Raw genomic sequence first — 72,089 nt, forward strand, 5'->3', positions numbered from 1 at the left:
ACACCCTGGAGAAGTACTCCTGGGAGGCTTTCGACAGCCACGGGCAGGAGAGCAGTGCCCAGCTTCCCGAGGATCTCTTCCTGCTGCTCCAGTCCCTGGTCATGGCCACCCACGAGAAGGACACGGAAGCCGTCAAGTCGCTGCAGGTGGAGATGTGGCCACTGCTGAGTGCCGAGCAGAACCACCTCCTCCACCTCGTTCTGCAGGAGACCATCTCCCCCTCGGGAGAGGGGATCTGACGAATCACATCGACCCAGTGACTTTTTGCCTGTTACCAGACCTCGACGCATCGCCTTTGCTTTTGGAAGGACGTAAAAGACGTCTATCGATCTCGGCGCTTCTACCCTTGTTTGCTTCTTTGTCTTGCCACCTCTGGAATTTAGTTGACTGACAGTTACTCGTATCCCAAAGACTTATCTCCAAAATAGTAGGGGAAAACAACAACGCGGGACAGTGACTCTTCCCCAAACTGCAGCATAAGAATGAGAATCGTTTTATCCCTTTCCTTCCACCCAACACACCCCCTGCCATGCCCCCCCCCATCTTTGTTTCATAGTCAGGGTTTTATTTTGCACAGCTCTGTCTAAATACTTAAGCTATGTTTGTTTGTTTGTTTGTTTGTTTAAATCGTGGCTAATTTCGTGGCATCACCCAGTTTCTCCTTTGTGAGATTCCGGTGGGAATCATTTGATTCCATCATTGCTGTCAGAGCCCCCAGTTCTTGATAAAGCCCTCACCATCCTAACTTGTGTTTTAGATTTACTTCATCTGTAAAATGGGAATAACTCATCTACTTTTCAGGAGGCAGAAAGCAGAAACAGATTGTTCTCTTTCAGTTCCAAGCTGTGTTCATTCCTTTGAAATTGACAGTGTGCGTAGTTTGCGACCCACCAGACAGTGGTCATCTGGGATGTGTTCCTTATTCAAATAGCAGCATTGCAAACGTGTCTGGTGCAAGGTCGGGTCACGGGGAGGGCAACGGGGTGACCGACGCAAGTGAGTCGGGCGGGCGTGCATTGGAATTCACATTTCCCATTCTATCCTGAGAGGCACTCATAATCCACATGGCCACTTTTATTTGTAGTAGGGATCTTTCTGCAACTCTTACTTAAATATGTAAAATCAGCATTTTTTTTGTGGCGTGTGATCATGTATATGCAAGACAGCGTCGCTCCCCAAAAGCAGGGTGGCGTTCCATTTTAAAACAGTAAATTTCCAGTGTTTTTGGGTCCAAGAGTTACATGCAAACCGACTTAGCTGTTCTTAAAATTCATTTTTTTTTTACAGTGTAGAATCTCATTCTCAATCATTCAGCTTTGGAAAAATGCATCCTTTAGGCTGAAGTTGTATACTGTCGTAATATTTGGGAGTGAGATTTCTGTTTTGCCCTTTTTGGGGGTATGTGGATGGTTTTCACTGTGAGTTTAGTGCCTCAAAATGGGTGGGACTTTTAAAGTATTCTTTTCTACTTCTATTTCAACAGTGTGGAAGCCATAGGTAAGGAACTACAGGATACGCCCATCTGAGACAGATTGAGCCACTGTTTCTGTGCTCTCACTTGGCTGCTAGGAAGGGTCCTAAAAGCTAGTTCAATTTATTGCATAAGTGGTAAGTGCGCATGCTCCGTTGTGCCTTTGCTTTTTCTGATACGCTACTTTCAAACTGAGCTGCAGCCTGGCTGGCTGCGTAATTGTGTCATGACACGAATGCTTAGGAGTTATGTGACTGGTGATAGTATTTAGATTTGGGCTTTAAAAAGTCCTCCTTAGGCCTCTGGTCTAAACTCATTGCATCGATGAGGTGGGGGCAGGGATTACCAGAGAGCCTGATATTGTGTATAAAAGCAGTATTAATCAGAGTTCTCCAGAGAAACAAAACAATCATAATATCTCTCTGTCTCCCTCTCTCTCTATAGATAGATATGTAGTTAGATAGATGATAGAGAGATAGATAGAGATAGACATATACATAGATATAGAGATATACAGAGATAGAGATGTAGATAGATATGTAGACATACGCATATCTATAAATATATACAGTAGAGAAAAGAGAGAGAGAGAGAATTTTAAGGAAATGGCTCATGTGATTGGAAGCTTTGAAATTCCAGCATCTGCAGGGTAGGCCAGCAGGTTAGAGACCCAGAAAAGAGGTGCAGTTGGAATCTAGAGGCATCTTCAGGCCACATTCCCTCTTCTTCTAAGGTGGTCAGTTTTTTTCTATTAAGGCTTTTAATTGTTTTGATGAGGCCCACCAACATTTGGAGGGTAATCTGCTTTATTCAAAGTCCACTGATTTAAATGTTAATCTCAACTAAAAAGTACCCTCACAGAAACATCTAGAATAATGTTTGACCAAATATCTGGGTACTGTGGCCTAGCCAAGGTGACACATAAAAGTAACCATCAGAAGTACACCCTTTATCAACTTGGGACCCAGACACATCTCCTTAAAACATACTTAAACTCCTGAAAAAGAAAATAACAAGGTCATATGTCTGTCTAACATGATACAACTATCCTGTGTACAACCAAAAACGCAATAACCCTTTCCCCAGTAGAGGATACGAAATCTTTGAGTAATGTTTACTGTTATTTTTGATATCTGGAAACTTAAATACCATGATGTAAAGTTAACAATACTTAAATACTATGATATAAAGTCAATTTATTTTATGTTATGTGATAGGAGGATAAGAGAGGGGAGAAAACATATTTTATACATACAAACACACAAACAGTGATAACAAAATAAAGAAGAAATATTCATGAAAATTACATTCTTTATTTCTGTAACTGGTCACATGGTAATAACTGGTATTCATAATTACCTTCTTTTACTATCTGTTCTGTATTTCATTTGACCTAAGCAAGTACCTCAACTGGTTGTAGATCTTTAGCTTGTGAGTGACCCAAACTTCATTCCTTAAGGGTACAGGACATTCATAGTCCTACCTAAATTGAGTTATTGTAGTTTTCCATTGGCTTTAACCACAGAACATAGTAAGTAATAATAACCCTAAGGGAACTTCTATACTCCAGACATAGTAGTCCTTGCCTCCATTACCTACTATGGAGTAACAGTCCAACTTCCCCTTTGTAGTTAAGATCAATCACCCCAGCCAGCACAGTAACTCCCTTTACCTATTGATTCACAGGCATGGGGAGCCCAAAGTGTCCAAGTGGCAGTCTTAAATTCCAGTTTAATGGAATCATAGTTGTGTCTCCTGGTAGAAGCATTCCTCCCTATGAGACTAAGATTTTTAGGCCAGCAGAGCATAAGGTTGCAGAGACAGGAAGCAAAACTTTGCTAGAGGGTCACTAAAGGTAATAGTGAGTGGTGCTACTCCCATTTCCACCCTGCAATTCCTGGACTCATAAACCCTGGCTATTGGAGAAACACCCTTCTGGAGAACCTTGCCCCAGCCTTAGAATGTATTGCCACCTAGCTAGCACTATAACTGAATCTTCAGAAAGCCATTCCAGTGTTCTAACAAGCCAGCTGTTTCAGGATGATGGGAAACATGGTAAGACCAGTGAATTCCATGAGCATGGACCGATTGCTGCACTTCATTTGCTGTGATGTGAGTTCCTTCATCAGAAGCAGTGTTGTGTGGAACACCATGATGATGGATAAGGCATTCTGTAAGTCCATGGATGGTAAGTTGGGCAGAAGCATTGTGTGCAGAGAAGGAAAATTCATATCCTGAATAAGTGTCTATTCCAGTCATGATAAAACACTGCCCCTTCCCTGATAGAAGTGTCGCAATGTAATCAACTTGTCACCAGGTAGCTGGCTATTCTAGTAATGCCAGAGAATCTGGCACAAGGGAGAGGATAAAGCAGCCACATCAGTACTATAGAGTACTATTAAGTGAAAACACCTAGAATTCTATTTAAGGTAAAATATTATTGTAAATATCAAAGGGAGAGTACAGTAAAACACAAGTAGATATAGACATAGAACTAAAGGTAATTAACTCACTGTAACTAAAGACAATCTGGAGAAATCTCAATATTCTAAAAAAGCAAAGAGATAAAAAAAAAAAGAATGTGAAGCTTAAGTAAAAAAAAATAACAAAAACAAGTAAATGGAAGAATGGTGAGTTAACTCAAAAAGTGAGTTAGAGAATATCTTTAAAATAATCTACAAAATGCAGAATAAATTTCTGAGGTTGTTTTGTAAAAGAGACCTGTTTGGAACAGTACTAGGACATCATAAGGAGAGAACAAAGTTAGGTGAAAAGGAGATGCATGAGTAAGTTTGGTATAATTACTTTAGGGATGAAAAAAAATTGGATATTAAATAATTTAACAATAATGTACTTGTGTATAAAATCAAATTGTTAATGAGATGAACTAGAAAATATTTGACAGACAATGGAAAGCTGTTTATATTTGACATTGATCAAAACATGTTGATACTTGACGTTCCTCAGGAATAGCCTACCATTAAACAAGCAGAAAGAATAATCAAATTTAAAGTTGGAAATAAAAGGTTACTGAGCTGATGAAAGACATGTGCATAAAAATGCACAAATTAAAAATGACCAAATTAGTAGTTAAGAAACTAAGAAGTAAATGGATTAGATAGAGAGGGAAAAAAATAAGACTATTATAGATTAAACCATCATAAACAAAAAAAATAAGTCATCATTACAGAAAATTATAAATTATGAAGAGGGCTAGCATAACAAATGCTTCTAGAGTACAGAGAATCAACCAAAGGGTGAAAGTGATCAGAGAAAAATAAATGTTATGCAGCCAGGTCTGAAATCTAGGCATATTTGACTTGAAAGTCTACACTGACCTACTGCTCTTGGATTCACGCATGACTACTCATCTTCAACTTTTATTGGTACATTTAACTTATTTTAATTCCATGTTACACTCTACAGCAGTGTATTCAAATGAGCAGAACATATATACCCTGATAAGGATCAAAGTATATAACGTAGGGATCCTAGAAATCCCTTGCTGTTAAAGCCAATTTTTTAAAAAATTATTTTTCAATTAGAGTTAACATTCAATATTATTTTATATCAGTTTCAGGTGATGTATGATCTAGTAGGAAAGATTTTAGCCTATGACCTAACAAAATCTGCTCCAGATTATAATGTAGCCTTTCACTGAGAAAATCTGGGACAGAGTTCATCAATGACCTGCCCAGTAGATAAAGCCTGGATGGAGAAGGTGGAGTCCAGTGCAGCCATGGAAGCTAGCAATCTTGCACTTGTAAAATGTAAACATCTCCCTAGTCAGAAGAGACAACAGGCCTCAGGTCCTCATATCTTCTGTCCCGAACTGGTAAACTCCATCCTTTGTGCTTTCCACCTCCTGAACTATTTCTTTCTAAACTTCTTAGGTGAAGACCCCTCGACTCATCTGTTATTTGCTACACCCTGATTTCCTTTCCTCATATATGCTACTTGGTACTAGACCTCAAGCATTGACCTCCACCTTACTTCCTCCCTCAACTACTTAACCTCTCTGTGTCTGAAGTCCTTTTTCTATAAAAAGGGAATAATAATGGTGTGTGTTTGGTTGCGGACCCTAGTGGCTTTAGGTATTATCATATTTTCTAGAGTCGAAACAAGAACTTTGTGAAACCTTCAATAACAAAAATGTCATACTTAAAAATGAAACAAAACAGAAAGGGTAATAGTATTAATTTTGGCATTTAAACTATTGACTCAATTAACAGGAACTATAAGTTTCCAACATTAATTCTTGCTTCAGAATGAACTGAAAAACAGTTAACAGTTCAATGGTCTCATAATCTCTAGTGATGCTGTGGATAATCCAAATCATTTTATTGTTCAAAAGAGTGAATTTGGCTTTTCCACTTACTTGTTCCCACAGTCAAGTATCTGCCTTTCATTCAACCATAATTTTCCTATCTATACAATAAAGAAAGAATACATTTTCCTGACACCCAGGCCGGGGATGTTCACCAGTGTCACTTTATGTAATGTCCCCAAGAGTCCTCTGGAGGGAAGCAGAGGGAAGGACTTTTAAGAGCTGTGGCTATATAAACCACCAACTGAAAAGAGATTTGTAGTAGATTTTGTTAATATAGGCATACAATCCTCTACATCAGATAAAGTCTGCCAATTTGTCTTCCACCGACAAGACATTTGGACTAAATCATTAAGGTAATTGTGTTGAAGATCTACTTGGCTCTGCTGGTGAAGACTCCATCTTTCTGTTCTCTAGGAAAGTATTTGGTCATGAATCCATTAATTTCTCTGAAATATTTTTCTGTGTCCTGGGCTCTGGGGATGTTTTCAGTATCAATAGGAAGAGACCTGCCTCCAAACATTTATAAAAACCAAACAATACTTTAACCACAGGGGAAAAAGATTATTTGATATCTCTCTCAGAAGACCTCATAGGCTGTTTATTCTTGACTTCTTTTTCTTGCTTTACCAGTTCTCGAATACCATACACCTTCCTCTTACAAATGAACGTAAGACTCTCGTGTCCCCAGAATAACAAGAAATGCTTGGGAAAAATGAGGTTTTTTTTTTTCAAGTGAATCTCTTGGGTTTATAATAAAAAGATATTATATCTCCTCTCCTATCCTCTTCTCATATGAATTTTCTTATTCTCCCTTACCTTTCACTCCAAATTTAGCTCCATTGTCTGTGCTCTAAGAATACTTTGGCTCAGTGCAGCCTCCTTCCTCTTCAGTAGTGCTGATCAGATGATGTTAGTATATATCAACTCACAGATGTTTTCTATGATAGTTCCACAATATTAATAAATAACTCCTAAATAACTAAATATAATAACTAATAATAGTAATAACTAAGTGAACTAAATGTGAGATGGGTAGGGATGGAGCCTGTCCTAGTGTCAAAAGAAAAGAGAGCATCGTAAATTATCAACTCACCTGAAAATTCTAAGGCTGCTTCCAGCACAACTGCCAGACACAAGCGAATCAGCACTAATAGAAAATGCAAGCCTGCGCAGCTCAGAAATTGTCCCAGAATTGATTTGGTGCTGTGCTTCCTCACTTGCCTGCATCCAGCTCACAATGGCACTGGATTTCAGAATTACTAGCCTCAAACTCACTAAAGACTTTCATTTTCCATAAAGGAATAGGAGATGGGGAGGGACCGAGAGAGAGACAGAGAGACAGAGAGACAGACAGACAGACAGAGACAGAGAGAGACAGAGAGAGATCCATACCCAGAGGAAAAGAACAAAGATAAGACTTTTCTCTAGTCACGGGGATGTAAAGTACAGCATAGGAAATATAGTCAACAATATTGTAATAACTATGTATGATGCCAGATGTGTAGTATCAAGATGATCACTTCGTAAGTTATATAAATGTTTAATCACTATATTGTATACCTGAAACTAATATAATATTGTATGTCAACTGAAACTGAAAACTTTTTTAAAAAGTTTAAATACTATTTCTCAGTTATTCAAAATGAATCATTTCAACTGATCATCTGAAGGATTAACAAAGCCTAAGTAGGTGTTATTCACTGAACTAATTTGTGGTATTGGCTTTTACTAGAGAAATGAGGTCAATTAGGAATTAACATTGTAGTGAAAAAAAATAGGAATAGTATGCTTCTCTGCTTGCTCTAATCTCATCTACATAATATACCGTGAGATAGTCTTAAAGTACAATCCAAAATTCTTGTCTATAGCCTAATTTTGTAGCATTTCAGCTAATGAAGGCAAACCAGTATCTGTAGAAGGAACATATATGCAGAGAATATCCAAGAACTCACCTCCAGTTCAAGGGATCCATACAATTATTACTTGAGTTTAAATTGTTGTGTGTGAAAATCTTTTTTATAAAATAAAAACTAATAAATTGTTTGTATATGTATAGATTATTAGTTCCTCATTATAATATGACTAAGATTATGACAGAGACGAGTGTTAACTAAAAATGTTAAGTATAAGCTAGGGACTAAGGAAAAACCCCAAGTAAAAATAGCCTGTAACATTAAATTAAGTATGATCTGTGAAGGTTGGGGGCAAAGTCAGAGAAGAGAGAGAGACTTTGGTTGTATTATGTAATTATATAATTATATAATTGTACACGTGAAACTTAAATAATTTTATTAATGAACGTCACCCCAATACATTCAATAAAAAAAAAGAAAAAATACATATTAGATAAAAGATCTATTTAATTTTCTGGTTACTTATATGGCTGTTAAAATGCAACATGCAAACCAAAAAAAAAAAAAAAACAAAGAAAAGAAAAAGATAGGAAAATCTAAGATGTGCACATATACCGTACTCAGTGAATATTCAGCAGAGAAATTGATAGTCTAAGCCTCCATTTATAACTATATCAATCTGATGGTCTGAAAACCTTGAGAAAGTTGCTATAAGAGGAAGCAAATTCTTGGACTTCTTAAAGAACTCTCACCTTTACCTTTGGATCTTGAATCCTAGGTAGGCCTGGAAAAATACTGTTAATTTTTAAAAAATCTCAGGATCTTAATTAGGATTTTTAAGTTCCATAAATTATTATATAAGTGTATATATATTATATGTATGTGTATGTGTGTGTGTGTGTGTGTGTGTGTGTGTAACTAGATGTCGAGCTCCCAACTCCTAGAACATGAGCTTGTGGAAACCTTGCATATGCCACGACTGTTGGGGAAAAGGAGGCAAAAAGTATTTTGAGCTTGATTTCCAACTAAAACTTGATTCCAACATCTTTAAAATATTGGCAACAGAGCAGACTAATCTGATAATCACACTGTATACAAAAGCGAGACTCTAAAAAATTTATTAAGAGGATAGATGTCATTTTAAGTGTTATCGCAATAAAATACAATTTACAATATAGATGATCTTAAAATATAAAGACACAGTAAGCTTGAAAGTAAGAGGACGTATAAAATATAGACACACAAAAAGAAAGCATAAGAAAGCTGAAATGGTTATTTACATATCATAAAAATTACAATCATGGTAGAGATTTTAATCACTTTACTTGTAAATCAAAAATGTGCTCAACATCTTTAGTCATTAAGTAATTGCAAATTAAAGCCACAATAAGATATCACTAATTAGGAGTTGCTAGATAGTCATGGGGATGGGGAGCACGGCATAGGGAATGCAGTCAGCAGTAATGTAATGGCTAGGTGGAGAGCCAGAGAAGAGAAAGAGCAATCAGGGGGATCGTTTCATAAACTATATAAATGTCTAACCAATGTACTGCATACCTAAAACTAATACTAAAATAAAATTTTAAAAATCACAACTCAAAAGGGACACCAGTACCAGAACAGGGACTTTCCTGGGTTTCATGGAGCCGTTCCATGTCCCCAATGTGTTGGGGGATACTTACATCTATCCATGTCTTAAATTCATAGAGTGGGGTCCGAAAAGAAACCGTGGTCCCACGTGACCTTCATTCCGACTCTGCCTCTTTCTTGATTGTCCCTGCCCCCATCGCTCCTCGACCTTCCGGCCAAAGCTGCGGCCCCCCATTTTAGTCCATGCCAGCCGCTCTGTCCACCCCTCCACCACGCGGGGCCCCGGTTGCCATTGCACGTTCACCCGATCTCGACGCCGCGGTCACGGACTTGCACTCCACACCAATGAGCGCCATCCTTCTGGGGACTTTGCCGGGCTCTGAGCTGCTCAGAGGCAATGGCGGCGTTGTCCGTCACGCCGCCTCACCGCCACCGCAGCCCGCCTCTCCCACCCAGGGCCACCCCCTGCACTGTCACCATGAGAGACCGTTCCTCTCTGTCATCCCCGACTCCAACTCCCCTGTCTCCGGCACGCAGCCCCGCCACCCCCATCCCTCCGGCGAGTTACGTCCCACAACCACCTCCCTCCCACGCAAAGTCACCGAAGCACACGCATGGCTGGCTTTAAACATTTGATCGAATTTTAATGACTCTGTCAAAGGCATCAGACAGGTCTAGGCTGCCCGGGCTGTGAGCGGGCTTGGTGCCCTAGGGCCGAGGCCCAGGGGCGCAGGGCGTATTGGACAGCTAATCCCAGGGGGGGGCCACCTGGGAAATGATGGTGGTGCGGAAGAAGTCGCAGAGCAGCGAGTTGTTGTGGACCGCCATGTCGAGGAACTCCGGGGTGATGCACCTGCGGCCGGTCTTCTGGGCCTCGTCGCCCGCCAGCTCCAGGACCTTGGCCGTCATGTACTGGATGACCGCTGCCAGGAAGATCGGTGTGGACCAATTCAGGCGCTGGGCGTAGCGGCCTTCGCGCAGGAGACGCTCCATGTGGCTCACGGAGAACGACAGCTCAGCTCTGGCGCTGCGGGAGCGGGCCCGGCTCCGTCTCCGTCTCCGGCGTCTGGACGACTCTCCCTGGCTCCTCCGTCCCGGCATTCTGGGCGCTGGGTGCGATTTCTCCGACCGGTCTAGCTCTGCGGTGCCGTGCGATGCGGCGCTGTCCCAAGCGGTGCTGTCCGATGCCGTCTGAGGCGATGCGATGCAGTGCGGTGCAGTGCGGTGCAGTGCGACGCGCCTGCTGCCTGCCAACGTCTGAAGTAGCTGGTGCTTGCGCCCCTGCTCTATATCCCGGCGACCACAGACCAGCCCCTCATTGGTCGAGGCACACGCTGCGTGACGCGTGGCCCGTGCTGTATGGTTGTCACCGCTTTCCCCCGCGGTGCCCCCCCGTCCCCTGCAGCGCCCCCTATCCCCCGCTCACCCCCCCTCTGCAGCCTGAGTGTGCAAAGAAATGGCTCCGCCAGCAGCCTGCTCACCCTGCTCACGGGCCCCTGTGTTTGAAGGCGAGCTCGCTGTCCACTAGATGGGCGCGTTCGGAAAAGGCAACGACCGTGTCTGATCCGGGGGCACCACTTGTACACTGCCGGTGTTGGAGGGCCGCCGCGGCTCTTTGGTTCCACAATGCCGGCACCACCACAGAAAAAGAAGTCCCGGTCCCGGCAGGCGGTCGCTGCCCCTCCTTTCCCGCCAAGGCTCCCTCCCCTCCCCCACCCGTAGACCCCAGGCAGCCGCTAACCTGCTCGCGGTCCACAGAGGTTTGCCTCTGTGGAGACTTCCTAGAGATAGAATCATGCAATAGGTAGGTGGCCGTCTGTGTCTGCGTGCTTTCACTTGGCATAATGTTCTCAGTGTGGTGCGTCTGCAGGTTGCCACGAATGGGCACTTCATTCCTTTTCCTGGCTAAATAATATTCTATGGTATGACCAGACGACATGCTGTGCTTCTTTTCCTCAGTTGATGGACGTTTGGGTAATTCTCGCCTTTTGGCGGTTGTGAATAACGCTGCAGTGAGCATTCCTGTGAAGCGCTCTGTTTCGAGGTCTGTTTTCAGTTTTCTTGGGTGCGTATCTAGGAGTGGCATTGCCAGGTCAACCGATTTCCACGGTGGCGGGTACCTTTCTGCATTCCCAACAACAGTGTACGGGAATCCCAATTTCTCCACCCCTCGCCAAAACTTGTTCTCCTTTCGTTTTGCATTGCTTTGCTTATAATAGCCACCCCACTGGGTGGGAAGTGGTACCTCAGGGTGATTTTGATTTCCATTTCCCTAATGGCTAATGACGTTCAGCATCTTTTCACACGCCTCTTGGCCGTTTGAACATCTGTTTGGGAGGCATGTCCATTCAAGTCCTTTGCCCTTCTTTTTGTTAAACTGGGTTGCTTGTCTTTCTGTCATTGAGTTGTAAGAGTTCTTTATGCATTCTGGAAAATACACCGTCATCAGATTTATGAACATGTGGTTTGCAAATGTTTCTCCATCCTGTGGGCCGTCCTTTCACTTTCTCGATAGAGGCCTTTGATGCACAAAAGTGTTTTATTTGGAGGGCATAGTTATTTTTCTCCTTCGCCTTTTGTGGCTGTGCTTTTGCTCTCGTGTTTTGTAACTGTCGCCTAGGCCAAGGTTGTGGGGATTTGCGCCTAAGTTGTATTCCAAGAGTTTTATAGCTTCAGCCCTTAATATTTTGGTCTGTGATCCGTGCCAGAGTCAGTATTTGTACATGGTGTGAGACTGGGGTCCATATTCATTTTTATGTCTGTGGATATCCAGTTGTCTCAGCACCATTTGTTGAAGAGATTGTTCATGCATCCCTGGAATGGTGTCGGCACCCTTCTTGAAAATCTGCTATTTATAGATATATGGGTTAATTTCTGACTCCAAATTCTAAAACAGTGGCCTATATGTGTATCATTCTACCAGTACCACACTTTTTAGGATTGCTGTAGCTTTGCGGTAAGTTCGGCAATTGGGAAGTGTGAGTCCTCCAACTTTGTTCTTCTTTTCAGTATCCTTTTGGCTTATCTGCGCCCCTTGCATTTCCATGTGAATTTTAGGATCGGCTTGTCGATTCTTACAAAGAAGCCAGGTTGGATTTTAACAGGCACGGCATTGAAGCTGTACGTTGCCTGGGTATTATGACCACCTTAAAAGTAGCAAATGTTCAATCCACTAACACGAGGTGGCTTTCTGTTGATTTATGTCCTCTTTAATCTCCTTCAGCAATGTTTTGCAGTATTTAGAGTCTTAGCAGGTCTTGCACATCTTTTGTTAAATTTATCCCTCAGTATTTCATTCTTTTCAATGATCCCGAAAAAGGAATTACTTTCTCCTCATCCTTGAACTGTTCGTCGGTAGTGTATAAAAATACAACCAATTGCTGCACTTTGATCTGGGATCTCACGACTTTGCTGAGCTCGTTTATTGCATGTTCAAGTCGGTTGTTGTGGGGTTTTTTTTGGGGGGGGTGCGTGTTCTTCAGTGATATAGATAGAGATAGATAGCTATAGGTATAGCTATATTTATAGATCTAGGTATAGATAGATGTAGATATATGGAGATCATCTATAAATAGAGATAGTTTGACTTGTTCCTTTTTAATCAGGATGCCTTTTATTTATTTGCCCTGACCAGAAGTTTGAGTATAGCGTTGCACAGGAGTGTCAAGGACAGATATCCTTGTGCTAGGGGGAGAGCACCCAGTGTTTCACCACTATGGATGATGTTATCTGTGGGTTTTTCATAGGTGCTCTTTACCTGGTTGAGGAAGACCCCTTCTATTCCTATTCTGTTGAATTTCTTTTCCTGAAAGGGTGTTGGCTTTTGTCAGATGCTTCCCTTCCCTCTCTACACCTATGAGATGATCATGAGGTTCCCCAGCCCCTGCATTCTGTTCATGTGTTGTATTACAGGAATTGATTTTCATATGTTAAACCAGCCTTACATTCATCGGGCTTTCTGCTTGAGGACAAGAGTGCGTGCATATGTGTGCGCGCGCGTGTGTGTGTGTGTGTGTGTGCGCGTGCGCATGTGCATGTTAAGGGATCTGTAGCATGATTAGAGGCTAAGGAATTTGGAGGAACCTGCAATTAGTTCATTATGGATGGCTGTAGAGTAGGGTGCCAATGTGGGAGTGATGGTTGATGTGGCTGGAGAAGAGGCAGGCAGCAGCCAGGACACAGAAGATCTGGTATGCTATGCTCAGGTTTTGGAATACCTTGTAGGCTGCTCTTTGATTTATTGATTATAAACAATCTGACAGGTGTGGGGTGATAACTCATTGTGGTTTTAATTTGCATTTCTCTGTTGATTAGCAAGCCCAATATGGTCATTAAGCTCATAAGGGTGAAATGACCTGATTGGTTTCCAGAAAGATCATTTGGCAGCTCTGTAGAGAACAGAATAGAGAGGGTTGAGAGTGGAGTTAGAAAGCTGCTGAAGTATTCCATTCAAGAAATTACTCTGTCGAACTTTGTGAGTAACTATCAAACTGTCAGCCTACTCTGAGGGTTTTGGCTTATTCCCCCAACTGTCCCTACATATTTTTTTAAATGTTATTATTAGTTTCAAGTATACAGTACATTGGTTAGACATTTATATAGTTTATAAAATGATCCTCCTAATTCCTCTTTCTCTCCTCTGGCTCTCCACCTAGCATTACCTTACTGGGCACTGCATTCCCTATGCTGTGCTCCCCATCCCCGTGATCATCTATCAACTACTAATTTGTACTTCTTTAACACTTCACCCCATCCTCTCAGCCCCCCAACACCTCCTCCCCTCTGTCTGTCAGCATATTGTCCTCTATATTTGTGAGTCCGTGTTTGATTGGTTTGTTCTTTTTGTTCTTTAGATTCCACATATAAGTGAAATCACAGGGTATTTATCTTTCTCTGACTTATTTCACTCAGCATTATAAACTGTAGATCCATACATGTTGTTGCAAATCATAGGATTTCATTTTTTTAATGGCTGAGTAATAGACCATTGTATATATGAACCATAACTTCTTTATCCAATCTTGTGTTGAAGGGTGTTTAGGCTGCTTCCATATCTTTGCTATTTAAATTGTGCTGCGATGAACATAGGGCTGCATAGATCTTTACAAATTATTGTTTTCATTTTCTTTGGATAAATATCCAGAAGCGCAATTTCTGGTCAAAATGTATATCCATTTTTAATTTTTTTAGAAATATCCAGACTGTTTTCCATAGCAGCTGTGCCAATTCGCAATCCTTCCAACAGTGTATGAGTTTCCTTTTCTCCACATCCTCGCCAACACTTGTTCTTTGATTTATTGATGGCCATTCTGACAGGTGTGAGGTGATATCTCATTGTGGTTTTAAGTTGCATTTCTCTGATGATTAGTGACCTTGAGTATTTTTTCATATGTCTATTGGCCATCTGTATTTCTTCTTTGGAAAAATTTCTGTTCATGTCTTCTGCCCATTTTTTAATTAGATTGTTTGTTTTTTTTTTGTTGTTGTTGAGTTGTATGAGTTCTTTATGTATTTTGGATATTAACTTCTTATCAGATGTATCATAAACGACATATACTTTTGATGGAACTGCCAATAAAGTAGTAAACATGGCCAGAAGACACCAGTTTCCTGGTATCTTCTGAGAACTCTTTCTTTTTGTCATTGGTTATTTTCACCTGTTTTCTTCGGTAAGTTCTTTTTTTTTTTGGTGGGAAGGAGATTCACTTTCCATTTTCTCTCTACCTAGACTTGTTGAAAATGTAGGAGCTAATGTTTTCCAACACTCTCAACTCCAGATATGTATGCAAGTGTGCATGCCACACGCACCCGCACGCCATGAGGGCACATGTGCATACACACATATACACTCCTGACATCTTGAAGAACTTTCAAAAGGAACTTAAAAGTTGAAGACTTTTACTGCTATTATTATTTTATATATGAAATATAACTTTTTGGACACATGGAGGCGCTCTAACCACAACATTTCCATCACTAGAAAGGAGTAGGCAGTCTAAGGTTGGCAGGGACCCATAAAATCACTTATCTTCTGCCATATGCATTAGGCCTAACATATTTACAAAATAAAAGAGGCAGCTTTGGTGAGGTAGAAAAAGTCCTGGACCCAGATTTAAAAGACCTGGATTATAGGACTGGCTCTGTCACTTGCTAAGTCTGTTTCCTCGTCTCAAAAATGAGGCAGTAATACTGCGTCATATTAATATGATCTCTGCTGCAAAAGGCTGGTTTAGGTACCCTAGTTCTGAGCTCCCACAGACTGCTTATACTCCCCTGGTATTACAATTGTCTGTTGAAGTCTGTCTCCCATGGTTGACGGCAGTAGCTTTGAGGGCAGAAATTGTAGTTGTCTCACCGTTACTGTGTACTGCAGAGTAGTCAATGAATGACGTACATAGGAGACTCGGTTTTGTCTGTCCTCTTAAGCAGTTACATTTCTAAAAGAATAATTCCTGTTTTACAATTATCAGTAGGCTGCCAAGACAGTACAAATCTATTTATATTGTATATAAATTTGATGTATAGAAGTTCCAAATTGATAGGAGCTTGTTCATTCATTCCCCATGTTACCTAACAACTAGTTTTGGAAACCTGTTAGATTCTCATAGCAGAATATTTCAGCAATTTTTCCCCCCTGCTTACTCAGTTCATGCTGTGTTCCTGGGACATGTATTTCCTCAATAACAAGCCTTTACCTGTGTGCACCACCACTTTAAAGACTTGCTAAAAGATGTCTTCATGTGCACAGACTCATGCTTCTCACAGCAACCCCATGAGATAAGCAGAGAAGGTATCATTGCTACCAGTCGACAGATGAAGAAACCAATGTTCAGAGACATTAACTGAGTCACCACATACCATACCAAAAGCAAGTTGGTGTCAGAGCTGGGCCTAGAATGAAACCAAGTTTTCATTTCCCAGTCTGGTGTTTTTTACACAGTCCATTAGTTTAGCACAGTTGCATTTTGTGATGGTGCCTCAATGACATTTTTGCATCTCATCCTATTCCTGTTTTCTAACTGCTCCTCCCACTACTGACCTTGGCATACTCTGTGTTTAACCAGGACCTCTCTCTCTCTCTTTTCCCTGAACATGTTGTCTTGCAATTTCCTGTCTCTGGATCTTTGCATTTGTTTCCACTTCTTGGTGGGCACGCACAACCCACCTCCAACACTGCACGTTGAAGCCATTGCAGATCAGCCCTGCTGGATGAGATCTCTCTGCCCTTGAACCCACAAAGCAGTCTATGCATTGTTCTATAGGCATTTTCATACCAGCTTAATTCCCTTTACTCTTAATTCCCTTGTTCTGTGCTCCCATAACCCCCTGTGCTCAGTTGTTTGTTTGTTTTACTGTAGAGAATTGTTGATTTATTTAATATGACTGCTACTCCTGGTTATGCCATTATATGCAAGAAATGGGGGCATTGGTATGTGATGGTAACCTATATTTTTGGCCTACAAAACTAATCTATGGATAAAACACTAACTCTAAGAAATATAGTCCAATTTTATAGATTTCTAGGCATCTTTAGACAAGTGTAGTGCAATGCAGAAATATGGGTATCACTACTACATTTTATATAAAAACGAAGTATTAATAAATTTTAGAAAGTAGTAAATTCACCTGTCCCTCAAAATATAAGTATTCAATTGTTATAAAGCCATAGTAAATGGCTTGTAAAATATAATCTTTACATTATTATGCTGTTATATAGCTTATAAAATTTTCACAAGGCTTTTTTGGGACTACAGTCAATGATAAACAATAAACAATAGTGGTCCTACGCTCTAAATAACAATCACTAGACAAAGTAGACACCCTCTCATGTGTGCACAAATGTACCTACTGACATTTTTGCTTTGCTAGTTCTTGTCTTAGATATTCATACACTTGTGAAAAGAGGCTTTCTTCAGATTTTACTCCATCTGGGTAAACAATTTCCCATATGATGTCCTCCATTTCTCCTCTGTGCTTTAGATACATGGGCCACATGTGGCCATCGAAGTAGTCTAGGATATCTGAGGGCTTGCAGACCCCTGTAATACTACTACTTCTCCTCTTAGGTTCCTCATATGGAATCGTCAGAAAGTAGCTTCTATTCCATATAGTATCAAGGGGCCTATAATTAAAGAAAAGGAAACCTTGGATGATTAATATGGGAATTTCCTCAGTGTTTCCCCAGTCTGTTGATATCAGAGAGCATTTGGGGCTTTCTATCCAGCAAGAAATGGTGGACATCATTATTTTTCATGGTAAGTGCTTCAAGCACCTCATACTGCATAAATCCATTTTTATCTGTATCTCAGACTCCAGTTTAAAGAAATCATCCTGAGGTATGACACTGCAGTTTGGGAGGTGTTTCTGCAAATTTTTAGTCAGTGTTGTCTTCCCACCATTTGTCACATCACTGATTCCAATGACAAACGTTTTCATAATTAGCTTTGAAAATCATGACTTCCTAAAATGTCCTGTGTCCAGGCTCCTCGTGGGGTATGTGTGTGTGTAGGGGAGGGTTCGGATGGAAGAGCCTAATAGAGAGAGGATTGTTTCTTGGCATCTTCTCAGTTTATCCAGAATATTCTAAATTCAGTGCAATTGATTAAGGCTCGGTTCCACTTTCACTAACAAACCAGGAGCCAGTTCAAGCACTCCCAAGCAAAGATGCTGATGCATAGCCAAGCACTCTCCTGTTATTAACCCACTGTAGCACTACAGCTCAGTACCGCTAACCTAACCAAGAGACCCACAGCCCCTTCCTCAGCACCCCTGCTGGGTCAGAGGCGGCCCTGGTAGAAGTCGCCAAATCGGTTCCGCCCAGGCCAGATGCTGTGCCCAGCTCAAAGTGCCCTTGGGAGGGACAGGGCTGGACTCTGGTAAGCAGGCCCCATGCTCTCCTGCAGGGTCTGGCCCTTTTTAGTGGAGGGGGAGGGGCACCCAGTCAGGCAGCCAGCATGGGAGCTGGAGGTGTCCTGGCTTACTTCTGGGTGGTTTTGCCTCCACTGCGCTCAGTTTTCTCAGCCCTTATTGTCCTGTTGTCATAGATCAGCTTTCACTCTATGATTGTGAGCTCCTGGGGGACTGGGATATTGTTTGATTCATCTTCTTGTGTTCAATGGCATGGAATACAGTCATTGCTCCAAAAAATGTTGGATGAATGAATAGATGGATGAGTGAATGCTAACTAACAGAATGCCTTGGATATACCAGTTGCCAAACAATAATGGATTGAATTGTCTTCACCCAAATCTCATCTCTTCTCATCCTATCCCAGTGGGGGCTAAAGGTATTCTTCATTCTGCCTCAAGCTATTATTTCCACTCATGCTCTAGATTCCATCCCATCCTGCCTCCCCAGGTGCCTCATTCTATCAATTACTTCCTCTCTCCAGAATCTCTAGCTGCCCCTCTTCTTTGACTGGCCCCTTTCCCTGCAGTAACAAACATGCTCAGTTCTCCCTTCCCATTCTAAAAATAAACATCTTCAACTGGATGCGTCTCCTCCTATTCCTTTTCCTCCATCTTATAGTATAAAGATGAGCTTCACCGTAGAGTTATCCAGCTGGACCATTTTGAGGGACTCTTCATTGTCAATATCCTTAGATATTTTTCTCTTGGGTTGGACAAATGGCTCACAAAAGACTCTTGCAGCAGCCAGAATTTTAGGGTCAGGTAGAGTCAGAGAAGCCTGGGAGTTTATAGCTTTCAAGATACATATCTCCACTTAACCCCTCTGTTTTCAATATGATGCTCCAGCCTTCCGTTGGGTTTGGGGACTCCCAGTCTAGAGACCCTCTGCTTTACCCTCTCCAGGGAACAATTCTCCAGATCTATCAGGTCAGGGAAAGGCCAGCCCCTCAGTACAGTCAGGCATCAGCTGCAGGAGGGGATTTGGAAATGAATCTACTTCAACAGTTTTTAAACAACCCTCATTATTTTGGCACCCATCCCCTTCACCTCCACTCCCAGAATTACTTTTTTCAGACTTTTAAGATCCTTCTGGGGGCGGGGGGCCGCAGGACAGTGGTAAATCAAGATGGTTTTTGGCTTTTCCTGCTTAGGGCTTAGGATTCCTAGTTTGTGGCCTTGGGTCTACTAAGTCAATTACTACTCATACATCTGCTTTTCGGTATTCAAAATTTACTTGTTGCCTCCTTTCCTGCTTTTCCAATCTTTCTAAATATCATTTTATAATAATTTCAGTAGGATTTGGGGAGGTAGTAAAATTAGATGTGGAAATATGTATTCCACCTTAACTAAACATCATGACGGGAATGGAGGTTTGCCTGCTTGCCTCATTCACCCTGTGCACCTTTGTTACCAAGACACTCTCCTTAAAATACTCCAGATACAACTAAAATACTCCAGACTGAGATTGTCTCATCATTCTCTGATCCATTCTGTGACCATTCTGCCTTTTCAACTCTCAGCCTCCCAACTGTAAACTCCAAACCAACTTCCCATTCATAAACCCTCAGGCCACGCTTGAAGTTCAGATGCCTTGCCAGCATGTCATTTGAAATTGACAGTGTGCGTAGTATGCGGCCCACCAGACAGTGAGTCTACAGGAATCATCTTGGATGCACTCTTTACTCAGATAGCAGCATTGCAAATGTGTTTAGTGCAAAGTCATGTTACAGGGAGGGGAATGGGGTGACCAACGCAAGTGTGTCAAGTGTGCATTGGAATTCACATTTCCTGTTCTATTCTGAGCTACCCATAACCCATGTGACCACTTTTATTTATAGTAGGTAGGGATCTTTCTGCAACTCTTATTTACCTCAAATATGTAAAATCATCATGGTTCTTTGGCGGTGTGTGATCATGTATATGCAAGACAGTGTCGTTCTCCAAAAGCAGGGTGGCATTCCATTTTAAAACACTAAATTTCCAAGGCTTTTTCATCCAAGTGTTATATGCAAACTGACTTAGCTCTTTTTTAAATTTAATTTTATTTATTTATTTTTACAATTCCAACAGTGATAACAAGAACCCTTCAGAGTAAAATCTCATTCTCAATCATTCAGCTTTGGGAAAATGCATCCTTTAGGCTGAAGTTGTATACTGTACTAATATTTGAGGATGAGATTTAAGGACATAGTCTGGGGGGAGATTTTTGTTTTGCATTTTTGGGGGGTATGTGGATAGTTATTACTATGACTTAAGTGCCTCAAAATGGGTGGAATTTGGGGGATATTCTTTTCTACTTCTATTTCAACAGTGTGGAAGCAATACGTAAGTAACTGCAGAATACGCCCACAGTTCCTGTGCTCTCACTTGGCTGCCGGGAAGGTCCTTTGGAGCCCTAAAAGCCTATTCCAATCTATTGAAAAAGTAGTAAGGGTGCATGCTCCTTTGTGATCTAAATGATAGAGAATTCAAAATAGCAGTCATGAGAAAATTCAATGAGATACAAGTAAACTCAGAAAGGCAGTTCAGTGAGCTCAAGAATAAAAATAATGAACAGAAGGAGTAAGTTACCAAAGAGATTGAAACTATAAAAAAGGTCTACAGCCATGCTACCCTGAACAAGCCCGATCTCGTCTGATCTTGGAAGCTAAGCTGGGTCGGGCCTGGTTAGTACTTGGATGGGAGACCGCCTAGGAAGACCAGGTGCTGTAGGCTTAAAAAAAAAAGTAAGGGATTGTAAGCTGACGAGGTCCTTGCAATCTGTGAAGTCAACCAAGGATTACCTCACCTTAAATAAATAAATAAATAAATAAATAAATAAATAAATAAAAGTAAGTAAATGTAAGTAAGTAAGTAAGTAAGTAAGTAAGTAAGTAAGGTAGTTTAAAAAAGAAAGAAAGAAACTATAAAAAAGATCCAAACAGAAATCTTGGAGCTGAAGAACTCAATAAATAAGAATGCATTCCAAAGAACTGGAAATAGAGCAGATCATATGAAAGAGAGAATAAACAAGCTCAAAGATAGACATCTAAAAATGATTCAGGTGCAAGAGGAAAGAAAACTAATTTTTTTTAAATTAAAGAATTCTATAACTACTGACTCCTCTAGAAAAGGCAACATAAGGACAATTGGTATCCCACAAGAAGAGAAGGAGAAGGGAACAGAGAGTTTATTCTAAGAAATAATTGATGAGAACTTCTTAAATCTAGGGAAGGAACTGGACATTCAAGTACAAGAAGCTAACAAAACACCTAATTATCTCAACACAGAAGACCTTCTCCCAGACACATTATATTAAAACAGTCACAATTTAATGATAAACAAAGAATTTTCAAGGCAACAAGGGAAAAAAGACAGTAACATACAAAAAAAATCAGATTGTCATCAGATTTCTCAGCAGAAACCTGATGGGCAAGAAGAGAGTGGAATGATATATTTAAAATATTAAAAGAAAGAAAACACTGACCAAGAATAATATGTACAGCAAAGTTATCCTTTGGATATGAAGTATAAAGACTTTTTCAGACAAATAAAAGCTGAGAGAATTTACTACCACAAGACCTGCATTAAAAGAAATGTTGAAAGGAGTTCTTCTACCAGAAACTAAAAGACAAAATATACAAAACTTTGAGTAAGGTGACAGACAGACAGAAGCAGAAAATCACAAATCTCTTTGAGAATAGCATGTGAAGCATTTAATTATAACATAATGAAATTTAAAGAACAATGAGTCAAGGAAAAAAATTAAATATTTTTAACTATGCAAAAATGAAAATAAAACATCAAAATTTGGAATTGCAGGTAGAACAATTTTAATTAGAGCAGAAATCAATAAAACTGAAAACAGGAAAGCAATAGAGAAAATCAATGAAACTAAAATCTGATTATTTGAATAGATCAATAAAATTGAAAAAAAAAAAAACCCTAGCCAGGCTAAGTAAGGAAATAAGACAAAAGAGAGGAGACACAAGATACCAATATGAGGACTAAAACAAGATATGTCATTACTGGCCCCACAGACATTAAAACAATAATATATGGAATGCTACAAACAGTCTATGTCCATACATTTGATAATTTAGATGACATGGACCAATTCCTTAAATGATAAAAAAAAAAAGAAAAAAGAAAAAAAAACACCTAAGTTAGGGAAAAGTAGATACCCTGAATAGTCCAACATCTACTGAAGAAGTTGAATTTGTAGTTAAAAACTTTTCAAAAAAGAAAACTCCAGGCCAGATGGTTTCACTCAGGAATTCTACCAAACATTTAAGTTAAACATAATACCAATTGAAAACAATCTCTTTCAGAAAATAGAAGACAGAATACTATCCTGCTCATTTTATGAAGCCAGCATTATCCTAATACAAAACCAGACAAAGATGTCCCCCATCCAAAAATAAAAACAAAAAACAAACAAAAACTACAGACCAGTCTCTCATGAACATAGATTCTCATGAACATAGATACAAACATTCTTAAAATTAAAAACGTCTGCTCTGCAAGAGATAAGCTAAATTCAGATAATGAAAAGACAAGCCACAGACTAGGAGAAAATATTTGTAAAAGACACATCTGCTAAAAGACTATTAAGCAAAATATACAAAGAACTGTTAAAACTTAACAATAAGAAAACAAACAACCTGACTAAAAGATGGACTGGACTTAGTGACTTGCTTACAAAGAATAGAATATATATAGGAGAGGCAACTTTACATAAACTGAGAAAACACTATCTTGGCCAGATGATGAAGGTTAACCTCACCACTAATAAGTTATGTTGATAGTATATAACACTGATGTGAAGTGATGAGAAGGGCACTTCACCTTTGCATTATTCTTCCCCATACCAATAACTCCAATCTAATGATAATAAAAATATCAGACAAACCCAAATAAAAGAGCATTCTACAAAATATCTGGCCTATACTTCAAAACTTCCAATGTCATGAGAAACAAGGAAAGAATGAGAACTGTCACAGATGAGAGGACACTACAGATAAATGGTGACTAAATGTGATGTCATTTTTTGGAAGGGATCCTGGAACAGAAAGAGGACACTAGTGAGGAAAACATGGTGACCTCCAAGTCTGGAATTTAGCTAATAGTAATGTAATAATGTGGATTTCTTATTTTTTCAAATGTACCATGGTAATGTAAGATGTTAATGGTAAGAAAAACTGGGTGAGGAGAATGTGAGAACTCTCTATACTATCTTTGCAACCTTTCCAAAAATCTGAAGTTATTCCAAAATAGAAATTTCTTTTAAAAAATCAATTGTATTTCTATATAACAGTATGACCATTTCAAAAATAAAATTAAAATTTTTTTATTCATAATAGCATTAAAAAAATAAAACACCTAGGAATAAATTTATCAAAAGGAATATAAGATGTGTGCTTTCCTCAATATTACTGAGGAAAGACAAAGAAGATCTAAATAAATAGATAGGCATTTCATGTTCATGGATTTTAAATGCATTCCTTATTATAATTCCAGCAGGGTTTTTTTGGCAGAAATTTACAAGTTGATCCTAAAATTTATCTGGAAATGCAAAGATCCAGAATAGCCAAAACAGTATTAAAAAATAAGAAGAAAGTGGAAGAACATTCACTTCCTAATTTCAAAACTTATTATAAAGCAATTATCAAGTATAGTATCAGCATCAGGATACACATATAGATCAATGAAACAGAATATAAAATCCAGAATTAAACCCTTATGTTGATGGTCAATTTAGACTTCATAAAAATTCAAAACCTTTGCCCTTCAAAAGATACTATTAAGAAAATTAAAAGACAAGCCATAGACCGGGAGAAAATGATTGTAAAGCATATACTGATAAGGGTCTAGTATGCAGAAGAACTCTTACAACTCAAAAACAAAAAGATAAACAACTCAATTTAAAATGAGCAAAGGACATGAGTAGATATTTCTCCAAATCAGATATACAAATGGCTAATAAGCACATAAAAATATATTCAACTTCATTAGTCATTAAAGAGAAGCAAATCAAAACCAGAATGAGATATCAGTTCAGACCCACTAGGATAGCTGTAATTTTTTTTTAAAGAAAACTAAAACAGAAAATAACAAGTATTGACAAGGATGTGGAGAATTTGGAACTCTCATATATTGCTAGTGGGAATGTAAAATGGTACAGCCACTGTATAAAACAGTTTAGCAGTTACTCAAAAAGTTCAACATAGAATTATTATATGACCCAGCAATTCAACACCTAGGTATATAATCAAACGAACTGAAAATAGGTATGCAAACAAAAACTTGCCTACCAGTGTTCATAGCACTACTATTCACAGTAGCCAAAAGATGGAAGAAAAAAAAACATAAATAACCATCAACTGGTGAATGAATAAACAAAGTGTGGTAGTATGTGCATACAGTGGAACATTGTTCACACATCAAAAATAAAGAGGTCCTGATACATACTACGGCATGGAGGAACCTTGAAAACATCATGATAAGTAAAAGAAGCAAGTCACAAAAGACCGCATAGTGTATGATTCCATTTTTAGGAAATGTCCAGAATGGGCAAATCCATAGGCACAGAAAGCAGATTAGTTGTTTCCAGGAGCCAGGGATGGTAACGGGGATTAACTGCAATTGGGTGAGAGAGAGATGTCATTGAGGTGATGGAAATGCCTAAAGTTGAATTATAGTGATGGTTACACCACTCAATAAATTTACTAAAAATCCTTGAAGTGTACACTTAAAACAAGTCAGTTTTATAGCATGTAAATTATATCTCAATACAAAATTTTAAAAACGCCCTGGAAAGCAGAGGGAAAAAAAACATCTGTGGACAGTTTATTAGGGATCCTACGGAGCTCGTTAGGCTGCTGTGTGTTGTTGCTACTGCCGCCATGGTGATGGTAGGAGTGGTGGTTTTCCCATGAGGGCTGAGGGTCAAGCAATGATTCCGGTCTTTTAAATAAAGACTTAAAGCTTCTATAAAAAGGAATGTTTCTGGCTTGAAATTTGGAGTAGCAGTGCCGGGGCACAAACAGAAGTGGGTGGGTTTGGAAAATATTCGGGATGCAAAAGTGATGAGATTTTGTACTGATTAGATACAGGGAACAGGGAAGAGGGAGGAGGCCTCAGACTTGGCATGCTTAAAGCTGATTTCCTGTTGTCCTCCCAAACTTACTGTCCCCTTGTGCTCTAATCTCAGTGAGGAGATCAGCATCCTGGCACGGAGTAAGCATTCATTGATTGTCTCTGGAGTGAAAGAATGAATGAACAGAGTGAAAACCTGACCAAAGCATTCACCAGGTCCTGCCAAACAGCCAGTCTAAACTCACCCTCAGGGCTGGCTCAGCAGATGTCTATTACAATGTCCCCCTCGCTTTATCGGCCCTTTGGGAAATCATCAGGTTCCACACCTTCATCTCAGCGGCGCCTTGCCTAGAACCTGCAGGTGTGGCACAGACGGGGTTTTGCCAAGAGCCTCTTACCGTGTCCATTCTTTACGTGAGGTCAATGGCAGGTGCGTGTACAGCCCATATGAGCATGGGGGGCATTTGGTGTTGTAGAAAGAGGGTCACAAAGGTGGCCAACTGGTGGATGTATGTTCACTTTGGCTCCAGTCAGAAGGAGAATCTTTTTTACTAAAGAGATTTATTAATCCAGGGCCCCCCTCTCTCTTCCTGCAGGCAGAAAACACAACTGCCAGAAACACTAAGTCACCGAGTGATCAGTTTGGATATATTACTGCTGTCCCCAGGGTTGACAAGCAGAGATACACAACTGCTTGTGGTTCCTAATACAGATGCCAAAACAAGGAAGTGATCCATTCCTGTCCACACTTCCCATAAATAAAGTATGAGGCGGGGCACCCAAGAGACATCCCCAGACTCAGCCAACCCAATGAACATTCCCTGGTTAGGAAGAGAAGTGAAATTTGCAACCCAGAAGGGAAATTTCACTATATAAGCAATAGAATTAGGGGTGGAGACATTTGATCAACTATACTTTTTTAAACCCCATTTTAGTCAGTATCATTAGGAAAACATCCTTTTCAATGATAAAACCCGTCATTTCTGGCCCTTTTCCTGGAAGAGCTTTTTGCTGCTGTCAGGTTACAGGAACAGCAATAAGAGGCCATATTCTGGGCACAGAGCCCAGGACTCAAAGGGAGGCTCTAGAGAACATCTGGTGTGCTTGATATATAGAAGCCAGCACTGCATGTGTGTGTTTGTGTGTGTGTTTCTCCTATGCTGACTCATGGTATTGAAACCTTTGTGGAAACACCCCCACCCTTCTAGCCAGCCAGTTTACACACACCCCTTTGGCTCCTCCTTGATTCAAATGATAGGTCAGGAGGAAGGAGGAAAACAAACTCAAGAGTTCTTCTCAAGCATCTAGAATTCTCTGCATCCCAGCTCTTGAGTAGAAAAATTGGCCCTAACTGTGACTCGGTCCTACAAACTGGACTGTCTTCTTAAAGCACCAACTTTATTTCAGTCTTTGGACAAAACTGGAAGAAAAGAGTCCACAAGGATTGTGGACTGTGCAGGAGGCAGGGAGCTGAAATCTGGCAGTGAAAACAGAAAGATGGCAGGCCCAAGGCCCAGCACTCAAGCAGACCCTGAAATTGAGCTTTTCGTGAAGGTAAGTTTTTTAGCTATAATAGGGGCCTCAGCCCATTGACACTGGGCCTCAGCTTCTGAAAAAAGTCAAACTTTGGGCTGGAGATAGGAAATAACTTCATAATTATATTCCTATTCTGAGTCCTAGAAAGATGCCTGGGTATTTGATTGCTCTTAGACATCTCATCTGGAAAAGGCAAGGACATATGGTGGAAGAACACTAGACTGGTTGGTAGTCAGAGCAACAAAATTGTGTTCTTAGTGGCTTCCTGTGTAACCTTAGGCAAATCCCTCCCTCCCTCTGGACCTTTGTTTCTCCATCTATACAGTGAAGGAGCCTGACAAAATGATCTTTAAGGGCTTTCCAGCTTTTGCAATCACTGTTTTATGAAATAGGTTTTGGAAGGCCTAAACTGTGGGAGGAGATGACCAAGATAGCCTTAGCACCCCATTCCCACACATAGCACAGATAAAGCTTTCTGAAATTCTCCCATAATGGACAAACATCACAGCAGAGTCACATGGACACTATGGGAGAAAAAAGCCAGAAGTCTGTGTGCTTGTTATGTGAGAAGCAGGCATTTTAGAATGCTGTGCTTCCTCTTTATGACCTGCCTTGGTGGTTTCTTTTTTCTGTTTTAACTTTTCAAAAAAGTCCTTTGGAAAACCCCTAAAGCAGGAGAAAGGAAGATGTGTTTCTAAATTAGCTCATCAAGAAAAATAAATAATTGTGCATGGGTTATTCTGAGTAGAAATTACATCGTTTCTTAAATCTTTGCTTATATTAACTATTTTTCTTTATAATTTCATTGACTATTAGAAGTATTGAGGATAATAATAGTAATACTAACAAAACTCTTATATCATGCCCCGTCTTTTTCTAAACAATTTACATATATTATCTCATTTGAACCTAACAACAACTTAGGAGATATGATGATATCAGTGGTGCTGGTAGTAGTAGTAGTGGTAGTGGTACTTATCATTGTAGCAATATTGTCCTGATCATTTCTAGATAGGTAAGCTAAGGCAATAAAGTTTAAGTAATTTGCCTCTAAAACTATATAGCCTCTTGGTGGCATACAAAGATGTTAAATAATGTATGCTTACCAAACGTTAGCTTAAACATTGATTAACCAAAGTATTATTTTTACAATCATTTTTAAACATCTAACAACTGGTCACATATATACACTAAGAACATAATCAACCTGCCTTTTCAAAATTATACAAGAGAGACCCTTGAATTCCTGCATAGCAAAGTAATCCAAGTGTTTGCTGGACTATGGGCATAAGAGCTACTTCTCCTATCTCTGGAATCTAGCAAAACATGTACTGCTCAGACGTGATATAACTAAGCCTTATTTTTCTAACTGACCTTTTATATCTACCAATGCCAAACCAGAGGCGATGTCTTCATAGGATAACTAAAGTGTTACTTTTGTCTAAACTATTCATTCAATCCAATCGCATTCCTCTAACCAGTGGTTCACATTGATCTGTGTGTTTATCTTCATAGACTTCCCATATTTGGGTGGTAATCTGGACCAGAGAAGTTAGAAAATCACACGTCAGATGAGCAAGTGTTGAAGTTATAACTTTCAGGTTAAAATAATTAATCATTTATTGAGTATTTACTATATGGCATGGATTGTGCTAAATGGTTTATTATTAACCATATTTTATGGGGACAGAAACTAAAATAAAGAGTAGCTAAGTAGCTTTGTCCAAGGTCACATGATGAATGACAGGGTTGAGTCCAGTCCTATAAAATAGCTCCGTTTAATCTTATTCAATTGTTTTCAATTTCGCAAGCTTTTCAATAAAATTTTCCAGAATTTCATCAGATGCAATCTTTTAGATGTAAGCTTATCTAGGGACATTGGTATAAGTTAATGATTTCCTGGAAGAATCTTGAATATAATCTGGTCCAAGTTGTTGTTTCGCTTTGCTTTAGGATGTATTCTACAGATCTCCAGAAATTTAATAGGAGATAGTGGGAGGGGCACAGGAATTGAGAGGGATGAAAAATGTTAATGAGTAACTTTTAAAAGCACTGCTCTTTACCAATGGTATCTCATTTATAGATAATGTGGTATCTTTCTAAAGATTAAATGAGCCTGTGATTTCCCCAGCTCCCTCTGGCTGTGGCTTAAAAATCTTACCACAACTTCTTCCCCATACCACTGATGGGATTCCTATAAGAGATTGAGCACTTTCCTGTCATAATTAAGAATTTATATCACACCATCTATCTGTTCCATATAGTCAGTGAACATATTACCTTTCAGTTCTGGGCAAGATTTATATCCAGGAACTAAGAACAAAGAATTGTCTAACATACATTTTATTTTATGTAAATGCAGTTTCTTATTCGTTTGTTGTTCATCGTCAAATGGAGTTTTTGTGTTCTCTACCAAACACTGTAAAATTACATTTCAGTAGATTTGTACATAACATTATAGCATCTAGCATTTGGGCCAAACTTCTGAATGTAAAATTTTGTCACACACATTTTGTCCATACGAGAAAGGAAAAAGAAATGATACTCTTTGAATGTTCAGACCGTTTTCAAACTCTTTTAGAACCATCAAAAAGACTATCATAAAGACTAATTAATTAAAAATATCCAACAAAATTATTAGGTGGGAGAAAGCAGTGTTTAAGTGTGGGTTCTAGAGTAGAAAATCCTGGATTTGCTATATGAAAAGAGTATATATATATCATCAACTCTTGTCTAGCTGACTGTACTTGAGCAAGTCAGCTTCTTTGAGCTTCAGTTTCCTCATCCGTAAAACAAGAGTAATAACAGAACCTACCTCACATCTTCATTATGAGGATTAAAGAAACAAATATGTAAAACATATTAGTTGTTAACAGTTAATACTTAATAAATGTCAGACATTGTGGCTATTGTTATTTTTCATGTTTAGAAACTTATATCACAAACACAAAGAAATAAGTTGTTTTGGTGAATGTCAATCCTGTCTTTGCCAGCTAAAGACACTTAAGAGGTAGGTAATTTATCAATCAGGCTAGGAAATTGACATCCTAAAATTTTATGTGATAGCACTTTAAATCAGCCTATTATAAACAGAAAAAAAACTACAGGTTTCCTGTAAAACTTTACTGCATTTCCCCCACACCTCACTGTTTTGACTTTCCTTTTGCCAAAGGCGACCCACCCTTCCTGCTATATCTATTATCAGAGTCCATTTTTCTTCCTGCTTCCCACCCCAATCATGTTTCTACTCACTAACCTCAGTTCTGACTGCATCCTTAGTCTGACTTCTGTTACAAAAGAAATGCAGCTGCCAAGGTTGGTTGCTTCTTCTCATATCTCTTCAATCCCTGATACCATAAAATAGCAACAATAAACATTATTTTTTCTGTCACACCCACTCCAGGGAAAGGAAAATTTACCTGAAAATTAACAAGTATGCCCATGGCCTCTGGGACCTTAATATTACTAGAAATGACAGATCAGTGCAGCTATAATATGAATTACCCTTTATTTCCTTTTACAGACTCAGGCAAAATAGAAAAAAATTTAGACTCAAGAGATGAGAAATGCTGATGGCTTAGACTTGGAAAGGTAGCACCTAACAGAGTTAGATGGATAGTAAGCATCAAATAAACATGGAATGAATGAATGGTGTAATAGCCATGGAAAATGGGAGACCCGAACTTATTTGGAGATCTTTATAGGTAAAACTGACAAGAATTAGTAGTTAGATTCAATATTGGGAGTGAAGCAGAGAATTATTCCCAAGTTTCTACTTCCGTTAAGTGGGTGAATGATGTCTTATGTACTCGAGATGCCATAGCATAGACTGGGTAGCTTAAACATCAGACATTTATTTCCCACAGTTCTAGAGGCTAAAGGCCCAACATCAAGATGCCAGCACAGTCAGTTTCTGATGAGAACTCTCCTGACTTAATAATAGATGGCTGCCTTCTCACTGTGTCCTTGAATGGCAGAGGGGTGAGGGAGGGGAGGAGGGAGGAAGAGAGGAAGAAGAGAAAGAGAGGAGAGAGTGAGAGACAGAGACAGAGACAGAGACAGAGAGACAGAGAGGAGGGAGGGAAGAGGAAGGGAGTGAGGGAGGGAGGGAGGGAGGGAGAGAATGCACTCTTTGGTGTCTCTTATAAGGCACTAATCCCATCATGAGAACCTCACCCTCATGACCTCATGTAAACCTAATTATTTCCCAAGGGCCCCACCTCCAAGTACCATCACGTTGGGTGTTAGGGTTTCAACATATGAATTTGGGAGGGGGAACAATTTAGTTCATACCAAATGGCAGTGACATTCACAGGATTGGGAGCCCTAGGAAAAAAAGTATGCAGTGTGCGGAATAAAGAAAAGAAAAGGAATTTAATTTAGGACATGTTTAGATTGAGGTGTCTAAAACCTGGATCTCCCATGAGGACACTACATCAGCTATAACTCTCTCAAGAAATGGCTGCCTTTTCTCCCTCATTCATCTTACCACTGAGCCTGGAGATGGGGTAGGTGTCCTTTAGGTATCCTTGTTCCTCATTTCTGTTTCCAGACCATTCTACCACCGCAATCCAGAGAAATAACTACGTTGAGTCTCATAATATCAGACTAAACCATCCACTATTCCTCCTCGTTATAGTGATCTTCTAAACCCCAGGTTGCTCTCCCTTATTTCCTGAAGATTTTAGCTCTTGGATAATTTTCACTCTCCAACACTATTCCTACCATAATTTCTGGTGATTTTAATATCTACACAGATGACCCTTCTAATATTCTGGCATCTCAGATCCTTAACTTCCTCTCCTCCAGTGATCTTGTTCTTCACCATCTCTCTCGGGTATCCCCTTCCATGTTCATACTCTTACCTTTGTCATTGCAATGTCTGCAATCCTTAATAATATCATTTATTTGAAGGATTTTTTCTGCCTTTTGAACTTTTCTGTTTTAATATATTTTACTGAAGTATAATTTACATAAAATAAGGTGCACACATTTTAAGTGCATCCAATGACTTTTGACAAGTATATACACACATGTAACTACCACCTTAATCAAGATATAGAATATTTCCATCATCTCATAAAGTTCCCTTGTGTCTCCTTGCAGTCAATCAATAGCCAATCTCCCCCACTCCGTCCCACTATTCCCCTGCTAGGCAATCACTGATCTGCTTTCTGTCAGTATAGATTGGTTTGTATTTTCTAAAATTTTCTATAGGTTGAATCATGAAGTAGGTACTCTTTTTTTTGTCAGCATAATTATTTTGAGAATTACCCATATTGTGTGCATCAATAACAGCTCATTCTTTTTTATTGCTGAAGTATTCCCTTGTATGAATGTACCGTATTTGTTTATCCATTCACTCACTGAAGGACATTTGGATTGTTTCTAATTTGGGGTTATTATGAATAAAGTTGCTGTAAACGTTCATGTATAAGCCTTTCTAGGGCCACATGTTTTCATTTCTCTTGGGTAAATACCGAGGATTAGAATATATGCTTTCATTTCCCTTGGGTAAATACCTAGGATTAGAATATATGCTTTCATTTCTCTTGGGTGAATACCTAGGATTAGAATTGCTGGATCATATGGTAGATAATATTTTTAACTTTGACAAACTCTTCATAAAGCAATTGTACTATTTTACACTCCCAACAACAGTCTATCAATCCCAGCTGCTCCACAGTCCTGCCAATACTTGATATGGTCAGTCTTTTAATTCTCATTATTATAATGTGTGTAATGGTAATGCATTCTGGTTTTAATTTGCATTTTCCTGATGGCTAATGATGTTGAGCATCTTTCCATGTCCTTATTTATCATCTGCATATCTTCTGTAAAGTGTTTAAATCTTTTGCTCATTTTATAAGTTGGTAGTTCGTTATTGAGTTGTAAGAGATTTTTATTCATATATTTTGTATACAAGATTTTTTTTCCATTTTTAACAGTTCTTTTGTAAAGCATATTTGTGCTTTGATGTAGCCCAGTATATTGATTTTTCCTCCTCTCTTCCTCACTCTCTGAATCCCCACCACATTGACCTTCTTTCAGGTCAATGCCACACACAAACTTGTTGCAAGGCCTTTGAATATGTGATTTTCTCTGTTTAGAATGCCCTCTTCATGCCCATTCAACTAGTTAACTCTTACTTATCCTCTGAACTCAGTTCAAATGCCACTTCTTCAGGAAAGGCCTCCCTGACAGACCCCACATAAACTGCATTTCTTTCCTTCAAAGAATTTATCCTGGTTTAAAACTGAAAGTTAATTTTGGGGACTATTTATATTTTAATACCTGTTTTTTACATATATATGTCTGGTCTATTTTAAACACATATAAAATTTCAAAGCCAAAAAGTATGTTGTTTTCAATCAGTGAGAGAAGGACGGGTTTTTAAATGAATGGTATTAAGACAACTATAAACTATTTATTAAAAAATATTAAAGTTGGAGTCCTAATACACTTCTTATGACAAAATAAATTCCAAAAGATGAAACAAATGCAAAAATTAAACCATAAAGATACTAGAATAAAACATGACAGAACATCTTTATAGAAAAACAAAATAACTAAGTATTTTTTATCATATTGATATATATAAAATGGCTGTGTAAGCAGATCATAAAAACAGACTGAATAAAGGAAAAGAATGATAGATTTTATGTAAAATTTAAATTTTACATGACATGTTTTTAAAATTATATGTAACATGTATCAAAAAGAGTTAATATCTTTGATATACAAATAATTTCCAAATCAATGAGGAAAAAGTCATCACCTTAATAGAAAAATGTAAAATTGTCATGAATAAACACTTCATAAAATAAGAAAATCAAATAGCCAATGAACATATGGAAAATACCTTTCAGGAAGGAAATTTTGCAGGATCAGTCAAAATGGAAAATGAACATAAATTTTACTCAGTATTCTCATTTTAAAGATTAACTCTAAAGATATAATCTCAGAAATAGTTATATGCCAAAAATATCTGTTGCTGAAGTAGTAAAACTTTAGAATGTCTGAAATGTCCATCAATAGGAAATGGTTATATAAATTCTGGTAATAGATATAATTTATTATGGTGATGATGTCATCACACTTGTAATTTTACATACAATGAGATTATTTGATTCATTATCTCCCTCTGAGCACAAATGGTAGAATCCATGAGATAAAAGACTTTTAACTTTGTCTTTAGAAACTAGTTCATTTCCCAGTGGGTATTCAATACATACTTGTTGAGCAAATGAATGAATGTGGCCTTTCTTTATTTTAATAGGCTGGAAGTGATGGGGAGAGTATTGGAAACTGTCCTTTTTGCCAACGCCTTTTCATGATCCTCTGGCTTAAAGGAGTTAAATTCAATGTGACTACTGTTGACATGACCAGGTAAGAGATATCAGGACAGGTTTTATTCTATGGATTGAAATTTGTAGATACCAATACAATGTTGGTGTTTGTATATTGTGTATCTTATCTAGAGGCCTAACTCTGCTTATTTTCAATAATTATAGGAAGCCTGAAGAGCTGAAGGACCTAGCTCCAGGTACCAATCCTCCCTTCCTGGTATATAACAAGGAATTGAAAACAGACTTCATTAAAATTGAGGAGTTTCTAGAACAGACACTGGCTCCTCCAAGGTACAAGATATTATTGTTCTTGAGATAATATATTTTATTGGTCTATTTATTGCAGATTGGGGATTCTTACTTCTAGGCAACTAACTCTTTTCTAATGTCAGAACTCTCCTTTGTTATCTTTCTAGAAAATTGCAAAGATTCCCTTTGATCATTCCATATATGATTAGAAAACTTTACTACAGAATTATTTATTTAATATATGTAATACTATTGTACTTCATGAGATATAGGTAGTATATCAGGAAAGGGCAAAGGACAGACTTGGAAACCTGAGAAAGGCAGGTAAATTTGAGCCACATTTAATTTCAGCCACATTAGCTGATCCATAATGAAGTTTGAGGAAATTTATACTGATAAAAATCAGACTTATTTTATTATAGAGCTCTCAGAAGATTTTTAATTTTGAAACAGACTTTAATTATTCAGTCTGAAGTCTTAGCTCTGCATGTTGGGAAATATTATGTCTATTTTGCATGAACTACCCCTTTCGACTTCAAAAATACAAAGACAATAGATATAATATTTCAAATTATTTTTTGAATGTGTAGCATACTTAAAATAAGAAAGTAAATTATCTTTGGTCTAGAAATAGAGAAGTAATCCATGGTGGGGGGGGCGGGTAGGAGTGAGGGCATGGGATAATAAATAACACTATATAGCCCATGAGGACTGATCATGATTAGGCCTTCACTCACATCACTGATGGCAAGAGGGCAGAACATACCTACTACAAGGGCTAGAGGCCAGGAAACAGGACTCACATAGTTAGCCAGATGCCAGAATTGCACTGTCTACATTTGAATGACAGCTATATATATCTGCCCACCCAAGATAGTATCTAGAAACAGAAAGGCTGCTATATTCATTTTTTTATTGTTGCACAACAAATTACCACAAACTCTGTCTTAAAATGGCATTCGTTTATTACCTAATAGTTTCCATTGATCAGGAGTCTAGCTATGAACTTAAAACTCCTCTAAAAATTGAAGTCCTAATCATATGTGTGTGTGTATTTAACAAAAGGTTCTATAAGTCCATAATTCTTCTTACCTAAGAAACTAGGGATACTATTCTAGATTCTCTTCTGCATGACTATGCTAAGTCTCTTTCATCCATTATTGATGGCTTCTTAAATTTTAAGCACCTGCTCCAAGTTCGTCCTGTAAGTATTGAGTCTTATTTTGTTTTCCCCTCCTGCATCCTCCTCTACTACTTTCTTCTCTCACATTTTCTGCTCTCTAACATTTTCTTGATCCCAAAGGTAACTAGTGAAAAAATCTATTGTGTATATTTCCATGCCTTTTTCTAGGTTCAAATAAGCATAGTGATAATAAACATAATTTACTTTATAAATATTGCATCTTTCTTATCTCACTTCAAAGAACATTGCAACATCCTTCAACTCTACTGGCATACAAATATTTAACTCATTTTAATATCTGCATAATAGCCCATGTCACAGATATACAACAAGTTGCTAAACTATAAACTATTCCTCTACTGATGAGCATTCCCTTTCCTTCCAGTTCTTTACCACTACAAACAGTGCTATAAATAACATCCTTGTTCATGTAGCCTAACATACTGGTGTTTTTATTCCTATGGAATAGATTCCCAGGAGCAAATTTCAAATGCTATGTGTCTTTTAAAAATTTTACTCCTTTACTCATCGATGTACAAAAGTGTATTTTTCCTACATATCTGTAATACTATGTGTTATCACTCTTTCAAAATTTGTGCCAGTCTGATGGGTATAGTTATATCTCATTGATATTTTAATTTGCTATTTCCCTGAATAATAGGTGAGTTTGAGTCTGTTTACACATGTTGATCAATCATTTGGCTTTGTTCTGTGAATATTCTTATCAAATCCTTCTGATTTTCTATTGGCTTATATATCAGTTAAGGATTGATAACTAGAGACCCAAAAAATAAAGACTTAAATAAATATGGGTTTTATTTTTCTCACATAATAAGAAGCAAAGAATGAGGCATTGTAGGGCTGGAATGACAGCTCTATAATTTCAGTGGAGAACTAAGCTGTTTCTAATCTTTCTTCTCTGCCATCCTTCAGGTGAGGCTTCCAGTCTCAAAGTTAATTCATGGTGACAATATGTCTGCTGGAATTCCAGGCAACAGATATAACTCCCATACAGGAAGGAGAAGGGCAAAGGACAAAAGATGCAAGTCAGCTTTAAAGAGCTTTCAGAGAAGTCACACTCAATAATTTTCATTTACATCTCATTTTCCAGGAGTAATTCGCATGGTCATATCTAAATACAAAGGGAAGCTAGGGAACATAGTTTTTATCTAGGTATATTGCCACCCCTAACGGAGCAAGATTCAGTCAAAATGAAGGGAGGGAGGAAGGAAGGAAGGAAAGAAAGAAGGAAAGAAGGAAGGAAGGAAGGAAGGAAGGAAGGAAGGAAGGAAGGAAGGAAGGAAGGAAGGAAGGAAGGAAGGAAGGGAGGAAAGACAGAAAGACAGAGGACATGATATGGACCTTTTTCTCCATTAACTAGTTTGGCTTTTCTAGATTCCACATATGAGTGAGATCATACAATATTTGTCTTTCTCTGTCGGACTTATTTCACTCAGCATAATGTCCTCAAGTTCCAACTATGTTGGCACAAATGACAGGATTTCCTTCTTTCTCATGGCTGAATGATATTCTATTTTATATCTATACCACATATTTATCCTTTCATCTGCTGATGGACACCTTACAATGTGATCACCTTGCTAATTTTAGTAATCATCTGTCACCTCGCAAACTTATCACAATATTATTGACGACATTCCCCTTCTCCTTTCCACCATTCTCCCATTCCCTCCCTTCTGGTAACCATCCCTTTGGTCTCTGTTTCTATGAGTCTGGATTTGTTTTGTTTTATTTTATTTGTTTCTTTGTTTAGATTCCACATATAAGTGAAACCATACAGCATTTGTCTTGCTCTGCCTGACATTTCACTTAGCATAATACTCTCTAGATTTATCTATGTTGTCGCAGAAGGCAAAAGACTAATTTGAAAAGATATATGCACCCCTATGCTCACTGCATTATTTACAATAGCCAAGATGTGCAAACATGTGTCCATCAGTAGATAACTAGACAAAGATGTGGCACACATACACGCACAATGGAATATTACACAGCAATGAAAAAGAATGACATGTTACCATCTGTGACAACATGGATGGATTACTTTTTCTTAAAATATTCACTCTTTTTTAGTGAGATAACATTGGCTAATATCATTATATAAGTTTTAGATGTACAATGTTGTAATTCAATATCTATATGCACTATAGCATGCTTACCACCAAAAGTTTAGTTTCCATCTGTTACCATATATTTGACCTCCTTTACCCATTTTGTCCTACCCCCTCCCTATTTCCCTTCTGATAACCACTAATCTGTTGTCTGTATTTATGAATTTGTTTTTGTTTGTTTTGTTTTGTTTGCTCAATTTCTTTTTTTTTTTTGTTTTATATTCCACATGAGTGAAATCATGTGTGATGTCCTTTTCCTTCCAAATATCTTTCACTTTTAGCATAATACCCTCAGGGTTCATCCAATGTTGTTGCAAAATGGCACTATTTCATCTTTTTATGGTTGAGTATTGTCCATTGTATATATGTACTACCTCTTTTCTTATTTCATGGGCACTTAGGGTTGCCTCCACATTCTGGTAATTGTAAATACGCTGCAATGAACAGTGCTACACACACACACACACACACACACACACACACACACACACACACATCTTACGAATGTGTTTTCAAATTTAGGGGGTAGATACCCAGAAGAGTGATTGCTGCATGTTATGATAGTTCTATATTTAATTTTTTGAGGAACCTCCAGACTGTTTTCCATAGTGGCTGTACCAATTTGCAGTCCCACCAACAGTGCATGAGGGTTCCCTTTTCTCCACATACTTGCCAACACTTTTTATAACTTATCTTATTGATAATATCCATTCTAACAGGTGTGAGGTGATATCTCATTGTAGTTTTGATCTGCATTTCCCTAAAATATTTTGCCATTTAATCTGATGCTTTCTGAAAGTTTTTGATGGATATTTTTTATCAAGTTAATGAAATCAATGAATTCATTTAATCATTCAGCAACTATTTACCGAATACTTACTATTCAAGGTACTTGGGACATACTAGTGAATAAAATGGGCAAAAATTTTCTGACTCAGTAGTCCTTAAATTCTAGTTGGGGAAGACAGTAAATAAGCAAGATAAAAAGCAAAATATAAACTAATTTAGATGATGATAAATACTAAAAAATAAATAAAGGAAGAAAGGGAAGTAGTGAGTGTTAGGAACAGGGGAGAGGTTGCAATCTTAGACAGAGTAGCCAGAGAAAGGCCTCACATAAGAAAAGCTATCAGAAAAAAAGATCTGAAAGAAGAGAGGAAACAGGCCATGTGCATAAAAAAGGAAAGGTACTCCATTTAAGGGAAGACCAAGTGAAAAGGCCCTAGGATGGGAGCTTGTTAGGCCTACTTGAAGAACAGCATAGAGGCCAGTGTCTAGTGAAGTTGGTGAAGAAGAGAGTAGGAAGAGATGAGAACAGAGAGGTAAGGTGGGGTCAGATCACACTGGTCCTTGTAGACCTCTGTGAGGACTTGGGCTCTGAGTCTGAATAAGATGAGAACGTTGCAGGATATTGATTAGGGAGAGACATGATATGACTTACATTTTAACACGATTGCTCTGGCAGCAGGTGAAGAATAGTCTGGTAATGTGAGAAATGAGCATAGGAGTGGGGAGAATAATCTGAAGCTGTTGCAGCAATATAGGCTTTGGACTAGGAAGAGGGCAGTGGAGGTAGTGAGAAGTGGACAGATTCTGCGTACATTTTGAAAGGTAAACTGGACGGAGTTGCTAATAGATCAAATGTGAGGGTGGAAAGAAAGAGAGGAATCAACTAGGATGGCTGTTTGGCCTGACCATTTCAAGTTGCTAGTGAGGTTTTTTATGATTAGAAATTGATTTTCACTGACTACTTCTGCGTTTATCTATGATTATATGGTTTTCCTTATCTAATTTGTTAATGTGGCGAATTACATTATTACATTATTTTATTTTTTATACTAAATGAACTTTGTATTACTAAGAAGAGGACATCTTGGCTATTTTTTTCCATCCTCTCTATGCTTCTTTATTCCTTCATTTGTTTTGTAAGTTACAATATTTGGAACCATATTTTTTCCTATTGTTTATCTCCGAAAATGTATTACCACCATATCTTATGTAAATTGATTTTTAGGAGCAAGTATGTGGACCTAACTACCATTTGGAACATTATTTCTACAGGTAAACGAGCTTTGAATTCCAGACAGCTGGCTTCCCAGTGAACTTCAGAAACTAAGTATTCTGAGATTGGGGAAAAATACATATTTTCAATGAGAGATTTCCCAGGACCTTCAGTTTCCAGCACAATTTTCTAAAACCTTCATCCTCAGTAAAATGCAAGCCAGGACATCTAGTCTCTGTCTTCTTATGTGTAAATGATAATGCAGTGATGTTTCTTTTTAAGGTACCCTCACTTGAGCCCCAAGAACAAGGAGTCCTTTGACGTGGGCTGTAACCTCTTTGCCAAGTTTTCTGCATACATAAAGAATACACAAAAGGAGGCAAATAAGAGTAAGATACCTTTCTTTAAATCTCTGTTTTTCTCAGTTCTTCACTCATATTTTCACTCAGTTAAAATAGGATTCTCCTCAATATATAATATATGTTGGGGAATACTCTTCCTCTCGTTCTCTACTCCCTGAAATTCCCTTGTATGGAATTTGAGTAGACTTAGAACCCAAGATTCAATATAGAAATTATCAGTTTAGCTCAAGTAGAGCATTGGCATGCCAGGTATAAACTAACTGCAGGACTGAATTCCTTAGCTGCCCCCTCTCAACTTTCCCAGTCCTGTATACCTTTAAGGTTACTGAAACCATAGCACGTACCATCTCCCACAGACATTCTTGAAGTTTACTATCCTCTGAGTCATGAGAGCTCTTAGTCTCTGATTCCACTTTCTGACTCTTCTGTGTTGAGTGATAACATATATCACTTTTTTTCTCTTTGACCATCCTCCCAACGCACCTCCAGAAAAGTCCAAAAATATTTCCATTCACCATTTGATTAAGCATCTGACTCTGTCTTATAAGTGGGTAGTTGAGCGTTCTAGTAAACTATTTAGATTTTTAAGACCAAGTGTAAGCAATGAGTATAGAGATATCTAAATGTGTGAAAAGCATATTGAGAATGTATTTAGTCAGAAAGACAATATATTTATAAGTAACCCTATAACTTCATTGCCTCAGATTTTGAAAAATCTCTACTCAGAGAATTTAAGCGTCTGGATGACTACTTAAACACTCCACTTCTGGATGAAATTGATCCAGATAGTGCTGAGGAACTCACAGTTTCCAGAAGATTGTTCTTGGATGGGGATCAGCTGACACTGGCTGACTGCAGCTTGCTACCCAAGCTGAACATTATTAAAGTAAGTCTATATAGGGCAGGCTCCAGTGGTTTGGGAGGAGTTTAGGAGTTCCCAGCATGAAGCACAGTGACCATTCATTGTGAGGTTCTTATATGATGGCTTTCTCATCATCGTTATGTGTGATGTATATCTCCCTTCTCTCCTTGGAGGAAAATTCCATGATCTCCTCTGGGAAGCATAAAAACTTGTTTCTTTTTTCCTATATCAAGTGTTTTCCACTGTCTTCTCTGTAAAACAATAATAATACTACCCATTTCACAGAATTGTTGAGAAAGTTAAATAAATTAGGACATGTAAAAGGCTTATAACAGTGTCCGGATCATAACAAGTGATAAATAATGTGGGTGATTAATATTATTATAATATAATCACTAACAAATTTTTATCAAACCGAACTTATCCTATTGCAGTTCTATGCCAGATACAGAGAATACATGAAGAAATAAGACAGTCGAGACCCTAAACAAACTCTTAATCTAGTGGGGAGATATGCACTTTTGTTTTGTGCTTCCTTCTTCTAAACGTTCATTATTACATACTTCATAAATATAAATATGATTGCAAGCATATAGCTTTGTCCATATTTGTACACAAAACATTGAAATAGTAAAATCAAGATTCTTTAAGCTTATTTTGTAGTGCTTTTGTGTATATAACATGTCCACAGTGATCTTGACTTTTAAGATATGTTTCTACACACTAGGCATGTCACTGATGCCTTTTACTATCAACTGCTTTTTCCTCTTTTTTCCCCCACAAACTCTAGGTTGCTGCTAAGAAATACCGTGACTTTGACATTCCAGCAGAATTCTCAGGAGTCTGGCGCTATCTCCACAATGCCTATGCCCGTGAAGAATTTACCCACACATGTCCTGATGACAAAGAAATTGAAAATACCTATGCAAGTGTAGCTAAACAGTAGTTAGGACAGCTTTTCCAGTAGAAAAAGCTCTTTTCACTTGTTATCATGTTAGAAAGGTTTTTAGAAATAAGAATATGGAAAATACTGTTTTCTCTATCTAACTCTCTCATGGGAAAAAAAAAGCTGTATTTTCTGTATCCAGTTAATCCAAACTATCTGGCCACTGTGTATTTTAAAGGTCTTCATACTTTTGCTTCATTTTCTTTATTCCCATGGCATAACCACTGCAGTCATAACCACCAAAATCTTAAATGACATGGAAAACATCAAGATCTTTTGCTATTTGATTGAATTCCTAGAATGCATCATGTGTAAGCTCAACAGATGGCTGAAGTTACAAATGACATAAGTAGAGCCACGATCTCAAACTGCTGCTTAGAAACAATTCCATCTAACTCATTAAAACAGTTTTACATTTTTGTTAGCTTAATATATTCAGTAGTTTATTTTTGATACAAATAATGAAATCAGAGAGTGAGCATATCAGAGATGCAAATCCTAAAAGAATGATTTTTTTATAATCAGCTCTAGGAAGGGATCGAGACCAGCTGGTCTTAGAATGGCATTCAACAACTGGAAATATGGCTGCCTTATAGTCAGAGATGAGAATATGATCTTTCTAACTAGGTTACATTGTTGTTAAAGGAATAAGCTTTCATTAGATAAAACATAATAATTTTTTAATTGAAAGCAAATATATGGCAAAGTTGCAAATAAATCTGATCTTTTATTCAATAGAAATAAAAAAGGAAACTAACAAATTTGACTGACCATGAGGTCTTGTTGCTGTTTTTAAAAGGGCAAGGCACACTGTCCTTAGAGGATAATCACAAAGCTTCCTGCAGAATTTTACATGTTCCATTACTATATGTATTCAAATTTAAGTGTTAAAATACAATCGAAGCACTCAAATCTGAAAACAAAAATCTGAACTTAACTATTGGTCCTTCAAAGGAGAAACAAAGTTCAGCCTCTAAAATGGGAAACGGTTTTATTGTAGGCTTTGGGGAAAGGTCGGAGTTTGAATAAAATTTAAACGAAGCAGTGTTTAACTAGGTTCAAAGAAAAGTAAGGTAATGATTAAAAGGTTTACAGTCTTGTGCATAGAAAGGGCTCCTGTCGTTGGAAACCACAGAGTTAAGATAAATGCATAATGTGGTTGGTGCCTTCTCTTTTCTAGAAGACCCTTGATCTGAGAAATTGAACCTAGACTATATGGTGGAGTTGTAGCTTCTCTGAATAGCTCAAATCCTCCTATTCTCATTGGTATGATTTCAAAGACTAAAGTTTTTTTTAAGATTTATGTTTTAAAGAACAAAGCTGCTCAGTACCATGCCCTTACACTTATTCATAGAAGCAGTTTTACAGATTACACCATACTTAAAGTGTATTCATACCACCACAAAGTTACAGCATATTGCAAGATGGGCACTTGTGATAAGTAAGTGTTATCCAACTCCACAGGTCTGATATAGCTCAGAATTATCCTTTTATATAAAATTATTATCTTCTTAGATACATCAATATAATTCAATTCAGTAACTACTTAACTACTTACTCTGTTATTATTATTTAATTATTTAATCCTCACAACAACCCCATGAAGTGTGCAAAACCATAATTCTGCCTCATGCCAAAGGAACAATCCCTGTTCCCACAAAACACATAGTTCAGTAATGGAGACAGGTTATGTAATTAAATTACATATTTTTTATGAAAAGAATATGCACAAGATTATGTAACAGAAGTACATCCTATGATGAAAGAGCTCTCTTTCGGGCTTACAGACAACTGCCTTCTTGCTGTGTCCTCACATGGTTGAGAGAGAGAGAAAGAAAGTGAGAGAGCCCTCTTGTCTCTTCTTATAAGGAAGGGCACTAATCCCATCATATGCACTCCACTCTCATGATCTCATCTAACTATAATTATCTTCCAAAGGCCCCATGTCCAGAAACAGTCACATTGGGGATTAGGGTTTCAACATATGAATTTGGGGTTAGGGGGACACAATTCAGTCCACAGCAGTAAGACATCGGGGTGTCCTACAATGTACACATATCCCAGATTTTATAGATCATCTCTACTCTTCCTGGGGCTCATTTACTCCAAATTCTACTAACTATAGCAAATTGTGCTGGAAAGTAAATACTCCACAGAATTCGAATTTATAAAACAAGACTACTAATTATAACAAAGAAAGAGGTACGTGTATATCCGTTAGTATCTGGAGATAGGCTTTAAATTATAACTTAAGAGCACCTCCAAGATCTGCTTTGTGATCAACAGGGGTATAAGGAACTTGAGACATTCAGGTAAAGGAAATGATACCTTGTGAACTCAGCAGAGTAAGGCATAGTGGATCTGGTGTTCATAAGTTAGGGAATTTCAAAAAGACTATTTAATAAGACTTTCAGATCACCAAAGACAGTGATAGCTGCTGTGTTTCCCAATATTTCCTCCAAAAACAATACAGAAAAACAAGAAAAAAAATTAAAAGGCACTAAAACCTAACTTGAAGACAGAAAAATCCCAACCTCAATATCACTCTTAAGTTTAAAAAAAAAAAGGAAAAAATTCCAGCAAGTAGTCTCTCACATTTATGCTGCACCACAACTTTTGTAGTGAGCAAGGGCAGGCTGAAAAAAAAAAAACGTAGGGAATAATGGAGCTGGTCATGGGCCCAAGGTTGATTTAAAATAATTGAAAAAATAACTCCACCCCAAATATGAAAATATTTTTAAATGCCCTGGCAGATCAAAGCACAGAATACAGGGAAGTAAATGAAAAGTATGCACAATTTGAGGTAGTGATCTTCAAAAGACATGGCTTCTAGGAACTAGATAAAAGGCAAAAAAAAGGTAAGAAACAAATTTTGATAACGGGTATTAAAGGGAAAAAAAGGAAACAAAAGGAGAACATTTAGGGTCTTACAAAAAAAAAGAATCAAAAAGAATTCCTTCACCAAAAAAATGATAAAGACTCTGGACTTTTGAAACTCTGGCAGAAGATGATATACCTTTAAACTAGAAATATTATAAACCATCATAAATCCACAAAAAGACTAGAAGACCCTTCAGTAAAGCTATACAATTATTACCAAAAAATCAGAAAACAAGATTCAACACATCTCAACTGATAAAACATTCCATTTCAGAAAATAACTGTGAAGCAGAAAAAAACTAAAATATATGCAATGAATATTTGGGGGTATGAAAAAAAATCACATTAATTCAAACTTTCAAAAAATCAAGAAAAAAAAGAGAAGATAAATGGGGGAAAAGACACAATTATCTCAGAAGATAAAAGATTCCCAAGGGAAAATAGACTCAAAAAAATTTAATAATGTACATTTAAAAAGGCAGAAAAATTGGTGAATTGAAAGAGAAGTAAAGAAGGATTAGCAGTTGTATAACTGGAATCATTAGGGAAGAAAAACAAAACAAAAGAACAGAAATGATATTTAAAACTGTTCAACTATGATCCAAAAAAAAAATTTCCAAAATTAAAGACCCCAATCTACACATTTAAAGGCTCCACTGGGTTCCTAGGAAAATGAACCAAAATTATCAACTCCAAGAGATAGCCTAGTAAAACTATTAGACATGAAAGATAACAAAAATATATTCTCAAGGCTTCTAGGCAAAAAGATTAAATAATTTATGAAGACAGATGAATTAATCTGGCATCAGGCTTGCCAAAGGACAACATAACAAAACAAGGCAATAGTGAAAACAGCATTTTCAAGAAACTCAAAGAAAGAGTATGAACCAAAGATTTTTTAGCCAGTGAAGCTAGTCTTCAAATACCAAGGTAATAGAAAATGAAAAGTTTTAAACAAAACAGAACTTAGAAAATTCTGTTCCCATGTGCCCATAAGCAATTTTAAAAATGTATAAGTGCAATAGTTATGCAAACATTACTGTTGCAAGAAGCTATGTGATGGGTAAAATGGACCTCTTTGTACTATTTTTGAAACTTCTTTCAAAGGTAACCACTAGAAAAAAATACAAACCTTTCTGAATACTACAGTAAATAAATAAATAAATAAATAAATAAATAAATAAATAAATAAATAAATAAATAAATAAATAAATGAAAGAAAGAAAATTAAGGAAGCAAGTACTCACAGAAAGCACATTGTGTAGACAAGAAAACAAAATATACATATAATTATAAGATATTATATAAATTGAGGCTAACATGTCAGTTAGATCAGTAAAGGTGAATGGACGTAATTTGTTGAAAGTAGATTTTCAATTTGACTCATAAAACAAGACCCAATCATATGGTGCGCAAGAGACTATAGAAAATAAAATGATTCAGCGAAGCCAGAAATAAAAAAATAAAAAAAGAGAAAGATGGGCTCAGAGATGCTCCTGGAAGTAACATCACGACGGCTGCTTAAGGAGAACCCCAAGTTCAGTTCAAACTTGTATTGCTTGGTGATAGTGAGACTGGAAAAACTACATTTGTGAAACATCATCTGATTTATATGACTAGTGAATTTGAGAAGTACGTAGCTCCCTTGGGTGTTGAGGTTCATCCCCTTGTGTTCCATACTAACAAGACCTAGTAAGTTCAATGTTTGGGATACAGCTGGTCAGGAGAAATTTGGTGAACTGAGAGATGGCTATTATATTCAAGCTAAAAGTACAGCATTTCCAAAACAAACAGCAATGACGGAAACACACCAGAATGTACGGGATGCATTTAGAGCCGTGATCAGAGGAAATATTACAGCACAAAACATTGTTATCAGTAAAAAGGAAAGATTGAAAGTAAGTTAGCAAATATCAAATTCAAAAAATTTAAAAATTATTGCACAGTAATGCGAATACACTTAACACCACTGAACTGTACACTTAAAAATGGTTAAGATGGTAAGTTTCATGTTGTTTTTATTACAAACTTTTAAAAGAAACAAAAAAAACTGAGTGAAGCTCTCCCAAAAAAATAGAAAAATTACAACAAAGTAAAGAGAACACAAGACTAAAATAATAAAGATAAAAATTAATTAAATTGAAAATAGAAAAATAATGGACCTAATTATTGAATCAAAATCCTATTTTTAAAAGATGAACAGTATAAACAAACAACTAGCTATATTGATCAAAACAAAATAGATAAAGCAAAAATATACAAAATAAATAATGGGGAAATAACTATTAAACAGAAGAAATTTAAGACAGAGTAAGAGACTACAGACTTCTATGAAAATAAATTTCAAAATCTAGATGATAGGGATAATTCCCTAGGAAAGTAAAGATTACCAAAAACAATTCCATTAGAGATAGAAAAATTAAAGGGACCATTCTCACAGAAGTAGAAACAATTATTAAGGAACTACCCACAAAAAAGTACCAACTCCAGATGGTTTCACAGAGCAATTCCACCACGCTTTCAAAGACCACATAGTCTCATGTTTCATAAAAAGCCCCGGTGCACTGAAAATGGAGGAAAATGTCCTCATTCTTTTTATTAAATAAGTATGGTACATCATTGCTAAGTTAGCCTGATAAAGATAGTACAAAACTAAAAATTATAGACCAATATCACCTTTGGATATTGATATGAAAGTACTAAATAAAACCTTACATCTAACAAAACATGTAAAAGACCTGTATAATGAAAACTATAAGACCCTATTTAAAAAAAAATCGAAGAAGGTACAAAGAAATGGAAAGATATTCCATGTTCTTGGGTGGAAGAATCAACACAGTTAAAATGACCGTATTACCTAAAGCATTATACAGATTTAATGCAATCCCAATCAAAATCCCGTCAGCATTTTTTAAAGGAATAGAACAAAAATCATCAGATTTGTATGGAAGCACAAAAGACCCCGAATTGCCAAAGCCATCCTGAGAAAAAAGAACGAGGCTGGAGGCCTCACTCTGCCTGACTTCAAATTATACTACAAAGTAACAGTAATCAAAACAGCATAGTTTTGGCAGCAAAACAGACACACAGACCAGTGGAACAGAATTGAGAGTCCAGAAATAAACCCATATTTACATGGGCAAATAATTTTTGACAAAAAAGCCAAAAACATACAGTGCAGAAAAGAAAGCCTCTTTAATCAATGGTGCTGGGAAAACTGGAAAGCCACCTGCAAAAGAATGAAACTAGACTGTTTTCTATCACCACACACCAAAATTAACTCAAAATGGATTAAGGACCTGAACATAAGACTTGAAACAATAAAATGCATAGAAGAAAACATAGGAACTAAACTCAAGGACCCTGGACTGTTAAACAGGTTTTTATGAATTTGACCTCAAAGGCAAGGGAAGTAAAAGCTAAAATAAATGAATGGGGCCACATCAAACTAAAAAGCTTCTGCTCAGCAAGGTAAAGAGACAACCATCCAAATGGGAAAATATATTTGCAAGCAACGCCTCCAATAAGGGCCTAATATCCAATATACAAAGAACTCATACGACTCAATAACAACAACAACAAAAAAAAAACAATCCAATCAAAAAATAGGCAGAGGACCTGAATAGACACTTCTCCCTAGAGGACATATAAATGTCCAACAAATATATGAAAAGATGCTCAACATCGCTAGCTATTAGGGAAATGCAAATCAAAACCACAATGAGATACCGTCTCACACCTGTTAGAGTAGCTATCATCAACAGGACAAGTAATAGCAAGTGTGGGAGAGGATGTGGAGAAATAGGAACCCTCATATACTGCTGGTGGGACTGAAAATTGGTACAACCATTATGGAAAACAGCATGGAGGTTCCTCAAAAAACTAAAAATTGATCTACCATATGATCCAGCAACCCCTCTACTGGGTATTTACCCCAAAGACTAGAAAACCCATATCTGAAAAAGATATTTGTACACCGATGTTCATAGCAGCATTATTCACAGTGGCCAGGACATGGAAGCAACCAAAGTGTCCTACGATAGATGATTGGCTAAAGAAGCTGTGATACATATATACAATGGAATATTACTCAGCCATAAGAAGAGATGAAATACTGTCATTTGTGACAACATGGATGGACCTCAAGATAATCATGCTAAGCGAAATAAGCCCGACAGACAAAGTTGAAAATCACATGATATCACTTATATGCAAGATATAAACCTAAAAGCACCAAATGAACAGGACAAACAGAGACTCATGGACATGGACTATAGACTAGTGGTTACCAGAGGGTGGGGGGTGGAAAGACGGGGTAAGGGGTCAAATATGCGGTGACAGAAGAAATCGAAATTATGGAGGTGAATACACAGTGTGTGTGTATATATATATATATAGGTGTATATATATATATATATATATATACACACACACACACACATATACATATATATACCTTACTGTTAAAGTGTACAGATAAAACTTATTTTTGTTAACCTATGTCACCATAAAAATAAATTAATAAATTTAAAAAATATATATTAATATATGATAAGAAACTAACCCCCCTAAAGTAAATAAATAAAAAAATAAAACATTACAAGCATCAATTACATTAATAACACATTATAACCAAGTAGGATTTATCCCAAGAATACAAGATTGTTTCAATATTAGCAAAAATAATATATTACAAATAATAGTAAAATACATATGTACATATATTACTTAATCAATTAACGTGGTATATTATATTGATATACATGGTTATCATAATAAATCCTAAAAAGCCTTAAACAAAAAACAATACCTGATAAAAACACTCAAGAAAGTAGGAATTGGCCACACTCCCCATGCCTCATTCTGCTCTCCTTGCCCAGCTCTCCACTGGTGCCCACCATGGCCACCATTCAGCAGCTAGTAGGAAGATGGTGCTTAGTGGAGAGAGCAAAGGCTTTTGAGAAGTACAAGAAGGAATTAGGAGTAGGAATGGCTCTGTAAAAAACAGAGCCAAACCAGATTGTGTCTTCACTTCTGACGGCAAAAACCTCACCATAAAAATTGATGGCATGTTGAAAACAGCAGTTTTCATGTAACCTGGGAGATAAATTTGAAGAAACTACAGCTAATGGCAGAAAAACTCAGATTGTCTGCAACTTTATAAATGCTGATTGGTTCAACACCAGGAATAGGATGAGAAGGAAAGCACAAGAAAACTGGAAGATGGGAAATTAGTGATGGAATCCATCGTGAACAATGTCACCTATACTCGGAGTCTATGAAAAAGTAAAGTAAAAATTCCATCATCCTTCTGGACAGGAATTAACTGTGAGGATAAACAGATTCAGTTCAATGAGAGAATATCTCTATGCTATTTTTTTCATTACTGTGTTTAATTATCTTTATCACCAACATTTTGCATTTCTGAGTGTTGGTGTAATTAGGATCATCCCTTTGTTAAGTAAATAAATGTGTTTATGCTTAAAAAAAGTAAGAATCAATGGTTATATTCTTATCATAGTAAATTAAATTTATCGGTTCTAAAACTAGAACCTTACCTAATGGGAAATCACTGCAAATGTTTCCACTAAAATGAGTAACAAGGCAGCAGTGTCCTCTATCAACTTCCGCTACCATTAAGCTTTGTACTACAGGTGTTAGTCGATGAAATTATACAAGAAAAATAAATTAGAGGCACAAGAATTGGAAAAAAAAGTAAAACTATATCTATTTACAGATTATATGATAGCATATCTTTAAAACCTTAGAGCAGAGGACAGCAAACTAGGGCCCACAGGTCAAATACAGCACACTGCCTATTTTTGCATTTTTAAATGGTTGGGAAAAAAATTGAAAGAAAATAGTATTTTGTGAAATGTGAAAATTATACAAAATCGAATTTATATAATTGTACAAAAATTTAAGTGCCCATAAATAAAGGTTTATTGGAACATAGCCACACTGATCTACTTACATTTCGCCTATGGCTGCTTTCATGTTACAATGGCAGAGTTGAATAGTTATAACAGAGACCACATGTGGTACTCTCATCACTTGGCACTGCTGCTCAGTGCCCTACAAATCACAGTGACACTGTTATAACTCTATAGCACTTCAAGTGCCACACATATTTCTGTGTCACAACATTTTATTTTTTATTACCAGTGCATACCTATCATGTCAAAATCAAAACAAAGTGGAGTTTGAATATTGTACTTTTAAGGCACAGTGGAATGTGAGTTGTTTCGTTATCAAATTAGATGGCAAAGTATTGTGTTTATTATGTAACGGACTACCATTGTACTAAAAGAATCAAACATACATTGACATTACCAGACTAAGCACTCATTATAATATTTCTAACTCACAGGAAAACAACAGTAAGAAAAATTAGAAAATTTAAATATGAATATCTCATCACACATATTATTTTCACAAAAATAAAAAACGAAAAGAGGCCGCAATCAAAATAAGCTTTTGAGTAGCTTATTTGTTAGCCAAACAAGAAGGTTGAGGGAGGGAAGGAACCGGTAAAAGTAACTTTGGAAAATAATGTTTTAACTAAAAAACATAAAACTGAAGAGACAAAATAAACTATATATATATGCTATATCTAATTGGCAAAGCTGTTTCTCAAGGGGATATGGGTAAACAATTCTGAAACATCTATATATATATAACATATATATATATATATATATATATATATATATATATACTAGGGACTGAAAGGTAAGTAAATAGATGGTAGATGGAAGAAACCAGGTTTCTCACTGTTCAAAAGAAGTTACACATAAGCAAGGGGGAAGGTTACAATGAACCATGTGGTACTGGATTAGATTAGAGAAATCAGTATGTATTTATGTTTAGCCTAATATAGATAGAGATGAACAGATACAAAAATAATTCTAGATATGTAGATGTCTTAGCACTTATGGCTTGGAGAGTCCAAAAGCAACAGTACCCCAGTAGTAACATGCAAACCCAGTGCCAAGATATTCTTCAATGAAAGGAACCAGGGCTCACTGGAGAAATGGCTTATTCCAGTACTGGAGCAAGGAAAATATATGATGAGCCCGAAGCATCTTATAGCACCAGAAAGTGAGGAAGTGCTCAAAAAACAAAATCATGACAGCATGGCAAAGGGACAGAGGAGCCAACCTGAAAGAGCTCCCAATGACCAAAGGTAGAACAATTTGATCAATGAAAATAAATACTGTGTATTTGATTGTAACCCAAAGTAGAAAATAAACATTCATGAGCCCATATGGATATAAATGAATGATTAGATAAATAGGCAAATCTCTCATACAGAATAATCCCAAATAATTTATGTAGATAGCGGCCCCCTCCCGCCGCCGAAGAAAGTGGATCTTGACTCCTCAGCCCTAAAGTGTGGGCTGTGTTTAGTGACTTGCTTCTAAAGAGTATGAGTGGGGGAGGGGTGGGAGTAACTTTACAGTAGAGAAACTTAACAAACAATACCTCAAAACAAGTATATTTGTCAGGGTTCTCCAGAAAAATACAATCAATAAGATAGAGATAGAGGTTAATGTAAAGGGATGGGTTTCCCTACGATATGGAACTGGAAGCCAATCTACCATCTGAACTGGAAACCAAAACCTTGTCAATTCAATCTGAGTCTAAAGGCATGAACTGGGGTGGAGTGGGGGCACTGGTATAAGTCTCAGAGTCTGAAAGCCCAACAACCAGGAGCTCCGATGCCTGAAGAAAGGAAAAGATAGATGTCTCAGCTCAATGCAAGAGAGAAAATTGACACTTCTTTTTGCATTTTTGTGCTACTTGGGCCCTCAACAGATTTGATGATGCCCACCCACATTGGTGAAAATGGATATTTTTTTTACCCAGTCTATCAATTCAAATGCTAATCTCTTCTGGAGATACCCTCACAGATACAATCAGAAATAATGTTTACCAGCTCTTCTGGCATCCCTTAGCCGCTCGATTTGACACATAAAATTAACCATCGCAAGTCCACCCATTGTCATTTAGCACTTATACAGATCTCCTTATGTTATACTTAATCTCCAGATAAAGACAATAATGAGGTTGTAATTCCATCTAACGTGATACAACTATCCTTCATACAACCTAAAACATACTAATTCCTTCTCCAGAAGGAGATATAGTCCTTGAGTAAGGTTTACTCTTCCCCCAACAGCTTATAACTTGAATACTATGATGTAAAGTTAACAATACATAAACTATAAAGTCAATATACCATATATTACATGATAAAGAAATAAGAGAGAAATGAAAACAAAGATATTCACTTAATATATGTATATACACAGAGAAACATATTCATAACAAAATAAGGAAGAAATACTCATGATTACAATTAGTCCTCATTTCTGTAATTGGTCACGTGGTCATAGCTGGTCATTTATAACTGATTTCTTCCATTACTCATTCTATATTCCCTTTGCCCTCGGTAAGCATCTCAGCTGGTTATGGTTTTTTTTACATGGTAGAGTGACCCAAACCTTCATTCCTGAAAGGTTTGGGCCTTTAGCAGTCCTTCTTGTATTGAGTTGATGTGATTGTCCATTGACTTTAATTACAGGATATGATAATACTAAGACATACCATAAGGGATTTCCTGTATTCCAGACACTCTTCTATACCTCCAGTGTGGAGTATTAATCCAATTTCCCCTATATAGTCAAGATCAATCACCCCAGCCAATACCATAACTCCCTTCTTTGCTACTAATTCACAGGCACGAGGAGCCCAAAGTGGCTCTGAACTTCCAGTTCAATGAATCATTGTCGTGACTACTGGTGAAAGCATTCATCCTTCTGGGACTAAGACCTCCAGGCCAGCAGAGCATAAGGGCACAGAGAAAGAGAGCAAAAATGTTGCTAGTGGATCCTCTCCTTGATTCCTGGACCCGCGAATCTTGCCTGTGGCAGAGACAGGACCATATATATTCAGAGTATATACACCCTTCTGGAGAACCTTGCCCCAGCCCTGCAAAGTATTGCCACCTAGCTGGCCCTGTAACCGAGTCTTCAGAAGGCCGTTCCACCGTTCGATCAAGCCAGCTGCTTCGGGATGGTGGGGAACACAGCAAGGCCAATGAATTCTATGAGTGCGGGCCCATCGCCTCCCTTCTTTTCCTGCGAAGTGAGTTGTCCGGTCAGAGCAATGCTGTGTGGAATACCATGATGGTGGGTAAGGCATTCCGTAAGTCCACGGATGGTAGTTTTGGGAGGAAAGGGAAGCCTGTGTCCTGAATAAGCGCCTGTTCCAGTAAGAGTGAATCACTGCCCTTTCCACAATAGAAGTGGTAACCAATGTAATCAACCTGCCACCACGGAGCTGGCTGATCACTCTGGGGATTGTGCCATTTTAGGGGTCTGGTGTTGTTCTCTGTTGCTGGCAGATTGAGTACTCAGTGGTGGCCATGACCAGGCCAGCCTTGGTGAGTGGAAGTCCATGTGGCTGTCTCTGCATCATTTCCATCCTTGCCACCATGGACACTTTGTTCATGAGCCCATTGGGTGATGGCAGGAGTGTCTGGGGAAAAAGGCTGACAGGAATCCACAAAACAGTTCATGCTATCCACTCGATTATGAAAATCCTCCTCTACTTTAGCGAGCATTCACACGGGACACAGATATCTTCATTTTTCTGCCCATTCAGAGAGGTCTCTCCATAGGCCTTTTCCCAAAATTTCTTTGTTATCAACTTTCCAATCGAGCTCCTTCCAAGCCCCTGACCATCCAGCCAAAGCATCGGCCAGACTCCATGGACTGGTACGTAATCACACGTCTGGCCATTTCTCCTTTCACGCAGAGTGAACGAGCAGGTGCACTGCTTGAAGTTCTGCCCACTGGGAGGATGTTCCCGCACCACTGTCCTTGAGGGATGTCCCTGAGTGGGGCAGCAGTGCTGAGCTGTCCACCTTCAGGTGGTGCCTGCGTTCCGAGGCCGCACACACATCTCCTCACGTTTCTCTGTGCTGTTTCCTCGGGTACACAACGGGGACTGTAACAGCTACGACGGACGAGAACAGCCAAATCGGCGAGCTCCGTACACGCGGTGAAAATATGGTCAGAAAGAGTGGAGTCCGCAGGGGCAGAGTGAGACCCCCCTGCATCTCCCCTTAAATTTACAACAGTCACACAGCCGCAGTGCAGCAGAGGAGCCTCTGCCCAACACGCAGACACCCTTAGGGTCCCTTTGGCTGCGGGGAGTGCTTTAACGGCGGTGAGCGGGCAGGAGAGGGACGGGGACGGACGGTGACCAGACGCAGCTCAGCACCCCGGCGGCCTCAGCCAACGCGGCGGCGGCGGGGGAGGAGTCGGGCTGCAGCCCTCGCCCTGTCGCCTGGGTGCTGAGAGGGGCAGATGCGCCACCCCTGCTTGGCAAGCTGGCTCCCCGCAGCCCGCGTCGCGGCGGAACCGGTAGCAGCAGCTGAGACGCGTTAAACAGCACGGCGGTGCCAGCAGCCACTACTAACGAGGAGGCAGCGCTGTGGACTTGGGGACCTGCCTCCCTTCCCCCACCCACCGGGGCAGAGCCCGGTAGAGGCGGCGGAGATGCGGAGATGCCGAGATGCGTGCAGCAGCACGGAGGGGCTGGAGGCCATTAGTAACCGGAGGCAGTGCTGGGAGTCACGAACCCGGGTCCCCACCCCACTACGCCCCCTCAGCCTGGTGGCGGTGCCCCAAGACCCAGGAGACCGGGGTACAGAGGGCACAGCCACCATCGGGGTGGGTATGTGGCCATTTCTACCACAGAGGGGACGCCACCCCACCACTGTCCCGGAGGCGCAAGTAGCACGAGGAAGAGAAAACAAACAAACAAACAAACCTCCGCTATAGCACCATCTACTGGAAAATAAAAGAAAGACCTCTGCTTCCCAGCCTGCCTAATTAAGAGCAACACAGTAAACAGGGAAAAAGTTCACTGCCTCCAGCGCGCAGGCAGACAAACAATTCTAGTACCACGACTAACCAAGGTCACACGGTAGCACAGAAATAAAATGAAAAGTCTCCGGAAACCAAACTCAAAGTCATGGAACACTGTGATTTAAATGACAGACAACTCGAGATTACAGTTATGAAGAACCTCAACGACATACAAGAAAAGTCAGAAAGTCAATGAGCTCAGGATAAAATTAGTGAACAGGAGAAGTACTTTATCAAAGATATTGAAACTATACGAGAGAACCAAACAAATTCCAGAGCTGAAGAACGCAACAGATGAGGTGAAGAATGCATCGGAATGCGTTGGAAATAGAGCGGCCCACATGCAAGAGGGAATTGGCGAGCTCCAAGACAGAAATCTAGAAACGATTTAGGTGGAAGAATAGAGAGAACGAAAATTGAAAGAACTCGACGAGAACTATCTGACTCCATTAGAAAGAGCAACACAGGACAATGAGTATCTCAGGAGAAGAGAGGGAGGAGGGAACAGAGAGCTTATTCAAAGAAATAATCAATGCGAACTTCCCAAACCTATGGAAGGAGCTGAAGATTTGAACATAAGAACCTAACAGAACATGTAAATTAGCATGACGCAAAAACACCTTCTCCAAGACACGTTATATTAAAACTTTCCAAATTTAAAGACAAAAAAAGAATTCTCAAGGCAGCCAGGAGTAAAAGAAAGACAATAACCTACAAAGGAAACCCCATCAGATTATCATCAGAATTTTCAGCAGAAACCCTACAAGCCAGGAGAGAATGGAACGATATATTCAAAATATTGAAAACCACCAGCCAAGAATAATATATCCAGCCTAAGTTATCCTTTAGAAGGAGAAAAAAACGCTTTCCCAGGCAAACACAAGCTGAGGTAATTTACCAACCCTGCATTAAAGAAATGTTGAAAGTAGTTCTTCTGAGACAAAAAGACAAAAGTATACAAAACTCAGAGGAAGATGACAGACGGAAGCAGGAAATTGCAACTGTATTTTAGAATAGGGTATTAAACTCTCAATTAACTCATAAAGGTTAAAGGGGAAAAGGTATTAAAAATAACTAAAAGTACTGCGATTTGGTCATGAATGCACAACATAAAAAGGGATGATTTGTGATAAAAGCATAAAGAGGGAGTAAGTAAAGGACTGAACTTGTACAGGTGAATGAAGATAAGATGCAAATAGAAGAAAGATGACTATTGTATCTAGGAGACATTTTATACAAACCTAATGATAACCACACAACAAAAATCCAGAGCTGAGACGCGAAACAAAGAGAAAATGGAGGAAAAAAGCATAGAAAACTGCCAAGCTAAAATAGCAGACAGGAACCCAAGGGGAAGGAAACGATGGAGGTACTGAGCAGTCAGAAAAGATAAAATGGCTATACTAAGTCCTATATATCAATATTTGCCCTAAGTGTAAATGGACTGAGATCACCCATCAAAAGGCACGCAGCAGCTGGATGGATTAAAAAACAACCCCCAACTATATGCTGCCTTCAGGAGGCCCATCTCAGCTACAAAGACAAACAGGTTCAAAGTGACAGAGTGGAAGATGATACTCCATGCAAGGCATCCAGAGAATCTGTCCGTGTAGCCACACTTATAATCAGACAAAATAAATTCAAGACAAAAGAGGTAACAAGAGACAAAGATGCACATTTTATAATGCAAAAGGGGGCAATTCATCTATAATGTCCTGCAATCTTGTAAAATTTACTAATTAGTTTATTCATCCATAGATTCCACTGGATTTTTTCTACATAAACAATCGTGTTGTCTGCAGATCACATTTTACTTCTCCCTTTTCACCTGGGATGCCTCCTTTCGATTGATTTATCTCCTAATGGGTCAGATCTTTCTGATTCTCGGCAGCTTGGTAATTTTTTGTTGCAGACAGTATTTTTCTTTGGGTCCTGAGTATATTTTATATTCTTTACTATATTCCCAAACTTTTTTAAAACACTGAATGTTATTTACTTAGAAACCATTTGATCCTTTTAAGTCTTTTATTGAGATTTGTTATGTGTGAACAGAGCAGCTTCTAGTGTAGGACTAATTATTTTCCACACTCCTGAGACAAGCTCCAAGTACTGTGTGTGGTGTCACACCTGGGCTGATCAGTATTTTCCTGAATCCTCCAGGGGGACATTCTGGGATCTTCAGGATCCTCTCTGCCTGAAGCTCTCCATCTGCAGTACACTGGCTGGGCTTTAGGCCCCGACTTCAGTCCCCCTTTGGCTCTGTCACATCATCTTTCCCCAATGTGTTTCTCCAATTTATTATGCTGCTGCTTTTCCCCCTAGAGTCATGACAAGGGTCCTTGAAGAAAAGAAAAAAGGTAGGTGGTCTCCCAGAGGTGGGGAGGAGAGATGAAGTAGATTCTCCTTCCTCTGCCTCCACTTGCAACTCCCTCTTTAATACCCGATCTAAGCCATTGCTTCCACTTTTTATGGCCTGCCTGCATCCCTGCCACCCCAAAAGTGTCACTGGTTGGATGGCATAACCATGGCTAGAAAAAAAGCACTGCTTGGAGTGGTCAGGCCAGAGCCACAAGCTCACCCCTGGAATCGGATGTGAAGTCAACCTCATCAGAAGTGTAACTGCTGAGGGGAAGGGAAAATGACATGTCTGGGAGGAAATAAGGGGACTGGTACCAGGGGAAGGGGATTGGATGCTGGGTGACAAAACCAACAGATGTCTCCTAGTGGTGCAGACATTTTATCAATTTAAAAATCCGTTTCTAATATTTGAAAATAATAAGACTAGGAAAGATTATTTCTTAATCTAATAGAACCAAACTGTTTCCAAGTAATTTAACAGAATCCCAGAACAAAGCTCAAGAATTCTGGGAAACACAAATATCACCCAAGGTAAAATGTCACAATCTCTGGCATCTAATCTAACATTACCAGGTATGCAAAGCAGCAGGAAAACCCAATCCCGTTATGAGGAGAGAAGTCGATCACAAAGAGGCATCCAGATTGGAAAGAAAAAAGAAAACAGCCGTATCAGCAGACAACCTAATCATCTATGTAGAAAATCTGATGTAATCTCCAGAATAGCGACTAAGATATGAGCGAGTTTGGCAAGGAAACAAGATGTATTAGAGGGAGCTAACTCCTCCCCGCAAATGCTTGACTAATCATCTCGACTTTTCTTCATCGATCTGAAACAAGGTTAGAAAGCCACAAAATTCCAATTCCAGTGTTTCTGGGTTGTTTTATCTTCTCATGCAAACTAAGTTTGTTCTTTTGGCAGGAATCAGACCTACTGATATGAGGAGGTGGGCAAACTCGAACTCTGGTGGGAGGGCACACTTTCTGGATAGCAGTTGTATTCTGTAGACTAACAGACTTAGAAAATAAATAGAAACAAATTTTTAGCTCAGTAATTCCATCTTTTAGAATTTATCTGAGGAAATAACTATTCGGGCAAAATCATACAGAATACCAAAAACATATTAAATGGTCTACAATTACATTATGGTACTTCTTCTCTGCATCCAATTACATGTATTTTAAATTTTTTTAAGAAGAAAAGCCCATGTTAAGTGAGAATAATTCGGAAAAAATTTAATCCCGAACTTGCGAAAATTATACATTATATGTTATTGTTATGCATGTAATGTATAAATGCAACTCTTAAACTAAGAAAATATTCCAAAACGCTGATAGCTGTTACTGCTGAATGACAGGACACAATTCAATTTCTTCCATTTCCTAAATTGGCTTTGACTGCCTTGTACCCCTGGAATAGCTGAATCCCAGCCCTCCCCTCCAAACCAGGGGCAAAGGCAAGGAAATGAGGAGGCGCAGTAGCTGAAAAGAAGCGTGGATGCAGAGTAACAATTCAGTTTTATTTTCTGCTGTAACAAGAAATAACCCCCTCCTCCAGCAACAGAGAAATAGTTTCCCAAGAGCCTCTACAAGCAAACAATTAGAATCTCGTAATAACTAGCAACTACTGTAGGAATCACAGCCTAGGGATGGAGGCGCTCTCTGGGAAGGGACTCTAGGTTATCTTAGGCCCCTTTACCGGGCTTGGGCTTATGGAAAAATGGAGGCACAAAGCGGTGCATGTTGTGAACCAACAGGGAAAGCTGGTCAAGACAGGAGGCGATCGAAATTCGGAGTTGGGCAGGATCATCAGCACTCAGTCGGCTAAAATGAAGGAAAAAGACAATAAAGTTAAATACGATAACCTTGTACCTATCTCTCTCTGCCCCTCAAGTGGTGACAGGTTCAGTGTATCCCATGTACCTCCTTACACCTGACCTTTGAGTGTCTCCGATTCACTATCAGAATGACCCTCGGTCTCAGACAAAAAAACAAAAACAAAAACAAAAACAAAAAAAGCCCCGAAAGGAGTTCATTACCGGCAAACCAGCATTACAAGAAATGTTAAAGGTACTTCTTTAAGAAGGAGAAAGGGGAGGAAAAGAACATAAGTATTAATAATAAAACTTCAATAACTACATACCTACCAATAATCACTTTAAATGTAAATGGATTACATGCTCCAATTAAAAGACAAAGAGTGGCCGAATGGACAAGAAAATAAGACCCATACATATGCTGTCTACAGGAGACTCACTTCAGGTGGAAAGACACACAAAGACTGAAAGAAAAGGGGTGGAAAATATATTTCATAAAATTGGAAACAAACAGAAAAGCTGGGGTAGCAATACTTATACCAGACAAAATAGACTTTAGAACAAAGGCTATACTAAGAAACAAAGAATGACACTTCATAAAAATAAAGGGATCGATCCAACAAGAGGACATAACCCTAGCAAACATTTATGCACCCAACATAGGAGCACCTACATACATAAAGCAAATATTAACCAACATAAAGGGAGAGAGCCACAGTAATAGTCATAGTAGGGGACTTTTAAAATCCCATGACATCAGTGGATAGATCTTCCAGACAGAAAATCAACAAGAAAAAAGCAGCTTTAAATGACATACTAGCCCAGATGGACTAATTGATATTTTTGGAGCATTTCATCCCAAAGCAGCAGAATATACATTCTTTCCAAGTCCATACGGAACATTTTCCAAGATAGACCGATGCTGGGCCACAAAACAAGTCTCAGTAAATTAAAGAAGACTGAAATCGTATCAAGTGTCTTCTCCAACCACAACGGTATGAAACTAGAAATCAATTACAAGAAAAAAACCTGAAAAACACAAAACACATGAAGGCTAAATAACATGCTACTAAACAATGAATGAGTTAGCGATGAGATCAAGGAAGAAATCAAAAGATAACTTGAGACAAATGAAAATGAAAGCTCAGTGACCCAAAATCTATGGATTATAGCGAAAGCAGTCCTAAGAGGGAATTCCATAGCAATACAGGCCTACTTCAAGAAACAAGCAAAATGTCAAATAATCTAACTTTACATCTAAAGGAACTAAAAAAAGAACAACAAAGCTCCAAGTAAATGGGATGAAAGAAATAATAAAGATCGGAGTGGAAATAAATGAAAGAGTCTAAAAAAATACAAAAGATCAATGAAAACAAGAACTCATTCTTTGAAAAGATAATAAAAGAAAAGAAGATAAAACTTAAGCCAGACTCATCAAGAAAAAGAGACAGGATCCAAATAAATAAAATCAGAAATGAAAGAGAAGTGACAACTGACATCACAGAAATACAAAGGGTTATAAGAAAATACTACAAACAGTTATATGCCAACAAATTGGATAATCTGGAAGAGTTGGATAAATTCCTAGAAACACAAAATCTTCTGAGACTGAACCCAGAATCAGAATTTCTGAACAGATCGATTACTACTAATGAAATGGAATCTGTAATCGAAAAACTCCCCAGAGATAAATGAATTCAGTAAAGTAGCAGTATACAAAATGAATATTCATAAATTATTTGTATTTTTACACACCAATAATGAACTATCAGAAAGAGAATTAAGAAAACAATCCCATTTATGATTGCATCAAAAATACCTAGGAATAAATTTAACCAAGAAAATAAAAGACCAGTACTCAAAAAATTATGAGACATAAAAGAAATTGAAGATACAAATAAATGGAAGCATATACTATGCTCATGAATAGAATTAACATAATTAAAACACCCATACTACCCAAAGCGATCTATAGATTCAAATGCCAATGGCATTTTTTCATAGAACTGGAACAAATAATCCTAAGATTTAAGACCACAAAAGACCCTGAATAGCAAGAGCAATCTGGAGAAAGAACAAAGTTGACGGTATCAAACTATCTGATACCAAACTATACTACAAGGCTCTAGTAATCAAAACTGCATGGCACTGGCATAAAAACAGACACAGATCAATGGAAGAAAATAGAGAGCCCAGAAATAAAATCCCACCTATATGGTCGTTTAATCGATGACAAAAAAGAAAAGAATATACAATGGAATAGAGACAGTTCCTTCAATAAATGGTGTTGGGAAAACTGGACAGATACATGCAAAAAAAAAAAAGACAGACCACGTTCTTATACCATATACAAGAATAGACTCAAAATGAATTAAAGACTTAAATGTAAGACCCCAAACCATAAAACTCATAGACGAAAACAGGCAGTAAACTCTGATGTTGCTCTTAGTAATTTTTTTCCTGACATATCTCCTAGGGCAAGGTAAGTAAAATAAATATACATATGGGACTATATTAATCTAAAAAGTTTTTGCACAGCGAAGGAAACCATCAACAAAACGACAGCTTACTGAATGAAAGAAGATATTTCCCAATGATACATCCGATGAGAATATCCAAAATTTATAAAGAATACGACACTAAATAAAAAAATAATCCAATTAAAAATGGACAGAGGAACTGAATAGACATTTCCCCAAAGAGGACATACAGATGGCCAGTAGACATATAAAAAAATACTTAATACCACTAAGCATCAGAGAAATGCAAATTAAAACCGCAATGAAATAGCTAACTTCACACCTGCCAGAATGGCTATGATCAATAAATCAAAAAACGAGTGTTGGTGAGGAAGTGGAGAAAAGGAAATCCTTGTGCACTGTGGGTGGGACTGCAAATTGGTGCAGCTGCTATGGAAAACAGTTTGGAGGTTCCTCAAAAAATTAAAAATGGAACTACTTTTTGACTCAGCAACTCTATTTCTGGGTATTTATCCAAAGAAATCCAAAACACTAATTCAAAAAGATATATGCACCCCTATGTTCACTGCAGTGCTATTTATAGTAGCCAAGATATGGAAGCAACCTAAATGCCCATCAATAGACGACTAGATAAAGAGATGGTACATATATACAAGAAATATTACTCAGCCATAAAAAAATGAAAGCCTACCACTTGCAAAACATGGATGGACCTAGAGAATACCATGCTAAGTGAAATAAGTTAGAGAAATACAAATATATTATTTCACTTACATGTGGAATCTGAGGAACGAAATAAATGGACAAACAAAACAGAAACAGATTCATAGATACGGAGGACAAACTGGTGATTGCCAGATGGGAAAGGGGTTGGGGAGGGGGGGTCGGTGAAAAAAGAGAAGGGATTAAAAAGTACAAATTGCCAGTTACAAAAACAGTCTGCGAGATCTAAAGTACAGCATAGGGAAAATAGTCAATAATATTATAATAACTATGCATATTGTCAGGTGGGTACTAGACTTATGGGGGAAATTACTTCATAAATTATATAAATGTCTAACTTTTACGCTGTACACCTAAAACTAATATAACATTGAATGGTAACTGTAAAAAAGGAATAAATAAAAAATAAAAATAAATAAATAAAACAGCCTTAAATTAAAAAAGAATGACTCCCAGGAGATTGATCCTAGGCATCCCCCCCCCACGTCCTTCCTCCCTCCCCCCTCAGCTTCCTCCTCTCTCCCCTCCCCGCCCCCCCCCCCCATGGCACGGAACTAACATGGCTGGAGAATGTGCCCGAGACACACCAAGAGCTCCTTCCGGGCCCAGCTCCTTGGGTTGGACACGTGAGACCGTGGACTGTATAATCTCTGCCTCGATTAGTTGGAAGGGAGGCACGCGATCAAACTGGTGGAGATTCAGTGAAGCCATCGATACCCGTCTGCCTGACCTCAGAGGCCACCTCTGCTGCTTCCCTCAGGCACTGTCATCGCCTCATAAGCTGATCCTGCTCCCCAACTTCCTGGTCCCTCAGGGCCCTCACTTCCCCCCCCTCCTTGCTTCCACTGTGTGCCATCCCCCCCAGCCACCCCAGGAGGACCTTCCTCTCCTGCTACCACTCCTTTGAGGCAGCCCTCTCCCTTCGTCCCATTGCCTCCCCAGGCCGGAGACCCCCCAGCCAGCGTACATGCATGCATATGCACTGGGTGGGACTAGCTGGGCATCTCTGTCTTCAGGCAGCTCCGACTTTGCATTTCGACACGGCAATAAAATTACCTGCCAGCTGGGCCCAGTGCAGGAGGAATTTTACACTGTATGTATAACACCTGGGAGATCCCGCGGCTGCCGCACCAGCCTCCCCCGCGCCGGCTCCACGCGGGCCCTCGCGGCCTTCACGGCCATCTGGGCCGCCAGAGTTACCCGGACCGCCTTGGCCTTCAGCCGTGCCGCCGCCGCCGCCCTTGTCTCCCGCCTCCATGGTACCTCAGCCTTGACTGCCAACCTTCGAGCTCCGACAGGCGACTGACTGACGAACGGTTGAGCAACGGGGGCGCCCTCGGGAAGCTCCGCCCACAGGGGTCGAAATTGCGCGGGCTCCCAGAGCGCCTGCGCAAACGGCTTTCGCTGCAACTCCCGAGGCGCTTGTTGGACGCCTCAGGACACGTGACTGTTTCCCGCCAAACCTGCCCCGCCCCATGATTCCCAGTGAGCCGCAAACCCTGTGATAGTGCCACCCGGCCACATTCATGTGTGACCAACTTACTGACCGCGGGTTCACTATCATCGAGCTCTGAGAATGACGCAGGCGCAAATGGGTCGGGCCCCCGGCCTGTCCCTCTCTCCCGACACCACACATGGCTTGAGTCCCAGTCTGAGATACTCCTGAGCCCTGCCGGACCCTGGGAACCCTCCCGCCCAGTCCCCGGGGGAGCCAGGATAAATGAATCTTACTCCTCCATCAGCATTTCTCACTTCAGGCACTGTCGCTCTGTGGAGCCTGCCAGCCCCGGGCGGGGTGGGGGGAGGAGAAGGGGGTTGGCTGCCAGCCAACGCGCCTCAGCCCTGGGCTCCCAGGCTCCAGGCGCACACACTGCGATGCATCCGGGAGGCAGTCTTGGGCTCGGGTCAGCTCAGGTGCTCAGGAGGGTCCCGCTGGACTCCAAGCCTGCAGCAGGGGGAACACCACCCCGGGGACAGCTCCCAGTCGCTTTGCCCTGTGCTGGCACAGCCCTCGTGGGCTCTCCCCCAAGAACACTCTTAGGGCTCTGTGGGACCTGGTGGTGCCAGGGGTCCTCAAAGGGAGGTGACCTTGTGTCCGCTGGCCCGTTGGATGCTGGTCTATTTCTGTGTCTGCAAGGGGGTCAACTCAACAGGAAAAGTACAGCTGGAGGCAGGCAGGGCTCGAGGGCTGCATTCCGTGGGGCAGCCTCTGGTCCGTCCCAGGAACCGCCATTGCCACGGTACTTAAAACCAGGCCACTAGATGCCCACCGCATGGCTCCACAGTCTTCCCCACCGTCCGCATCCAGGGCCAGTAACTTTTCCTCCTGAGGGGCAGAGACCCAGGCAGCAGCTGCCCCTTCCCCATACCAGGGGTCCCTGTACCCCTTCCTCCCTCTCAGTTTTTCAAGCCACAAGCCATTCTAGGCACTAGTCACCCTCTGACTTCATTTACCTTCTTCGCAGATGAGACAGGTTTGGCTTTATTTTCCCAATTTCTTCAGGCAGATCTATTTCTAGACACATAAGACAGGTACAAATTCAGAAACAGTCAGACTGCTGCACAGCTCAGTCTCTCTCTGCAAACAGTGCAGATCACAGTGCAGATCATCCCTCGGGGCAATGTTCTGTTCTTCCTCTTTCTCCATCTCAGGGACTCACCTCTCTGGCTGCTTGCACTGGGGCCTCTCCCCCTGACCCTCCTGGGTACTCTAGTGCCCTGTAAGCAGCCCAATTTAATACCCACAAGTGCAAGGATGTCACCTATCAGGTTAGACTATAGCAGTCAGGTGTTCCATTCCTGTGCCTTGTTCCATCCTTTCCCCAGTCATAACTTTATAGATTTGACAAAATAAATCCACCTTTATCATATGACCTTCACCCTCCACGTTCTTATCCTTACTTAAATACAATTTATCCCCTGCACCTAAGGGAAATACGAACGAGCTCACTCTTCTTTGCAGGACTTTTATAAAAGATCCCCTTAGCCTGGGACAGTACTTCTCAGGATGTAATCCAACATCCTCTGACCCTCGGCTTAAAAAGGCCAATCAGGAAAGTCCAGCAAATGAGCATATCAATAACCAAACTGTACCTGGAGTCCTCTGTACTCCACCTAGTGTCATTTATGTCTGTGGTGGATGGCACTTCTCATGGGCAATCGAATGTTTAGCTACATAGCAAACTGGCAGTCAATGCTCTCTGGGATATTTAACTGTCCCTGTCTGTACCTATAACAAATCAGAAGCCTCCCATTGGTCGACCCCATTAAACCTCCACAACTGCCTTAGTCGGGAACTTCTGGAGGCATGTAAGACTTTTGGTTCACCGCCAGGGGGAGAGCTTTCCTCTCCGGGTCAGAGTAAATACTAATGAGTGCGTGATCAAAAATCTATCCCTCACATTAGGAGAGCCAGCTGATTCTACAGCCAAAGCAGTAGCAGCCTAACACCTCACCAAAGAAGATGTATAGGTGGGAAATGAGCATACGAAAAGATGCTCGACGTGGTCTGTCATTAGGTAACTGCAAACTGAAACAATGAGATACCATTACGCACCTATTAGAGCGGCCAAAATCCAAAGCACTGACACCACCAAATGCTGACGAGGATGTGGAGCAACGGGAAGTCTCATCCTTTGCCGATGGGGATGCAAAATACTACAGCCACTTTGGAAGACAGTTTGGCTCAACATACTCTTACCATGTGATCCAGCAATTCCGCTCCTTGGTACGTACACCAAGGAGTCGAAAACTTCTGTCCACATAGAAATCCGCACACAGATGTTTATAGCAGCTTTATTTACAATCGCCAAAACTTAGAAGCAACCAAAATGTCCTTCGGTAGGTGAATGAATAAATAAACAGTTATCAAGCTATGAAAAGACATGGAAGAAACCTGAGTGCACATTACTAAGTGAAAGAAGCCAGTCTGAAAAGGCTGCATACTGCACGACTCCAACAACCTGACATTCTGGAAAAGGCAAAAGTGTGGAGACAAGAAAAGGATCAGTGGTGGCCAGAGGCTGGGGGTGGGGGAGGGAGGATGAATACTATACTGATGGATAGATATCGTTATACGGTTGTGCGAACACTGAGAATGCACGACACCGAGAGAGCCCGAAGGGAAACCGTGGACTTTGGGTGACAATGATGTGTCCGCGCAGGCTCACCCACTGTACAAATGCACCACCGTGAGGCAGGACGTGGGTAGTGGGGAAGGCCGTGCGTGTGGGGGGAGGGGATATATGGGGAATCGCTGTACCTTCTGCTCCATTTTGCTGTTAACATTAACATAAAACGGCTTTAAAAATAAAGTCTATTTTTTTAAAAATTGAGCTGTAAAGGATGAAAAAGCAAGAAAACGAGGAAAGAGACGACAGATGATGATGAAAATAAAGAGGAGGCTGGAGATAAGGATGGCGACAATTAGTTTTCTTGAAATTGGTATCAACAGAGATTTTTCTTGTCTATTTACAGATCTCGCTACTTCTAAAATATATTTTTAAAGGAAATTCAGTAGGCTAGATGTGTTTTTCAGTTTACACTGTTCTTGCGTACGCAACACCCGACTGGATGTCACTTTAGAGTCTCGTCTTTTCGTGTAGTTTTCATTAGCCACTGACTGTCTGTGGGGCTAGACCTGGCCTGGAAAGGAACAGGAGGTCCTTGGTCTCTGAGGATGGCAGATTGTTCTGGTAACAAATAGCACCCTGTATTTGCAAAATCCTGCATTTGTTTTGAAAAGAAAATCTGCGTTTGGGCATTGATCCATATCTGGACATGGGCCAGGGAACAGTCAGTATGAGGGGCATTTGCTGGGCTGGCCTGCCCCTCCCGCCTCCACCTACCTAAGGGGACCCCAGTCAGGCCCGAGAGAGTAGATGATGCCATCCAAGGTGCCAGGCAGCAGCACCCCACGCACCAGCAGCACGACGAGGACCACGTAGGGGAACGTAGCGGTGAAGTACACGATCTGGGGGGCCAGGCTGCTTAGAGGGGCCCTGCAGTGCCCGCCACCCCCTTAGAGGCCCCCAATCTGAGCAGCCTGAGAGGGGGAGGCCACGGTCCCCTGTCACAGGACAGTGTGTACAGAGGTGAAGATGGAGGCCAGCCAGCAGCACCCCTTCTAGGCCTCAGAGCCAAAGGAAGCCAGGTGCTCGTCTGAGGCTCCGGCAGCCCCACAGCAAGCACAGGCCAGCTGCAGAGGCAGGGCCGGCCCGGGCAGGGAGTGGGACATCAGCCTGGGGGCAGGTCTCATGCCTCCTGTATGGAATTCCAGGTCATTTGCAGAGAGGCGGGGTCCTTGGTAGCTGGGAACAGTGGGCCGGTCAGAGACAGAGGCAAAAGTGGCTGGACAGCAATGGCCTCTGCCTCCGGTCCAAGCCTGGCTGCCAGCTCGGAAGAGGCTACTCCGTGGACCCTGTTTGGAATGAACCAGACCTCCAGGGACCTGGCCATGTCCCAGGGTCATCAGCACACTGTCATTATGTGTCTGTTCACACATTTGTCTCTCGAACCTGATGGGCAGTTTCTAAGGAAGGCAAGTGTCTAGATACTCCTCTGGGCAAGACATGGGAGACAGACAGTGATAGAGCAGGTGCACCCAGACCCTCTGGACAGACTCAGATGGTGAGTGAGGAGTAGAGAGGAACTGGGAGGGGAGGCGGGGACGTGGACCCCGATGCAGGAAAGGGGCAGCTGCTGCCTGCGTCTGTGCCCCTCACTAGGGAAGGAAGGTTGCTGGGTGGGGAGGCATCTGCAGCCACGGGGTAGGGATCAAGTGGCCTGGACTGAAGTTCCTGCCCCCTCCTCAGGCCCGTGCCCAGGCCCAGACCCAGGCCCAGTCACCTCCTGTGGCATCAGGGGATCCTGGCACAGTTCGCACTCGCAGCCCTGCCCGCTTCCAGATGTACCTCTCCTGCTGACCTGATCCGGTTCGAGACACAGAAGAGGACCAGCACCCAGCAGGCCAGTAGCCAGTAGTGTAACCGCCCAGTCAAGAATCCCTGGTATCTCCAGCCCCACCCCTCACCCTGAGTGCCGGACGACTGTTCCTGGGGAAGGCAGAGCCCATGAGAGCTGTGCCAGCAGAGGGGCAAGCGACTGGGAGCTGTCTCCGGGGTGGTGCTCCCCGGGCTGCGGCCCTCGAGCCTGGCTGGTCCATCGTGAGCACCTGGGCTGACCCGGGCGCAAGACTGCCTCCTGGAGGCATCGCTTGTGTGCGCGTGGAGCCCGGGAGCCCTTGGGCGGAGGCGGCGGGACTGCCGGCCAGTGCCCTCCCGGGGCGGGTAGGACCACGGAGCGACAGTGCCTGGAGTGAGAAATGGCATTGGAGGAGTGAAGCCCTTCCATCCGTGCTCCCCCAGGGACTGGGCTGGAGGGTCCCTGGGTCAGGCTGGGCCCAGGTGTGACTCCTATTGGGAATCCCCTCAGGGCCGGGCCCCGCCCAAACTACGTAGTCTCGGGCCACTTGTGGACCCCAGAGAGAGGGACAGAGAGCTGTCTGACTCACTCGCAGAACGCTTTGACAGGTGACCGGAGATCAGCAAGCTGGTCACCTGTGTGGGTGACCGTCCTGGAACTGGCACAGGCTTTGAGACAGAGCCACAAGTGTGGGGTGGGGCAGTCTTGGCTGCAAATAGTCACGTGCCCAGTGAACTCAGCACCACTGACCGGCCAGAGAACTGGCCTCTCTGCAGGAAACAAGCGCATGGGCTTCCGTTTACGCAGGTGCAATTAGGTTACATAGCGCTCTGGGAGGCGGAGCTTCGTGGGGGCATCCTCATTGGCTAAACTGTAAGTGGACTCTCTGGGCCGGTTTGGCGGGAATCGGTTGCTCCATCACACTCAAAAAAAGCTGTGGTTTGCGCAGGCGCCCTAGAGATCCCGAGTTGCATTGCGCTTGAAAGGGTGGTAGTTTCTCAGAGATCCTCAGTTGCCTCAGCAGCTGACAGAGAGGGCGGTCAGTCGAGATGGCCTCTGAGGAGAACAGGGAAGTCACAGCAGCCATGCAGGCTGCAGAGGTTGCAAGTAGTGTAGCTGGTGCGGGGGATGTCCTCGGCGGCCCAGAAGACCAGGATGGCCCCGGTGGCCCTGAATGTCAGGTTGGCCCTGGCAGCCCTCAGGGCCAGGATTGCCCTGGTGGCCCGAGTAGCCACAGCACCCCTGGCAATCCTGATGGCCAGGGCGGCGCCGGTGCCCGCGGCGATGAGGGAGGCCCTGGTGCCCCTGATGACCAGGGTGTCGCCGGTGCCGCGGACGACCAGGGTGGCCCCGGAGCCGAGGAAAAGGAGGGATCAGCAGCCATGGGTGCTACCAATGCCGCGCAGGCAGAATGTGCTTCTGGGCCAGGTGGAGACGCACCACCAGAAATTGTAGGATCAGGAGACATACGCATCGTCTTGTATCCTTTCCAACGAGCCCCTGAGGCCCGGTGGCCAACGGATGGGTCGGGGATAACCGACAAGACAGCTCGGGGCGGGGTGGGGTAGGGGGACAAAACGGGAGCAGGAGGCAACCTGGGGCAGGTAGCCTGGTGGGAGGCGTGCGCGACAGGTGAGGAGGCTGGAGGGTGGTCGGCGGCCCCACGGAGTGCTGGCTATGGCAGGACAGATGAGCCAGAGGGGAGGATCTGAGGCGGCAGGGCTGGTGGTGGCCCGAGAGCTGGCATATGACTGGGCGCGCAGGAGGCCAGGTGAGGGTGGAAGCCCCGAGGGGAAGCCTGGGGTGAAGACTAACATCTGAGGTGTGAGCAAGCGTGAGGCACTGCTCAGTTCAGCCACTGATGAATGGTGCCTTAACCGCGACACTCACAGCACCATCACTGTGCCGTTCGGGTCTCACCTGGAGGCAGAGATGGCCCGCCTGGCCATGGACATAGAGGACCCGCCCCACCACCATGCCATTCGAAAGGAGTTCAGAGTGCATGGCAGCATCCTGGCTGTGTAAGTTCTGGAATGGGCCAACATGGGGCTGGCGGCCAGTGCTCAGGGCCTAAGAGCCAGTCTTAGCCGGAGAGGGGGCTCTGTAACGGATAGCAGGAAACACTCAAGTGTCAGGTTCAGGAGGGGGTGCGGTGCGCTGGGGGTGAGAGGGAGTCACCCCCTCTAACTTGATTTTTACCCCTCACTTTCAGCAGGTGGACTGCTGAAGACACCCGCGGCCTCCAAGAGTCCGTCAACTCCTTCTTTGAACAGCTTTCGGTGGTGATGGAGAACATTCAGCAGTTTGGCTACTTCTTTCCACTGAATCTGGGAAGAGGGGTTGGGCCCTAATCCTGCGACCCCCCAGCTGGGCTCGATTTCTGCAGCAGCGCCATTCTCTCCCCGGGGCCTTGTTTTTTGCCAATGTTGGCCTTTGCTTCTCCAGCCCCGCTTGTTCGTTTCCCTGTTGCTTCAGGAATGGGATGATTAAATGCTTGTTAAGTGCAGCAAACAAAACCGAGCTAGTATTCTGTGTCTGCTTTTTAGCCTCCGCGCCTGCATATTTCCTTGTCTTCGGCCTGGGCTTGGAGGGGAGGGGAGGGGCGGGGCGGTGCTGGGGATTCAGAGTGGTACAAAGTAACTGAAGAAAACTAGGAAAAGCAAGACAATGAAAATCAGTTGCGCTGACATTGGGCATTTAGTACTGTGAACATTTTGGAGTATCTTTGTAGTTTTATGCTTATATTCACACATAAAATATAGAATGATAATATAAATGTATCAGTATGAGATTATTGTAGTATTTTTGCAAGTTTAGCATTAATATTTCTTGAAATAATTTCGTCGAACATATATGAACATTCCCTTTTTCTAAAAGTTTCTCAAAAACATGTCTGTGAATAGATGCATAAAAGATTCGTTATAATGTAGTTATTGAGTATTTACATTGTTTCCATTTTGTATTCGGGCTAATTTTTAGTGGAATTCTTGTATTTCAGTCTTTCCATGAATGGTTATTTCCTTAAGATAGATTCCAGAATATAGAGGTATTTACCTACATGTTTACTTTCTATTTTTTTAAACACTCTTGATCACAGTTGCTCTTCAGAAAACATTCCTCT

At 40.2% G+C, this 72,089-nt stretch overlaps 3 protein-coding genes, 1 long non-coding RNA gene and 2 pseudogenes across 4 annotated transcripts in view; 3 read left to right on the plus strand and 3 right to left on the minus strand.

Moving 5' to 3' along the window:
• Positions 1 to 1,125, plus strand: part of LOC120592797 (40-kDa huntingtin-associated protein) — a 2,042-nt gene extending 917 nt beyond the window's left edge. The window contains exon 1 of the mRNA XM_039850478.1: positions 1 to 1,125. This exon is cut by the window's left edge and continues 917 nt beyond it. Within this exon, the coding sequence (XP_039706412.1) occupies positions 1 to 239 (239 nt within the window). The 3' untranslated portion in view covers positions 240 to 1,125.
• Positions 1,126 to 9,875: 8,750 nt separating this feature from the next.
• Positions 9,876 to 10,633, minus strand: LOC120592795 (histone H2A-Bbd type 2/3-like). Its single transcript, XM_039850477.1, has one exon. The coding sequence runs from the start codon at positions 10,343 to 10,345 to the stop codon at positions 9,992 to 9,994; it is 354 nt and encodes a 117-aa protein (XP_039706411.1). The 5' UTR covers positions 10,346 to 10,633; the 3' UTR covers positions 9,876 to 9,991.
• Positions 10,634 to 17,089: 6,456 nt separating this feature from the next.
• LOC120592802 (nicotinamide riboside kinase 1-like) lies at positions 17,090 to 17,713 on the minus strand (annotated as a pseudogene).
• A 3,036-nt stretch (positions 17,714 to 20,749) lies between these two features.
• Positions 20,750 to 20,868, plus strand: LOC120592803 (uncharacterized; annotated as a pseudogene).
• A 3,727-nt stretch (positions 20,869 to 24,595) lies between these two features.
• LOC120592796 (uncharacterized) lies at positions 24,596 to 25,771 on the minus strand. The gene is made up of 3 exons (XR_005650207.1): positions 25,476 to 25,771; positions 25,322 to 25,392; positions 24,596 to 24,771 (listed from the first exon to the last, which is right to left on the minus strand). It is a non-coding gene; the product is annotated as an uncharacterized LOC120592796 (long non-coding RNA).
• Positions 25,772 to 26,466: 695 nt separating this feature from the next.
• On the plus strand, positions 26,467 to 42,621 carry CLIC2 (chloride intracellular channel 2). The gene is made up of 6 exons (XM_039850475.1): positions 26,467 to 26,784; positions 34,046 to 34,155; positions 34,281 to 34,406; positions 39,964 to 40,070; positions 40,748 to 40,929; positions 41,696 to 42,621. The coding sequence occupies exons 1-6, from the start codon at positions 26,728 to 26,730 to the stop codon at positions 41,849 to 41,851; spliced, it is 738 nt and encodes a 245-aa protein (XP_039706409.1). The 5' UTR covers positions 26,467 to 26,727; the 3' UTR covers positions 41,852 to 42,621.
• Positions 42,622 to 72,089: the final 29,468 nt, after the last annotated feature.

The sequence above is a fragment of the Pteropus medius genome, unplaced genomic scaffold (assembly GCF_902729225.1).
Source record: "Pteropus medius unplaced genomic scaffold, Ma_sr-lr_union100, whole genome shotgun sequence".
NCBI lineage: Eukaryota > Metazoa > Chordata > Mammalia > Chiroptera > Pteropodidae > Pteropus > Pteropus medius.

What these genes read in the sequence shown, in the direction of transcription:
- LOC120592795 (XM_039850477.1), bottom strand. Translation starts at nt 10,345, where the DNA reads ATGCCGGGACGGAGGAGCCAGGGAGAGTCGTCCAGACGCCGGAGACGG.
- CLIC2 (XM_039850475.1), top strand. Translation starts at nt 26,728, where the DNA reads ATGGCAGGCCCAAGGCCCAGCACTCAAGCAGACCCTGAAATTGAGCTT. An exon ending in ACAAAAGGAGGCAAATAAGA is followed by an intron (nt 40,071 to 40,747) that starts GTAAGATACCTT and finishes TCATTGCCTCAG; the next exon opens with ATTTTGAAAAATCTCTACTC. An exon ending in CCAAGCTGAACATTATTAAA is followed by an intron (nt 40,930 to 41,695) that starts GTAAGTCTATAT and finishes CACAAACTCTAG; the next exon opens with GTTGCTGCTAAGAAATACCG.